A 59,475-nucleotide genomic window follows, 5' to 3' on the forward strand; every position below is an offset into this window, starting at 1 on the left:
GTCATTTAAAATGCGAAGACAGTCTTTTTCGTCTCGGAGTTGACACTACTTATTTTAACGCGCATCGAATGCTAGGACTGTGTTCGTATTACGATAGTTGTTAGCGGATGAACGTATCTCGGTCGCTGGAAACAGAAGTAAAAAAAGAGAAAAAGAAAGAATAATCACAGAGGAACGAATTTTTGCGCGAGGAGAGAAAAGAGTACACGATCGTACACGCTTACTGGGAAACATGTATATGTATTTCAAGACGTCTTTATGCAAAATTGATGAATGTTTTACGTGTACTAAAATGTTCCCGTTTAATCCTATTAAGACTTACAAAATATAAGTATTATACTTTACTTGTATATATACATATGTGATAAAAAATATATATATATATACACCTGGTTTTTCATGTCATATTTATATTGTATCCTTGCTATTTCTTAATGTGAACGTAGTCGAATCAATGAGTATGTATATTGTTTATTAAAAAAAGACACACATCAAACGTATTCACTTTTATTTCACGAATTTATCAATTCAATTCATTCACATACTCTCGCATAAATTCTTAATTTATGCCAACACAACGATGCACCGATATTATAATATATGTTACAAAACAATCCCGTGTATGTACTTTGGTATTAACGTGTGTTGCATTAAGCCCACGTTAATACACGTTTTAACAAATTCTTTTCGTTCTCAACAATTACATCGTTACATTTATAAACCATATTTTTTTAAATTATATATTCTTGTGTACAAACTTCACTCACATTTACAAAAATCAAACGGCAGATATATTAAATAGGAAAATACATTTTAAGCCAAACAAAAAAAAATTGATACAATTTATACTGTGTACATATATATGTCTTCTGTATATTATTACCTTGAAATTATATTGTTAAATTATTGAGATCAAAAAATATAATTCAATTTTTACGTTTCCCGAAAAATGTATTTCTATGGATAAATAAGAATTAATTGAACGATCGCATCATAACATTGCCCTGCAATAAAAAATTGGAATGCATGTTTACGTGTCATTCGACGGTATCACATTCAGTTCGGAAGCTGTACTGATACTTGGCAGAGTGCTATCACTCCAATCAGGATGAGGATAACTCCTTGGAGGACTTGGGACGTTCACCGGCATTCTACTTTGCACTCTGATGTCATGAAAGATGTTATGAAACTGTTCTGATATACTTGAACCTATCGGATTATTGGCTAAATTACTTTTTAATATACTGGAGGCATCGATTAAACTGGATTTTTTCCCGAAACTCTGTTTCTTATGTAGTCCCAAAGTTCTTTGAATGCTTGGTTCATCTTCTACATCTCGTACTTTTGTCTCCGAAAGCTTTTCCGGAGGCGAGCTTAAAGTCTTGAAATTACGCAAGTTCTCACTCCTTTCTTGAATCAACGTGAACTCCTCTTTTCCCTTGTTTACTGAAAACATATTTACATTTTGTTTACATTAAGTAATCACTTTTAAAAAATTGAAACTGACAAATCATAAAACGGTGAAACCTTTTATCATACAGTAACTTAACTGGCTATTGTACCCGACTGATTATTTTCCGTACAACCAAGATCCTTGTAAGACGGCAACGTAAGAGAGGATTCGCAACAAGGTAAGCTAACAAATTCCAAGTTAGCAGAGTTTTTAGCTTGGTATTCCTTATTGGCCTTCGTCCGCTTCTTTTCCAAACTCCCGATGACACTCTCGGAGACAGTTGTGACCTTTCCTGGCTTTCGTATGAATCTTCGATTATCCATATTTTTGTATGATTCTTGGCCTACGATCGACAATGAGACATCAGAAATGTCGTCCCAAGAATTACGCCTATTTGATTCACGGGAAGACGAAGAAGTTGGCGAAGAACACGCGAGACCTCCATGAACCAATGAAATCTGAGGATTGGTAGTATCTTCGCGAACGTACATATTCAAGCTACTCAGCTGATCAGAGATTTGATTTTGCAACTCCCTAGAAATTTTAAAAAATTATTCTTCATTTGAAGTTATTAATATACGTTATAGCTTATGGTGTTTAACTAACTTAATAGAATTCCGAAGTTCGATTAAAAGTGAATCCTTGTACGAACATAATACTGACAGTTTGTCATTTTCGAGAGTCAAATATTGCACCTCTAAGTGCCTCTGCCTCGCGAGCTCTGTCTGCTCAGCAATGATCGTTCTTAAATCTGCTATCACTTTTTGAGAATATTCTTGACTCTTCATCACACCTTGTATCTCATTGATTGTCTTTTCCCTTGCCTGCACTATTTTTATCTTATCCTCCAAGTCATTCCCCAGTGCTTTTATAGTCGATTCTAAATCTACTTGTCTTTCCCGAGCTTCATTTATCACTACATTTTGTTTTTGAACTTGCCTGTTTAAAATAAGATACTTTTCAATTTTCTAAGTTCGATAACATTAAACTTTAGACATTTTTAGAATCTACCGTTGTAAAGAGTTACGCTCTTCTCTTAGTTTTTCACACATCTCATTCATTTTTTTAGTTGTTCCTTCCAATTGATATGTAGTTGTTTCTAATTTTGAACGAAGTGCTATTGATTCTGGTTCCTAGAAATTAGTATTTTTATAATGTATAGTAGATAAATATAGCTTTTTACAAATCTCTAATAAACAGACCATGACAATCGACTTTCCAAATCCTGCTGATATCCTAAGTAACAATTGCTCTATATCAGTGAAAATCTTACTGGCTTTCTCATCTTTGACCAAGTGTTCCAATTCTTTCATTAAGAACCCTAAGGTACGGATTGGATTTAATGCACTGTATCTATCATCAATAGAATCAAAAATTCCACTGCACTGTACACTTCTATCGAAAACTAAAATGGAGTTCACAGAGTTTGGTAATGATGTTGCAGATGGATGTGTAGTACGTGGGATATTTCTTATCTGCTCTTCCAATTTCTTTTGAGAAAGTGATTGCTTGATAGGAAGCTCATCCAAATGTTTCTGCTATATACAAGGAACAAAATATTTACCTCAAGGTATGTGAAATCTACAAGAAACAAAAAGTGTGTATACTAACGTCTTTAGACTTGTATCTATTCTTTGTAGGTCCTGGAGCAGGTGTTTTTTCCATAAAATGTTGCAAGGTTTGTTTCATGGTTGCTTGGTTCTGTTCCCTAAGAACTCTGGCCCAATTTTGGTGAGAATCACCGCTACTGCCAGGTTTTCTGTTTTCTTCCACACCCTTGTGACTAATAGGACTGCTGCTAACCATGGTGGATGTACGTTTACGCTCCTTTTTTTTTACAGTGACTTCAATTATGGTATTACAATTATCATACACTATCAGACCATCTGCAGGTACTTTAGATGTGGCCTACAAACAAGCAAACACAGATCATCTTTACACAATATTAATTTTGCATACCATCATACTTTTAAAATATGCATTACCGAAAGTTGCTTATTCTCAACAGTATTTTTGTCGAACTTAGTAGCGACAGTTTTACATGCAGCATTTGTTTTGTTGTTCATTATGCTGAAACATTTTTAAAACATATTTTTATCTATTTGTGATCAATCCAAAAATTGACTGATTTTTGACCGTTAGGATCCATCTAACCTGACACTCGGTTCAACTCACGTCCACCGTGCACCAGAAAACTCACCGTAGTGTGCTATGGTGTTCGTCCGTATATTTCCTCTAACGCTTACGATATATATGTGGTCTTGCATATTAAGTAATTTAGCATAATCATTTTGTTCTAATTCTGCGTGATAAATTGTTAATTCATGTGACGGGAATAAACAAACACGTACACATATAGTGTGTAGTGTTTAACATTAAACATTAATTAAGACATTTATTTAGTAAATAATATAAATTCACTGTTAAGTTCGAGGTATTAATTTTCACCTTATCAATTTATCACATGTGGAATTAGTTGAATTCAATAAACGTGTGCATAAAAACTTCTCGCTCCTTTACGTTATGACTCAAATAATCGGACGCTGTCTTTATAAATAAATTATTGTTTATATTTATTACAAGTGCAGCATATTTTTATTTTATGTTACAATTTTATTAGTTCTGAACGTTATATTTTCATTCGCTTTTACAATATAAAATGTATATATACAAAATCTTAAACCTAAATAAGCTATCATACAATTGTATATAACATTTTGCTATTTATTAAAATTGTACATTGTGTATATTGCAGTTCTGGTATATAATTTACATGTACTATGTTATTTATCAAGCTTTGACAATATGTTACAAATTCCACTTCTATGTTCTCCCAAAATACTATAAAATTTCTCGAAAAATAGTTTTGCAGATTCTTCAATATATAAACTCCTTCTACGTACTGCATCTAATTTATCAGTCGTTTCTTCCAGTTCTTGTACAATCTTTTTTCTGGACGGCATGGAATCTTGAATCTCCTTAATATCGATATGTAACGCTTTTATTTGTTCCCTCAATTTTGCTTCTTCATTTTTGAAATCTGTTTTAATCTTACTGATAAGATTCTTCTTCTCCTTTATTTCATCGCTCCACTCCTCTTTCAATATCTCTAGTTTTTTTTGGAAATCTTCTAACTCGTTAGACTTTAATTCAATCAAAATTTCTTTCTCAACGATTTGTTTCTCCATTAATTCTTTGAAATCATTCATTAAACCAACTTTAGCATGTAATACGTCCATAATTTGAGGATGTGACATACCTGTTTCCGGCATTTTTAAGTCTTGCAGATCGACACCTATATCTCTGCTAAGGTGTATAAATATTTCCTTATTATATACTAAGACCACCTTTGTTAAATTGTGATTAATTGATGCTAGTGTAATGTCCATCGTATATATCTCTTTCTTTATGTCCTGTAAATGCTCATCAAATTGTTGCAGATAATTCTCAATCTTTTTACACTCCTCTAATATTTTATTTTTGTCTGTGTTAGACATTGGCTGCTGCTGAATCTGTACAATTAAATTATCACGGCATATATTTTGCAAACGAATTTGTTCATTTAGAACATTACAGTCAGCATTTATTTTTTCTGTGTCAGAAATAATCGTTTTTATGTAATCCTCTTTTGCTCTGATGTCACTGAGCTGCTTCTCCTCATCACGTTGTAAACTTTTGAGAATTTCCTGTATGTGATTTACATCTTCATCTATTTTCTGATTCTTTTCTTCAAGAGTCTGTAATATGTTTTCTTTCTCCTCCAACTCACATTGTGCAATAGTCACATCTTTTTCAACAACACCATGCTGATCTGCAAGTTCTTGTAGAAATTTCTCAACCATTGCTGCTTCCTCATCAAGTTTTAAATCATTCCAAGCATTGTATAGCTCAATCATAGAGAAGAAGGTATTTTTGTACACATCAGCTTGTCTTTCATCTCCCATGAAAGGTAAATTATCTAAATTATAATTTTCCATAGCTGCTTCTCTGACTTCACAAATTTCTACCAACCAGCAGATCCAGCGCAAAACATTGGGCCAGGAATGCATGGCATTAGCAGTCTTCAACCAAGATTTAGTGATAACACCAGGATAATGAAGTTTTTTAGCAATTTTTGGCAATTCCTCTACATAATTAGTATTTGTCAGAAATGATTTAATGCCCAGCATTTTAACTAGATAAGCAGAAATTTCTACAAACATTTTTAGGGTAACAGGTTTTATACTACCATTGCTATTAAGCATGTGAATAAGCTGATTTGCATTAAAATATGTATCTATCTTGTTAAGCATATAAGCCTGATAAGTTTTATCTGTCAAAGGCCTTGTGTCTTTCTTAGGGCCTTTCGCTCCAAGACTGCTAATACGATCAGCAGATAGGGATCTGGGTCCAGTTGGTAAAGCTGAGTGAATTCTGCTGGAATTCCCAACAGTAAGCAGTGCACCGTGCTTTGCAGAATTTACGTGTGGTGTCTTTGGAGTTGTTGGTCCATGACGAAGTGGTGTTTTACCTAAACGAAAACTGTATTAGAATCTTTTCTCATATTGTATACAGAGTAACCAAAACGCCAATGTAAATAATTACCACATCTGGAATATTTAATAAAATTTAATGATATGAATAATAAATATTTACCTGTCGGTTTTATACTGGATGCCCTAATACTAGTTCTATCGCATGACTTTGTTCGAGGCCTAGGAATAAAAGAACTTTCAGCACCAGTAGAAGCCTTCGACTTCAATGTGTCAGATCTCTTTGATTCAAACGTAGATATCCTTACTGGATTCGTAGGTGACCTACGACCTACCGAACTGCTTCGCATTTTTGATGACATATTCACACTTCTGTTTGATAAATATACAAATATTTAATTAAATCTAGATGCGCGCGATAAACAGATTGAATGACCGTTACAACGAAAGAATTAGGCGAGAAAATCGTCAATTTTAAATTTTATGACGATTGTGACGCTCCTTGTGGAAAACAAGTAAAGCTTAGTTCGGTGTACGGATGGCGCTAATTGACGGTAGTGGCAAAACGCTCAAGCTGTTAACCAAATTACTGACAGTCGATTTTGGCTGATAGTTTAAGCGTTTCACCACTATAGCAATTAACAGTGTATGAACTCTGAACTAAGCTTTACGCTTTCTCTACAAAAAGACAACATTCGCTTATATATCCTGTTCATAAAATGACAATTTCGATAAGAAAAACTCTGTAGCCACCTGGTGATGAAAGTGTTGTACTAAATAATCAGAATAGATATGAATGTACCTTAAAGGTGCAAGCTTAGGTTAGTAGTATTTCAGCATGTATAGAATTGGTACATGTAAATGACGTTGAGTTTTTATGTATCAACTGGAAAAGAAATTGTTTAAAAGTTTAAAAAAGTCAAGAACTACATTATAGATATATATGTACAATTGAAAATATATAAGTGAAGTAATGAAAGTTTTGCAAATAATTATTAACAAAATATTTCAAAACGAAAATGTTGAAATCATTATATAGTTCGTTTTCCAGAGCAAAACTTCGAAAGGTAACATTAATTTTGTCATTTTACAATAATAATACAGAATAATTTAAAAAGAAAACATTTTCATTTGCAGTATTGTTGGATTCAACCATCCAATGCATACTCCGAATGTTTTCAAAATGACAAAGAAAATGTCTTTTACAAAGAGAAAAATAATAATTTGATACACAAAAATCAACATAATAAAATAGTGTTCATGAAGTGTGTATAATTATTAAACTATTTGTTTGCAAGACACATGTTTATCAAATATGACTTAGCACTATCTTGCATTAATTTGTTTATAAATATTTTTCACAGTAAAGATGGATCTGTTGGTTTTGTGGATATGTCCTTTCAAAATGAAGGAAATAGTTATACATCAAAAAAATTTAAGATAACACCTAGAATAACAAAAATGCAGGTACATAATATATTAACTATTGATAGTTAGTATCACTATCACCTATGAATACTCAAGTGCTCTAATTAAGGTTTTCCTTTTTCATTGTTCAAATATGAAACTTTTTTTTTATACATTATATTTTGTACACATGAAAGTAATTTCCAATAACTATAGATGCCAAAAACAGTACTAGCAATTCATGTTGGCCCTAGTATGTTAAGCTGGGCATGTATAGACAGCAGTTTTGAAGTGTTGAATTTCGACTGGCACTGTTGGAATGATCAGTTAATGAAAACAAATACCCATAATTTAATTAATTTAGTGAGTATTTTATCATTTACTGTGCGTACTTTAGTGAGTACTTTATCATGGTCACTTGTTTCCTTGTTTTATATCAGGTATCGACTGTAACTCCAGCTTTACCTATAGCTGCTGTGTATGTAATAGAAGATGTTTGTGTTCCACGTAAAGGACTTAAAATCATTGAAAAATTACTTACCCAGAAACAACTAGCTACTTCTATAATGTCTTCTATCATGTTGAGAGACAGTATGTTTATACTTTATTAGTAACAATTTTTGTTACGTCTGTTGTAGAACATTTATTATGCTGAATTTACTTTTTTAGTGCTACTATTGAATTCAGTAAAACCAGCAGACAATGTATACATATTGCAAAGTTACTTCTCAGCAAATTGGTTTGACCTGTTTATTGGAAACGAAGTAATATCAACCGACTGTATTATGAAGGAGCTACTGACGACTAATAGTGATACCAATAAATTAAATATATCAATAAGCCCAACGCTTAAAGTCAAGTATATGGAGTTAGCAAATGCCAAACGAGATCAAGTTATTTGGTCCTTGTTAAAAGCTATATCATTTTTATGTGTAGTCGAAGAAAAAATAGCTAAATTTTAGTGAAAAAAATATTAAAAATAAGAATAAAACAACTGTAATTATATTTAAAGAAACAACATCTTGTACAAAATAACACCTTCATTAAAGAACCATAACAACGAAATGATATACAAAACCACTTGCGATTCCGAAGTTGATTCGGTAAGGGGTTGGAAAGAAAGCTAGGATTTACATACGGAATAAGACGTAATGGGTGTACAGGTCCATTCATTTATTATATATTAATTTTCATTATACTATCTATTCATAGTACACTGTACGCCTAATGTTTTCGCTTCTCGAATACGAACTCGCCTCGGGCAAATAAATAGACAAGTAATACAATTTCGTCGCAATGTTAGACGGCGAATAATGCGGGTAGGTCAAATATACATATGTATACATACATATACATATGTATACATACATATATATATGTATATGTACATATACATATGTATACATACATATATATATGTATATGTACATATATATTTGCACGCACCATTGTATGGACACCATATTTGAGTAAGTATACGAGAGCAAGATGTCAGAGTAGTGACTGTTTCGTGAACATATAGTCAGCGGATTTATACGATAAACTAAAAAATACAGGTCTCGCACGATATCTCTGCGCCAAAATTGGTGAAGTCGTCAAATCAGGTGAGGCTCGCCGAAAAAGAAAATGATAGTAATCGCCACTACTTAATCCGGCAGTGATGCTATATAAGAAGCTTCGTTATGCATCATCATCTAATCGAGCACGGGTAAGCATACCGCGTTATTCTTCGCCAAAATTTCGTCTCTTTACATCATGGACCAACACTTGTACGTGGCAACATGTTTGAACGGAAACCAAGGAGATGTTCATCAACTCGCCACGGAAACGCGAATGAATCAGTATCATTTGGTACAATTTAATTTTTTTTTTAACCATTTGCTGAATCAATTAGTCTCTAATATGTGTAACTTAAGACTGCAAATTTGCAAAGATTGAAACGTCTACATGAAATTGATTTATAAAGTAAACGATACTCTGACGATCTGTACGCTTAGTTAGCCAGCCAGTAACATACTACTTTTTGTTATGATAAGGCTATATTCTTAAGTTCAAGCGAAAAAGTAATTTCACTGTGGATACTTATGTCAACTGGGCAACGATTGCAGCCAGCGTGTAATTAATAATGCATAAAATCAGCAGTTTGCAAGGTAAACGCATGAAAATCGGTAGCAACGGATCCGTGTACAAATTTTGTATTAACTGACAACAATTTAAACAGTCATATTTTTTGTCTTTAGCGTCTCTTCGCTACTGTCCGATTGAAAAAGGATTATTGAAAAGCGGAAAGCAGTACGGAAAAGACAACAATAAAATTCCGATTCTCGCATTCGTATCCAGAGAATGGTTCAATTAAAGATACCCTGATGCTCATTCATCGCGTCTACCGTTCTTGCGCGACCGTTTGCATAATCGTGCCAATGAATCTACTAACGAAAAGCATCATCAACCGCTCGTTCTTCATCTTGTTTTGTTGCCAAATGGACTACGAATTCACTAAACTGTCGTCGACATGATAGTACATGCTATATAATAATATATATATACGTGATTGCACACGCGCCACTCTCTCGCGTTAGAATTCTGTTTTATCTCACAGTCGCATCGCTGCCAGGTTAACGCAATTTTATAATTATGTAAAGTAATACCCGATCAGACAAGCTGGAAACGAGTTTCGACATATATATGTATATCAACATATCTAATATATAATTCTGTGTATATATAATATATCTATATGTATATATACGTATGTGCACGTTTTGTTTTTACGCTACAACACATCGTGAAACGGAAAAAACGTTTAAGTACGTTAGAATAATTACTATCTTCATTTTTTTCTCGTTTCTTCTTTTGTTTCGCGGTTTCTCTTTTGCTTCATTTTTTATAGTTTACAACATGTGTTTTTTTGTTTTTTCTTTTGTAATTCCAGAGAGAGGGAGAGAGAGAGAGAGAGAGAGTCAGTGAGTGTAAGAAAGAGAGAGAGAGAGAGATGAAGAGACATTCTTACAAGCGTATACGTGTATAAAATCTAACCAGCTTAAAACGTACATACATCTCTCGTGGACCGCGCACCGGGGAGCGATATTACCAGCTCCCTAATTACATGCGATATTGATGCAGCTTTTGAGTGTCGCGGATTAAAACGGGGGCGGGGGGGCAGAACCGCAACGATCTCGGTGAAGTTATTGTTTTGCGATCGCGAATGTACGGCCGTTTTTTGGCCGGTAGACACGCAGAAGTCATTACGATTATAACATTGAATGATCTGATATCGAAATCCGTAGCGTGGCCCGCCGTTACACGACCCACGTCGATCAGAAAAATTAATCACCTTCAAAACGATAATACAATTCCTTTGAATTAATCTAGAAGACGCAGAAAGTCACCAGCCAACGTGGGAAGACGAAACTGCTTCCCTTGTTCCCTAGCGTCTCGCTGCCCCTTAGGATACGCAATCTTACGGAAGAAATACGGAACATTCTTAGTGCCAATTCTTTCGGGAAAACAAGAGCTCGATTCTCGAGTCGATCGTGCAACGTGAAATAGCTGCGGTCACTGCTCTTCGCAATTCCTCTCGTAGAATACATAGAACACTTGAATGATCCACTATACGAGCGAAAGAATGGATCACACTCGCGTATAGAGGCTTTTCATAATGCTCAGGGTGTTTGCAGACACTCGTGCTCGGTTAAAATCCAGCTAGCCTCGCGAACGTAGCCCCTTTTCGCTAAACAGTTCTCGATACCCTGATAATATTACGACAACGTAATTGCTTTGTTTTATACGGCGATCGTCCTCAAATTAGCGCCTGAAAAGGGGGCCGGGCACAATGCCGCAAGCAAAGACGATCGTCGAAGTGATAGACAACAGTTTTCTTCGCAGGTTTACAAAGTAATGTGACATCTAAGACCCTGGACGAAGGACGAACAATTGTTTTTTTTAATGAAATCTACGTATTTAAGCCAGTCTTCCTCGTGTATCTCTTCTTCTCCTTGTTTTCTCCTGGATTACAAGGACGTCGAACTCGAATATCCCTTCCGCTTTATTCTCAGACTTACGGAAATTATTTAATCGAGTGAGAATGGAGCGTTCGTGGTTCATAGTATCTTGGTTCTACCGAGATAGTTGATTGGATGAAAATCACATGGGAATGCTGTCGATGGAAATGGATGGGACGGTCCACGGACGCTTCGTTCTCGCACGGTGTATTTTCTAAACATTCACTAGACGAGCAAGAAACGACTCTCCACTCGGTATATACTTCAGATCCGGATTGGTTCCACGGAACGAGGATATAAGAAAGATCTAGGAGCACCTGTATACGGACGAATCCCTGACGCGTTGCATCATCGCTGACAAATCGTACCATTGACTTTAAGTTGCAACGAAAAATTAACTTAAATATCTTTTAGACAGCACCAGAAAACAAAATAGGAAGTTAGCGAATTATTGAGTTGTGATCTTTCACCAATTTGCAGTCCGTAAACGGCGCCGTTGCGCTAGAACGCACCAGTATCTTGCGTCGATGGATGAGATCCAACCCCAACCTCGGTGCGTAATGAGCCTTGAGTTTTTATAGGCTTGTCCTTCAATTTCATTGCTCCCAACCATTCTCAACCACATATTTCGTAAATTAAATAAGTTACTGTTAGCTGCACGCGACACGAGACATTTCATTTAGGAATTTCGGAAGAATTTAAGAATACTTGTTTAAGTGAATAAAAACTCGACTTCCGTTTCCTACAACTGCACCGAAAATAATCTCGCAGGAAAGTTCGCAATCTGTAATGACTTCCAACAGTGTTCTTCGTTAAGGGTAATACGAACGAAAAACGTCAAGACGACGAACAGAATCGCGGAACGCGATCGAATGAGGCGACAATGCGCCGTTTGACGAGATTCATTGAATTTCCTGTTAAATAGCACCGCTCAAGCCACAATTAATCATTGGAACAATCTTGCCAGACAAAGTTGCACGATGAATCGTAACGCGCGTGGGTCGCGTCGGACGCACAACGGCTTCGTGGAAATGAACGTCGATATTGGTAATGCGAAAATCGGAAATGGCGTACAATAAACGAGACGACCGCGGCGTTGAATTATGTGCGCCACAGACATCTCGTCCTGGGGTGGCACAACTACATCACTACAATTCTCGATAATATCATGCGATTGCATCTTTCTCATGTTGCAGTTGCTACAAGAAGCGCGCGATGCTTCCTAAATGAACGAACACTGACGACCATAAATAGTGGCAGTCGGTAGTCAGACAGTTGGTGATCGAACAGATGTCGCCGAGGAACTGCGTTTTGCAATTTACATTATCGTTCCTTTATAGGTATTATCTCATCAGGATCTGTACTCTACGATCTCTACAATATGAGAACTTTGTGTTCAGAAATTTGCTTACGACTTGAATCAATCAGTCTTCCTCAGTAACATAATTTCACAACTTCTCTAATACGCATTCTTTCAGCTCATTTCTCGATGCAGTAGAGTGATTGAAAATTATAAATAGTTATTTGTTTCGTATCACGAACATTTACTTTCATTCCACATAAATTATTACATTTTTATAAATTCAAGCTACTCGCTATTCATTGGACACTTGCAAACCTGCGTACAGAACACTAATCAGTGATTAAACTACTTAAGAGTGTCCTATCATTGAATAACACTTGATCTAATCAGAAATCATGGCGAAGCCCGAAATCTCGATAAGTCGAGCAACCCCGGTGCAGATCCGAGAACAGCTCTAGAACAGTTCGATTGCCCCCCCCCCCCCCCCTCTCCCTCCCGCCACACCATCACAGTTCCCAGCCAAATGACCCTACCTCCGTCCGCGTTTGCCTCCGTAATTCGCCTAAACGGTGCCAAATCGGGTTGCGTGACGACGAAAGGAAGCCAACTCGTCATCTTTGCGGCGCGCTTATGGCTGACGATGTACTGTCTCGACGGATCCGAGGCCAACCATCGATCAACAATCGGTCGGTCGAGCCCTTTGGATTGGATACTGGCTCGAATGGTTTGCACGGAACAGCAGCGAAGCAGCGGTGGCCAATGTTCGAGGATCACGCGATCGCGACTCACGATTTGCAACCCGCCAGGAACGTTTCGTCGTATAACTTTGGTCTAGATCTCGAGTGAGAATTCAGATCGCCGCGGACACGAAACCGGAAGCTCCTCCTTCATGAATGCGAAAATGAAAGATCCAGGAACCAGCCTGTAACAAAAAACATCGCGGCGACACCTGGTTCATGTCCGTCCGCGTTCCGAGTTCCCTCCTCTCTCCGCGAGATTCATTACGCCGGTTGGGAACGGTTTGGGTCGGTTTCACCGCTGATTACTTTCAATGACGATGACGCGACTCGCACGAACCGCTCGGACGAAAATTCGCCGACGACCGCGCATGCAAATCAAGTAATAAATTACTGGCTCGGTCGTCACACTCATACACGTGTGCGCATACACACACATATACATAAACATGCGCAAATATCAGCTACACAGACGGTCGTGCGCACGCACACGGGATACGTACACGGCTCAAGTCTCACACGCAAACATCTACACGTACACATGTACACGCACGCGCGTACACGCACTCGCGTTGAAAATGTATACACGACGAATGGGCGAACACGCAACACATGTAGGAGTCCACACACTTGATTAGAGATACATACAGTACAACTTGAATTGGGTCAACTCTACTTAAGCGTTTACACTTAATTTATCGAATATTCTTGGCTCACAAATAAGTACTCCGTCTAAATATACTTTTCAATTCGGTGTGCGAGAATAAGTTTCTATTTTCTATACGATATGCATACATACGCATGCGGGCAAGCGGAAGAGTGGAAGTCGTTTTCGATAAACAGAATAAATTGCTGAATGGAACGCCATGTATATTTTCTAATTTTTATCGTTTGCGGTCCTGTATCAGGATCGACATGGATTTTTGTATTTAATGGACCTCGGTTATCCAAATTAATCAAGAGAACACGAACGTTCGGATAATAGAACAATTAATTAGGTATACTGGTGGAACAAGTATTTATCAATTTCACCGATCAATTATAAATATGGTGCGTAAAAACAATTGCAATAAATCAATTCTTGCGTTCAAAATAGATTGCAAAATAGCTTACATATGGTCGCATCAAATTCTGAAATTAAAGTGAGTAAACACCATAAACCGCAAAAGAATTAATAACATGCATCATGATCTTGTGGCATTTATACGAACAACTCGGACTTGTACTCTCTGGCTAGCCCGTTAAAGATATGTTCATGTAATGTATGTATACATAAATCGTGTAGATAAGTCACGTATCCATCTCTCTCTTGATAGCCCGATTTCTTTATTCCTTCGATCAGAGACGCTCACGACCGAGTCGGAGGCAGCCGATGCGATCGGCGATGGATCATAACCGGATCGATCTCGCGTCTCCTTCAATTCCGCTTTCTATCGTTCTAGGTACTTTGTTTCTTTACCAAGTTCTTCTCGTTTGGAAGCTGTCCGCGATGAAAGAGCATGCTTTTCTAAGCACGCGCGCGCACGCATGAGAGGAATGAAACGCTCTGCCGAAAATAATATCACAGCCTGGAGACACGGTGGAAGACTAAGAAACCGTGGCTATGGCTTCGCAAAATTCGGAAACGAAACAATGGACATCAGAGAGAGAGAGAGAGAGAGAGAGAGAGAAGTCAAATGAAACATGGCACGGTCGTTTGAATTCTGACTGAACAATTCCACGTTGCGTCACTGTGTCCGCGAGTTCGTTTCAAGAAGAAAATCAGCAAGAGTGAATATTCGTCGCATGGCAATGTTAGTGGCCTTGAAAAATGATCAGCATGACGCAACCTTCGCTGATAAATACAACGAATCATTAGCGACCCTTCGATCATGAGCAAGATGAACATTGTCGGCAATCCAGTGGAAAGCAGTGTCCACAGGACCAAAGAAAACAAACGTTTTAAAAGAATCTCGTTAAATCGCGATCTTTTTAATCATGTAATATTCCTTGGCCTTTCAAAAAAGATCTTTGATAACTGTCTTGCAATTCTCCTAACCCTTTGTCTTACAACATCGTAACACTTTCGTTATAAAGATGTGGAACGTATATGAATAATAAATAATTTCCATTGGTTAAGTAATCTGAGACTTATTCTGAAAATCCTGCTTCCCCCGTGATTGTGATATTATTTAGAAAGCTTACCGTTGTACATAATTGAGAGTTTCAGTCGCACAGTAAATATGAAGTGTTTGTAATAATAAAACTTACGTCGGGACCGTTGAGGAAACGCAGTTTCCGACGTGGCCTCAAAAGAGCTGACTAGCATTGCGCACTCGTTTCGCGCGACCGTACTCCGGATTGATTCAGTGTTTCGGCATCCTCATTTCCGCCTCTTTTCATCGTCGCTTTATCACGATACTAGATGAGTAATCGCGCGTGTATAACGTGTATAATACACGTGTAACAAAAATAGGTTCGATAGGTTCTTTTTTGGTCGAGTCTGTTACCAGGAGTCGTCGATAAGACACACATGAACGTGGAGACCCGATCGTTCAGCCTTTTCCCGGAACACGTCGATTTCGATCGACCCTTTCGCAACCCTTTCCAAAGTTGGCGATAGTGGATCCACGGGATCCTGATTTTCTCTGTCCCGAAGCTGATTACAATCGCTTAAGAAGGTACACACATGAACAATCAATGTAAAATGCTTCCGTTCTGAAGATGATTCTTCGTTCCTAGCACTAGTACGGTTCACAGCATCCTGATGGTGGTTATAGTCGACTAACGTAGAAGGTGCATTCTGACAATCAATATAGAATGCTCGAGAATGACTCCCAGACTGTGAATATCTAAAAATTGTCCGCACCGACGAGAATCATCGTGTTTCATCTACTAATTTTAGTCGTAGCATTTACAATCATATAGTCATCCAAAGTAAACGTCTCACTGCACTTTAGTGTGGTTATCGTTACCGAACGTCCAGCGTTCGTTCCACCCTAAAGGAGATCGTACTTACTAAACTTGACGATAGTTAGTCCCAAATGTCCATTAACAAAATAGAATTTTTAGAAATACACTAACGATATTAAGACTATTCTCTTCAAATTCCATCGCATGAAAAACCTTCTTATAGTGCAATAAAAATCTAGTTCCATTTCGAGCATGGTGAAGAGTGCAACTGCAATTTTATCGAACAACTCTAGCGAATGTAAAATGTAATAAATAATTGCTGCGTGATCACAGGATGCTTAATGAACCGATTTTTAATACGTTAACGGGGGGAGGGGGGCGAAAGGGTTAGCTTAGCGACGAGTATAAAGAGATTCACGGATATAGGCGAATTTGTGGAGATTCCATCTTCTTGCGAGAGAGCATGGCTGCGCGATCGAGTCTGCGCCGAAAAGAGGAGCTGCTTATTAGTTGCTTTATATCTTTTTTCTTTTTTTCCGTTTTGCGTTTTCACGATGATATCGTAATTCAGCGAGTAGCTATGAAAATGGTACGATCAACGTACAGGTATATAATAAACCGTGATTACAGAGCACTGATTCCGTCAATCGAAAATATACAATATACACATATATATATATACACACACACACGCGCGCGCAAACACACACACACACATGTACTATACTTGCATCGTATGTATGTCTCTTATATATAATAAGTGTAGCGATGCCCGCACATCAAGAGTTTTCTCCTCTATGCCATTTTGTAACAAACGATCCCAGGCGATAACAGATCACGTGGAAACAATTAAAACGAACAAAACTGTTCGAACAGCTCGGCGCAGCCAAGTTTTGTGCGCGTCTATTCATAAACAATTCAATGGAACAAAAACGATTTTCGTAATTGTGCGCTACTGAGATGCGCACGCACGCACGCACACGCACACACACACACACACGCACACATGCACACAATTCTTTTTCTTCATTCGATATACGTACGATATATTTCTCGTTAATACTTTCGCGTTAACTTAGCAAAGAGCGATTCGTTAACTTAGGAACATATCGGAGTAGTTTTATAGGAGAACTGTCCTGTGTTAATTATAAATTACAGAGATTGGTGGTTTCTATTCAGGCATCGTTAGACGGAGATTACATACACACAGACGAAACGCATGACACATTGAAACTAATATTCCCTTCCACACCCCTACCGCACCCACGATTCTTTATTTGTTTTGTTATCGGTTAATCGCTATTATCTGTTATCTGTTCTTAATATGTTTTTTTTTGTTTTCCTCCGAAATCTAACTTAAATGCACCACGTTCATCGTAGAAAATAGTTACTAATTTCTTCTCTGTTTTAAAAATTAGTAACATAGATATACTAGTAATTGCTCTAACTTGCCTGTCATGCTCTTTGTCCCTAATGCACTCAGAAGATTCGCCTAATTGTCGTCGTTTATGATATAGGGAATATGTATATCATTGTAGAAATACACCACGATCGATGTATCGGGATATCTTCGCAACCTGCGCATCTCTCCCATATAATTAAGCTAAACATCTCCACGACGAACTATAATATATATGTAGATATATTATATATCAATAAAAACTCTTCTAGAATTATGAAGAAACAACATAACTTAACGATACCGACACAACAGTATCAAACCCACCACCCCATCGTCCTCCTTCGCGTGCCAAAAGGAGTCACGTGTGCACGTGTCAAGGGGTGGTTTTCGAAATAATTTAATTAAATCGAACAGTTGCACGACAATCATCGCCTTGTCGGGAAAAATAGTCTCAGCACAAAGAACGAATAGAAAGGCAATGAAATGTATAAAGTCGTCTTCAATTACGCCCCCGCCCTCCCCGAAACCCGATAGAACAAACGAATAGACAACAATCTTGTTCTCGAAAACTACAACTCGAATTTGCACGAGCATCTTGTGAACGATCGAGCACACGACAAGATAGGGTAATACTTGTTGATCCGATGCAGTCTTTAAAGATAGATAAAGGTATATATATAAAAGAAAGAGTAGATCTGAGAGAGAGGGAGAGAGGGAGAGAGAGAGAGAGAGAGAGAGAGAGAAAGTGTCGTGTTCTATCGGTACTGTGTGATGCGAATTGTGCCGGAATCTCTGTCCCTTTTGTATGTTTGTGCTTTGTATGCGTTTTTATCTTTAGGTTTACCCGCGTTTATGCGCGTATGAACGTGTGGGTTCGTTTGTTGCAATGTTTGCTAATGCAGTGTACCGTGTGCATACAATTGTTTGTATCACATGTATTTGTGTACGTTTGCCCGCGTTTGTGTATCTGTATGTGTTTCTACGTGTGTCTATGTGTGTCGTAGGTACAAACTTGGTAACTATTGAATGACAATCCTTACCGACACACGTCTTAGTAAACAGTCATTACGAAAGTCGACTCTTCGAGATGATTACTTGAATGAGATTCATTTTGTTTTTTAAAGTGGGTGGTATGAGTTTGTTTTATGGTTTTGTCGGCTGTTTTAAATTCTTTTTTCTGTTTTGTGCTCGTGTGACATTACTGTACCAAAGTTGTTTCCGGTGAGAGAGGCTCTGTTTGGTACAGCAGTGCAACGGTAAATCACTGCTTACGGACAGTTCATCGGATATCGGTCACGTTGGCTTTGCTGCCAAAGATTTTTACTAGCTGATCCTCATAATCGTCGATATTACGCTTCATAAGCTCCTTGCATGGCCCGAGCAAGCGTTCGAAAGCTTCCACGTCCAAGACTGCAAAAATTATTGCACTTTTAATACCACGTGCCTCGAGGAGCCACAAGTATCACGTACACTCCCTCATGCATTCTCGGTCACTCACTAAATAGGACAACGTTCACACTTTTCTGTTAACCGAGCTGAATTGTCCGACTCCATCGATTGTCTTTCTGAATGTATTTGATAACATTACTTAGGCTTGCATCAATTGTTTCATTATGGTCACGTGGGTGTCGGTTACCCGGTTAACAGGTTGACAAACATTAATTCTAACTGATCATCTTGGTGGCATCGGATTGCCTAGCATAGTTTCTCTTCATCGGATCGCAGTTCCTTTAAAAAATTCCTTTTAGTTCAACTCGATTATTAACGTATGTATAGGCGATCAAAATATATAAATGATTTTGAAACATTTTAACGTTTCAACACTCTAGAATTACTCAACAAAAGTCAAATGTTTTAACTAATCTTTCATATTCAAAAAACAATTATTTAAAATGAACGAATGACAGCATGCTGATATTCGCAATAAAATGTTTTAGTAATTCTTCTCATTTTCAGAAGGAGCTAAGTGTAACCGTTTATTTATTATATCCAGAGAATAATTTAGACTGACTTTCTAATATTTCTAATACAGTGCCCGCACAAGGGTTACGTTCTACATGTGTAGCTATTTTCGAATCATAAATAGCAAAGCTAGAATAAATAGAAATTGACATTTTAACGCCCCCAAATCCTGAGCGTGCGCATCAGTAATTTGTGTTATAGAGGTAAAATTCAGGCGACTATTTTAGCATTAATCGCCACCCCCGCTGCAAGATTACGTTCGCTCCATTGCCCACGATATCGCAACGAACAGCAATCCGACGCTACCGTTCTAAACGTATTAAAAGTGAACTTACAGGCCAGCTTTACGTCGCCTACAGCATAGGCCGAAGCAGCGCGTGGTTTATGTGTCACGAGAGCCAGCTCGCCTAAGTACCCACCAGCGGGAACTCTATTAATCTGTGCCGGCAAATAGAATACCAAATGACATCTATACAATTGACAGTGTAATTAGCGTGGTGGTTTTGCTAGCCAACCACGATACCGGCACACCACAGGCCTCGCCGTTTTGAGGTATCTGGGTCACCGATCGTGTCCCGGCTGCGTCTTACACACGATTGGAAAAAAAGGATCGACATGCCGATTATTATCATCGCCAGTAACGTACCTCGATCTCTCGGCCGTCGTCGCCTTGTATGGTGATCTTCACGACACCATCTTCGACGAAGTACATCCCGTCAGCGGTGTCGCCTTGCTTGATTATGTTTTCGCCGTTCGCATACTGTTTCGGTACTAGAGCGTCCGCCAGGTTCATACGCTCGTATTTCTGATAAAACACAACAGCTCTGTTAGTACTTCAAACATCGGCTTAGCTTCGATAAATAGTTTGATAATCTGCTAAGCTCTACGACAATTGTGACTCTTAATCCAGAAGTTCAACAACCCTTGATACGCTACTCATTCTTTCTACACAATCAAAGTCCCCATTGTGCTACGCAAACTTTCTGACACTTACTCATGCGCTTATGGTTCATGATTCCAAACTCTTTTTTGCAAATTTTAATCATCGAGCTCAAGGATTTTCAGCACGTTAATCGTATCGTGTGATTCAAAATATAAATTAAACGTTAAATTGCGTTCCCAACACATGGTTTTGTTCTAACACGGTTAAAAAACTGGAGATCCTAGGTTTAAGAAGTTCATTTTAATAACGGCATGATAACTCTACAAATATAACTGAACTGAGGATTTTTACTGGAAATAATTATTTTTCACATTAGTTGCAATGAGTGGAAAATAGTAGAGATCTTTAAAATATTTCAGTATTTTGCATTTGACCTGTTCAGTTTTATCGCGAATGCATCAAATCCTCGGCCCAGTTTTAACATTCTATTGACTGTAACAATTTTTTCGAAGTTCATTTAGATTTCACAAATATTAGTACTGATAGGTAGATCGTTCAGTACCTACCAAGCTACAAGAGTCGTCTATTGGATGAGTTTGTTAGAATGATAGTTGAGTAAGTCACATTTTCTGCATTGTGCGAAACAAGGAGTGTTATCATTTACTAACATACGTATTGTTTATTAACCAAATTTATTATTATTATTAAGACAATTTAGAGCTAAGTTAAACGGTACCTTTATAATTTCCTTCACTCGCCTTTGTAATATTTTGACGCGTATATTTTACAACATAAGTTAAAATTTTCGAGAATATGACTCACGCCACTGTGATTTTAACCGACTCGAATGTTACACAGTGTCAATGCTAATAGAATTCCGTGGTTTCACTGATTCCTTGAATTTAATTTCATTTCTCCATCAAACTGCTCCAGATGGAAGCTATTGAACAACCGGTTCAACTTTCTTACTACCACAGTTCCCCAATTGAAATAACGAAGTCATCGCAAACATCGAGCAGCACAAAGTGAACAAAGGAAAGGGCGAAATCCTATTATGTAACTGACAGGGTGGAGTCGTAGCAGCAATCGAGCAAAGAGGAAGAAGTCGTCACGCTCCTCCAACATTGCCGATCCGAGCATTAAATTTGTCTTAACGATTACCAATTCCCGTGGCCCATTCGGCTAACAGCGAGAAGCGAAAGGGCGTCGGTTACGCAAAGTATCGAAGGTGGTTTTCGAAGCGGCCACGATACACGCGACGTTTTCCAAGCATAGATCACATCATCACCGACCCCACCTTTGCCAATTGTCTCTAACTCCCTCGGATCTGTTGAAGTTACCGGTATGATGTTCCCGGCCGAACGATTAGCTTCCCATTGAGTGTTCTAGTGTTTCCCCCAATCATTCTCTCACGAAGAATAGAATACCTTTCTGTGCTCTAATAATGCCGCGACAGACACTTGCCTCGAGTGACTTCAGCATTGGGACCTTATTGATCAGGTCCTCGTACAACTTGCGCTTCTTGTACGCGGACTTGAGCAGAATACGCCGGAAAACCTGCCTGTCCATGGCCCATAGTGTTCCGTTCGTGATGGCCTTGATGCTGGCCGCTCTCGGCATCTTGTAGAGCAACGCCAGCTCGCCGAAGGCGCCGCTGTTATCGTACACGTGAATCATGGATTCGATGCCCGTGTCCTGATCCTTAACATACACCTCGTACTGTCCCCTGGAAAAGGTCGTTCTAGGGTCAGTAATCGGCCGCACGGGTCACTGGGCCTCTATGGAAAAGGGGACGCCGCAGAAAAGAGATGTACGTTGAGGTAAAAGAGGTGGGCGATGCCGGATAGGGGGAAATAGGACCTGATCGAGGGGGAAAGGACCTTGAAAGAAAAGAAAGCCCGATAGACGGAAAGAGATTCTGATGAAGGAAAAGAGGATCCTGAAAGGAAAGAGATTCAAGCAAAAATAAACGTTGAAGTGAAAGAGGTCGACCAAGAAAAGGAAGACAACGAAAGAAGAGAGGCTCAGCGAAATAAGGGAGAAGGATAAAAAAAAAAAAGAAACGATACAGGACAGGAGGACGTCGAAAAACTGGAGAACAATGTGGTGGAACATACTTCTCGATAACGTAGAAATTGTCACCGTCGTCACCTTGCCGGATGATATACTGTCCCGGCTTGACGAGCCTCTCGAACATCGCGTCCAGCACGTCGGCCATTTGTTCCTGCGAAAAGAATTCATGGGATGCGTGTGCGAGCGTGCCAGGAATACCATGGCTCCGCTGCTCTGTCTGCTCTTTTCTAATCCAGACCAAGGACACTTGACCTTCGCGATCGTTTTAGCGAAATTCAAAGCCTGCCAGGCTCGGCAGAGAAGCAACACGGGAGTCTGAGCCGTAGGAAATATCCTTAACACACTTTTGCCGTTCAAGAGAATTATGTATTCCAAGGAGCGGTGTCCATGCGCCTAGACGCGGTCAGTCTTCACACCTAACAGCTTCCGTCATTCGTCAAATTCTTCCTTGTGGTACAATAATTGGAAAAAGTTTTACAATTAGCCTTGTAGCTGCTCGAATGAATGATGTTTTGGAATGATCATTTTTCTTGGAATAGACTTTACGTTTAGCCGTGAGAATCGTGATCTTGTTCATTAGATTACTTGGGTTAGATACTATATAGTTTGATAATTTTATTCATTTTCATCACAAAAATTCATAGGTCAGAAACAAAATTTTAAAAACATGAGAAGAATATGAGAGTATTTTGATATCATGTACTACTTATTAGAATTATTAAAAGAGGAAAAACCTTTTCGTCTGACTTACGTTTCTTATAATCAAGTTCGATGATTTTCATTTTGCATAAACATCCGGAATCTAATGATAAATTGAATCGTTTAATGGGTGCACTTGTTATAAATAATTAAATTTAAGGATACTCGATTATCGAAGAAAACGCTTTCATGTTCTCTTGGTGCGCATACTGTTCATGAATCACCTGGTTCAGGTAATAATTCGATAAACTACAATATCAGGTTGTTGTGCAGAAGAGCTATTCTAAAGAAATTATAGTATAGCCAGAAGTTCAACAAAGTAGCCATACTGGGTCGTTTTATTTTTACGGAAGGTGAAGGTTCTACATATATTGGGCTATAAACCTTGCGTTGTTTTTCTTTACGCCCTTTGCTCAGATAAATTACGACCCTTGCCTCGGTTGAACGTTATTAAAATATAGCAAGATTGATCAATTAAGAAAATTGCACATCTTTCTAACACGAAAGATGTCTTATTCGTCGGTTAGAAATTTTATGAATCCATTATAGTTCCGGGCTCTCAAAATCAATAATCAATACTAAAACGATGCTTGAAACTAATGAACAAGGTTCACGGTCTCTCCGAGACTTTCCTTTAAGTGGCCCCATCGAACACTTCCGAATCGATTCTGTAAACGTCCGAGTGGTTCGAAAAGTATTTCGGATCTCCAAACATTGTCCACATATTCACCAAGGAATAGCGTTGTTAAAAAAGTCAATACCATAATGAACGCCAGCTTATTTTAAAGCACGTTGTTTCCCCTTTACAACGATTCCTCAAAACTTGATCTACGACTTTTTGAAACTGTTTCGTGGAACATGAACGATGAACAAGTTAGGACTCTAAATCCTTACGGTCTATCTTCTCATACGCTAATTGGCGAACGTTTTCGAGTCTCGAAAAAAGGTTAAAAAGTTTTCAGGATCATCAAGATTTCTGAAGTCATCGTAAAGAGGAAGGTTTAATCTTCAAACCCATGCAGGATTCAGCTACAAATAAAATTTTGTACTGTTTCGAAATTATCAAGCAAATCATCTCAGAATAATGATCGAACTGTTCAAATTATTTCAAAATCCTCCACACTAATTATATTACTTTCTTGATTAAAATGATTTATTTCATAAAATTTGGTATCAACGCAATGTATTATCTTTTTATACTTCAACCGATGTTTCTCTATTTCGCGAACAAATACGTTCAAGTTGGCGTTGAGAGTAAAGACGCGTCTATCACGGCAAAAGGGTTAAATTGCACTTCTAATTGCGATCACGCGGATTCTGGAACAGAGGGGCGCAGAATTTCGTACGAAAACTTTATAAATAGCACGCGAAACCCGCGAATCCCCGTTCTTAAACGGTTTATTCTTAAACCGTTGCCATGACGCGGTGGCTCGTCTCCTGTCCTAGGCCAGGCAGCGAATTTCGCCGGTAAATTGATCAGCTAATCGAATAATATCTCCATGTGCACGGGAAAATTGAAGCTTTCAGGGACGTCGGCGTGTAACTACGCTTTTGAAAGTAAAACGTCGAGAGACGAGAGGCAGCAGCAGCCGCCGATGGCCGATCATTAGAGGTTTCTATTTGTATCTAGTCGGTTCCCTCGGATCAAGCTCCCTCCGATTCCGAATCCCAGTCGAGCAGATTACACGTACTCATTGGCATTTCCACGAGTTGGCGCGAACTCTCGCCGTATTCCCGTTTCAATTACCGAGCAGCAGAGCAGGCGGGCCGAGAATACTATGTTTAAACTTACGCCGTCTAGCACCCGAAACAGAAAAATGTTCCTCACGCTGTCGCTGAGCCTCTGCCGTTGTTCGTCGCTTTTCGGGTAGACTATCTGCAACCCAGACCACAGGCAACATTGTTAACGATCGATCGCCGATCGGTTATCCGGTCAACACGCTCGCTACATTAGTTTCTGTTACCAATAGCCTTTTTGTACCGAACGCTTATGAAATACAGACAAAAATATTGTCGCTGAAATGTTGGAAGTACTTCATGCAGAATTACAGCATTTAATCTAATTTGATTTATTTATACATGCAGGCAAAACCCCATTTTTGCAATGCAGAACGAAAAGCTAATATTAATATAATATAGAATCTGCGAATCAGCAGTTTATGTGAACAGTGTACGTGAACAGTTTATGTAAGCACGTTTTGAATTATATGGTATTGGTTGCAAGTATATCTAATTTGTCGCTGTTATCGTTATCACGAGTGTGCAACAATGGCTGTCCTTTTTGCTGTTTATCTTCATTGCTTGAATGTTTCATTGAAAGTACCTCATTTGTGAAATATTCAAGCAGCTTAACAAAAATATTTGAACACGATAAATAAGCGAAAGCAAATGTAATATCAGATGTCAAGTGTCCCTTAAAGTTAAAAACTCGTAAAATTTTGATATAAATGTATTGGTCAAAATAGAAACGACTTACATTTACACTGTACTATATTTTCCCGAGTTATTTTTGGCTAGTGTTGATTTTTCATCTAGGCAAAATCTAAAAAACTATTGCTAATAATAGACGATAATAGTTGAAGATAATAAAAGGTTAACATGGCGATAACGACGAATGTCCTAGAACTACAAAGAAATTGGGCTTATGCTAATCGGAAACACGAAATGTGAAATGACTATTGCTGACGTATAACTCGATCCAAGAAGCATCTTGGACGACAGATCCGAAGATCGTTTTATTTCTGGCCAGGAACGTGAAAGCAATTGCCGGTCTAATTGCGATCGATCCTCGGCCGCGTCCGCAGCTATTTAATATGCACCGTGTAATTCGCAATTTGCGGATCAACCGGCTACCCGAAACGACGCGAGTCGCTGCGGTCGTCGGATACATAGCAGTGTCTAAATAGGGAAATAGTCGGTCCTGAATTCGACTATGTTGTCACGAGTCTCGTTTCATTCGGGTAAAGCGCCAAAACACTTCCTGTACCAGAAACTTGCGAATATTTAGCGATACTTGCGCTTTGTGTTCGTCGCATAAGAAACATTCGTTTTGGCGACGGAATAACGGATAGCATTTAGTGCAGATTTTCCGTGTTTATGGCAAAAATTACAGCATTGAGGATATAGAAGACAAAGCTTTTCCAAGTACGATCACTTTTTCTAAACTGACTTTTCAATTTTTCCCATAATGATTGGCAAATTGTTTTATAAAGAACACGTAGGCGTACACGAAAAATTAATAGTCATTTCTTGCGTAGCAATGGAACAGAGTTAAAAGTGCGGCAACCATTTCAGCTAGAAACAATTTTGGGCTAAAGAATAATATTCGACTCGTACGTTACTCGAGAGAGTAACCTGTTGCTTTACGAGTGAAACTACTCGCCCGCCTGCGCGAGTTCGACAAGAGATTTTTAATGATTTATCTTGGATTCTGAATTGTCTTGGATTTGTAGTTCATGTTAGAATAGAAATTGCATGCCGATCCAGAGTCCAGCTGTTACTATTATTATTCTATCTTACCATTTCCTGTCACGAGAACGAGTGGTCGGAGGGACACGGTAATACACGCTTACGTAGCCGATGATAATTACAGTGTACAAAGGTAATCAAGAAAGGGGAAAGACAGGAGAACGAGAGCTTAATAAAACAAATTCGTTGGACGACAGGATTGAGTAAATAGTAGCCCTACTTTCGATGAATTTCGTTTGACTTCCATCAAGGTGGTTATCATGAACGTATTAATGTAAATACATTTGCATTGCAGTAGGGAATACTACAATGTGGCTGCTCGCGTATGCAGCATTATTCTCTGAATTCTAATTCGGCGCATAACGTGGGCAGACTGAATATAAATGCATATTAATCGAACATCTTGCGATCCCTGCTCGATTTCCTAAGCCCCCAATATTTCGATCCTTCTAGTGCGACAACGAACCAATTTGAACATTAATTTCTGCCAGTAGATACATATATAATTGATTTATGTTACGACTCTCGCCAGACTGCTGAATTTTATGCATTTACGATGCATATGCATGACAAGGGTATTGAAAGAATTTTTAGTCAACAAAACCAAAACTTAAAATTTGTCATAACAGATGGTACGTCGACTCTTTCGCGTTTTAACAATTCTAGTAAAATTCAGATCGTTCGAATCTATTATAGACAAAATGAATTTCAAATGTTGGTGTCACCAATACATGACCGACGCTGCACTCGACGTCTAATTTATTCTTCAGCGTTTAATCCAGACGATCATAAATAGTCTACTTAACGAATTTTTAACAGAAACGAGGCGATCGAGTCGAGAACCCTAAAAACATATGCGAGAATATGCTATTTATCCGAGTGATTTGCAATTAACGCTACAGCTAACGAGCACTAAAAACGGCTGACGTACGTTGCTTTGTAAGAAAAAGACTGAATTTATTCAAACATTTCCCCATTTTTATTACAATTTATGCTTGAATTTAATCAATCATTTCCTGCTGAAAAAGTCTTTATAATGTGCAAAAACGTGAGAACGGATGTTCTATATTGTTTTGCAAATATAGTAAATGTGTATTTATACAGATTTTTAAAGATTTTCATACAATATACAGCGAAGAGCAAAACTGAGCCAATACCTTTTATAACGATATAACTCTTTTAAAAATAGAGTTAGCAACTTGAATTTTTATTACATGACAGAAGGACAAATTTATTAGAGAATGACAAAATTACTTTCCTTTAATTTTGCAACTACTTGGAATAACAAAAAGAACTCTCGATTTTTCAACTATTTTATTTGAACCTACATTGAAAATTGAAAAAATGCGTTTTACTCGTTGTACAGTAAAGTCGTCTTTCTATCAATTAAAAAAATTCAAGTCGTTCAATTCAGTTTAAAAAACATTATACCGTTTTAAAAGATGTTGACTCAGTTTCGCTCCCCACCGTATGTCTAACAAAACAAGTATATTGAATAAATTCTCAATGAATGTGTCTTTGTAATTACAATAGTCTTAAATTAAAAGCTTGATGCACATCTGTTGGACAGATCCGGTGAATCTAATATTAGGGGAAAAAAGAGCGTATAATAAAATTGTTGTGTCGCGTAAAAATCCGCAGTCCAGCAATGACAATAGCGCGGCTCGATTAGCACGAGCAGAAGAGCCACCGATAGGAACCCAACAGACAACGTACGGCGTCGAAAGGGCGCAATAAAATGTGCAAGCATCGGGATAACGCGAATAATATGAATAACGCGCGAGACGTCGATGACTGTTGACACGAACGGCAAGAGCAATGGGTCCTACAACACAAAGCAGAGCCGCGAGAAATATATTGCATGGCAAATGTAGAGGCGAGACGAGTAATTAACGAAACGAAGGCTGGCCGCCGCGTCGCATCGCGTTGCATTATACCGAAGGAATTACGATCATCGCACGGCACGCGTCGATATTATAAATTAATTGCGGCCGGATCGATTGAGGGAACGTTAAGCGTGAACGCGTATAAAACGTCTCTCCGTTATATAAAAAGAAAGGGTTCCCGATTAGTCACGCGTGAGTAGGCCTGCAACAGCAGGGTAAGTTTGAAAAAAATAACGGAGAAATAAAAGAACGAAATTGTAAAGAAACCTGAAGAAAATAATGTCGAGCTCTTCCGGCGACCTCGCTTCTCAAACTGTGCAGCCTGTGCCGCCGAAGAAAAAAAAAACAGAAACGGCAAATTGGTATAGTCGACAACCGCGTACCGAGCGTAATTCGAAATTAACCTTTCAAGGTCGCAATTTCTAGTTAACTGCATATTGAAGCGGAAAAGCGACACGGAAAATTGCGGAAAATTGCTTCTTGGAGCGCTGCGTGACGAATCGCCAGCAATTGGGATCCATGAGGATTGATCCGTTGCGAGGGGTGCCGTGGATTCGAGTGGTTTTCTTAAGTTTCGCAATTTTTCAACCCGGCGCTTCGAAAGAACGCGGGAATGAAAAAATAGTTTAATCTCCCGATTAAACGATCCTTCCGCGGAAATCACCGGGGTACCAAATGTAATTCTATCTGCAAACCTGCTTCGATATCGAGATCCGCTTTTTTACAGAGAACCTCAACAGGTGCATATATATCAAACAGATCCTTCGCCTCAACGTTCTCTGACCTTTCTGTTCAACTCCAACACCCAGCTTTGCCTGTTAATCGGATCATTTTTCGAGTATAAACTCGTACACCGTAAACAATGGTGGATCAAGTTGATAGAACAGAGATCTCGCTGCGATAAACAAAAATCCATCGGTGAACGTGGACCGTGACGTAACGTTAGTCAAGAAATATTGGCCCTCCGCAACCTCGGTTAATACCGACTATGATACAGTCGCCTTTGTTCTGACTACTGAAAAGTGATAAAGTTTGGTGGTTTCTCAGTCGATGATCGGTGAAATGAAAGATATCCTTATGGCAACTCACTCGGTAAATTCAGTTAGTCATACCTAGATCGCGGATATTACGCATTTGAGGTGAAAATCAGTAGTTATAGTTCAAAATATAACAAACATTGAATACGTTTTTAAAAGCCAAGCTATTATTTATAATCTGTTAAGATGGTTAAAAGAAAAATTATGTTGCTGTTTGGTTTCTATCCCATGCAATCGATGCAGATAATTTTTATTTTGCCTAGAGATTTAACCATAATAAAAAAGTCTAGCCATAGTAAAGTCGCACGAATGATTTTCTTGAACAATGATTTTTCCATTCTTAAACACAGCTTTAAAATGCAATTGAACAATATATAAATATATATCATTCGTGCGACGATATATATATGTATATATACGATATATATACATATATATTGTTCAATTATATATATATATGAAATTTTACTTCATTTAACACTGATTGTTTCTATTGGCAAAAATTTACAAGTAAAAATGATCACTTCTGTCAGCAAAGATATACAGGAAATTTTATTGAATTTTTACCAAAAGAGAATCTTCTGGTTAGTACAACGAATTTGTCGATCTTTTCAAACGAAACAATCCGGATATGTATAAGACGACCTAACACTTTCTTTTTGCCGCACGTTTTTTCCCTCTGCACTTAACAATTACCTAGAAGAAAATAAAAATGTCTATTTATCGTCGGTCCAAATTCACTCGAATGTAAATCTTAATTATTCTACTTCGATTAAAAAAACAATACATATATAATCGATTTTGCTTAAAATCCTCGTCACTTGGTGTCAGTTTTAATATTATATTGCGAAAAATAGCCAATTAATTTGTTGAAAACTAAACGTGACCCAAGTAAAGACGATCATAAGTAGATTACGGATCTTAATTTACCGATTTTTATTCATTTTACAGTAATCAGAGCATCGTCTTATTTCCTATGAGAAAAAGAATATTTGTATCTGCGTTTTTGTAACAGTTAAACATTTATAAGAAATTAACAGAATTAGCGTGAATCTGAATTATTGCAAAGTAAGTGGTTTCCAAAAGACAGAGTTCTCTGTTTTACATATTTGCTTCTATTCTAAACACTGAAAATCCGCAGTCTACGCGAAAATCGACATCCAATGGACAACTTATACTCTGCCGAACTGCAATGTGAACGATGTAATAGTAGTTCGAACAATTAGATTACCACTCTAATTTTTCGCGTTCTGTCAATTCGTTCGTCTCCCGCGAACACCTGCCCGCCGCGCCAGTTTGCGGGTGAAAACAGGTTCACGGTGACCTACAACGGGTTTCCGTTCACGGGAAGACCGTCTCAATTGATCCATCTGCATCCGAATCGCGCGATAACACCGAGCGCGGCTCGTAATTAACATTTTCAGCCCCACGGAAACAAGTTCGCGCGCGTCTCTCTGGCGAAAGCAACGTGTTTCCCCTGACTTTCAGGTAACTTCAACACGCGCGGCGGAAACTTCGAGCCGTAGGATAATTAATAACGCTGCCAGTTCTTACTTGATTGCTCCAATTAGTATCGGCGTAGCGGCTGCAAAAAAATCGGATGCACGACGTAGACCGTTTTTCTGGAGACTCCGCGAACACGATACCGATACCTCGATAAACAGCGGACGTGTTTGCGTCGCCAAGACAATCACTGTTCCAATAATAAACCGCCGATGAGCCAACCAACGATAGAATTTACTAAACACGATTGTTACTAGTTTCTTTTGAACTGAAATGGAATGCTATTTACTCGTTGTTACAGCATTGAAGCGAATGTAAGCAAGCATTATTAATTGTCTTCTTCCCCAGAATCGTAGGACAAGTGGTCGAAGGGAGATTTCTATGCTGCTTTTTCATGCAACATAGCCGTTCAGAAGCTCATTAACCAGATACCCATATTAAATGCTTCAAAAGTGGCGACATCGAAATGAACTAGATACTATACCAATGAAATATAATAATTAGGAAACGCAGCGAAGACATTTAGATTTGAAAAATCGACTGAAACTCACAATAACACAAACAATTGTGAAGCAAAATCTAAAAGATCGGACACGGTTCTAAAAAAAGTAACATCGAACAAAAGGAGAAGAAAAAAGTACAAGTAGAGACGACAATTAACAGAGTCGGTAAATTATGTGCGGACGCGGGAGACGCTGAAAGAGAAGGTCAAGCATAAATTCGCGTTTATGGTTTTTGTCCCTGTTGCTCGAAATAGCCAGAGAAGTAAGGTTCTACGTAATCCCATATCGTTTCCCAGTTTCACCGATGAGGTTATCGATTGCTATATTTGGTAGAATTTATTTGGTAGAATCAATCTTAGGGCGGCTCGCCTAAGTTCGTCGAGCAGAGCGTAAAAATGACCGTTGCAAGCTCAAATACGGTACGCGTTCGCATAAACTTCTCACGTCGGTTTTTACGACCTCGTCCGCGACTGCAATGGGTCCCACATGCTTCGAGAGATACCCTAACTGAAGCGTGTTTTACTTCTCGAGGGATTAGGTTTCCTATTTTACGCATCGACGTCTCGCATCTTTTACGCAGATGCTCGAACTCTTTGCTTTTTTTAGGGGCTACTGCAAAAAGTATGTGGATACTAAAATTGTGTGAAATAACCTCACCTGCCTTCTACAAGACCATCGCATTTGCAAATTTTTCTGATTGTAAGGAAAATTTTCTAACTAGTGTTTAAAAAAAAGGGACCTGGTCTATTTCATTTGATAATAATTCCTATAATTTAACTCTCATTACTTTAAGAATTTTACAAAAAACTGGCTTAAGTTTGACAACATTACTACTTGTTGGGTGATAAAGGTTAATAATAACAATAATAATATTTCATTGATATAAACAGAAAAATCCCTTTGTTACATAGTTTACACTAAAACAAGAAGATATCAAATGTTATATAAAAGAATAAGTGAAAGTAAAACAGAGAAAGTATTGTAATAGAAATGTTTAAATGAAAGAATTATATATATGAAAAACAATCGGTTTAGGCAATTAAATTATCTGTATAGAGTTATCTGTATAATTATCTAGGCACCACTAAGAGAAAATTTTGTTAACTTTCTGCGTCACTACTTGCTTCCAAAGCAAGATATCACACGATCGTGATGAAGAAAGATCAGCGAAGCGACAACGCGAATGAATCTGCAAAGTCTCGCAGTGGCGGCAGCAGAGTCGAAACGAATTGAGACTTCACAGCCACCCCGTATGATAAGCCTGAAATCAATAATGTTTTCCCTGTAACATTTCCTTCTAATTTCACCCATAACGTAGCTACACTTTGGAATACGTATACCATCCTACGGATTGAACCCTTTCGAGCTGTGCTACCGGTTCCAGAGTCCTCTGTAGATGTTCGATCAAACGTGCGACAGAACATTGCAGCCACAGAGCTAATCTTTAGGCTACGTGGGACGAACGAGAAGATCTAGGAGCTATTTTTTCTCCCCAGAGTGATCAAGGTCGCCGGTGTCCCCTCGAGTGGAACCAATACGTCTCCTTCGCATATGATTAGTAGTGCATGCATTCCGGAATATAATACAACTGGCTCGACCCAATGGATCCGTACCGGTGACCTTGGTCACGTACGTACGCGAAAACCATGATTACCCGACAAATCGTTGGTTGCTTCGCCATTTCACTTGTCATCGACGAGTTTCTGAACTTGAGTTCTTATTGTCAAAATCTAATAGAAAAAGATAATGAAATAGATGGCTAACAACGTCATCAGTAAAAAGAAACCAATATTCAATTTGTTATCGAACGATGTCGTCTGGAGGTAGAGTGTTTGTAAAGATTGAACTCGTGGATCTCATGTGTTTATAAAAATAAGGATATAGCACGTGAAATAAAATTTCGAAAAATCACTGTTTCATTCTCCATTGCAAGACTTACAATTCTTGGCAATTACCATACTCGTCTTTGCAAATTCGTTGCTGACCGTTTGCACTAAGTTATATCAATATTAACCGTTTGCACTCAAAGCCATTTTAATTCAAATTCCAAAATAGTTTTACATTTTATATGACTTATATGTACAATTTATGCATATGTTCTTCAAAAGTAAACAAATTTGATAATGTAACAATTTCTTTTAAACATCGTGTAACAATTTTGTGTTGCGCCTTACAGATACCACCCGAGTACAAATGGTTAATACTTGTAATGGCATCTTTATTTTATTTACACCGTAAAAAAAAACTCATTAGTCAACCAAATAAATTTCTTCCTAATCGGAGTTCCACATAAAGATCTGCGAAAATAAGAGTTTGCATGAAGATCTGCGATCCAACAATAAACATAAACCCTGTAGTTTCAACTTCATTAACTCACTATATTATCTTAATTTAGTAGATTATTTTGAAGTGGTTACCATATTGTGCAAAAAAGACATGATCTAACAAACGAATTGATAAAATCTGAACCTCAATAGCTACAATATTTATCGTTCGATCATTTTCAAGCCTAATTCGACGTTCGAAAGTATCATTATTCGATCTTCGATGAACACGTTCGTTAACTAAAATTGGCTGTCCCTATTTAAAAAGAAGACCGCTATATTGATGGCGTCGGGCCCACGCAGCCAATTAATAAGATTGCAATAAAATAATTGAACTTCCTAATTTTTGCATGGATGATGCATTTCTGCGACTAATAATTCTCCAAAAAGAATACTACCGCTACTAGAATTAGTACAATCGAGTACTGAATACGTTCAGTCTACAGTGCTCCCATAAAATATGCCTGAATGATTAGATGTCTCCAATGTCTACGTATAGAGGGTCAATGAAGTATTCAAACACCTTTTAAAACGTAATAACTCCTGTTTTTTTACTTTCTTATTTGCTATAGAAGCAAATACTTAAAAAATGCCTTTCCTAGGTCTCGATATTTTACATTTGTAACAAAATCAAGATAAAACATTTCAGTCATTCTCTAGTGGATTAATTCCCCTATCACCTAAAAAAAATTCATGTCATTTAGTCCTGCTTGAAAAAGATTATTGAATCTTAAAAGGTGTTCGAACACTTTCTTGAACTTATACAGATATACGTATGTATATCAGCTTATTTCGATATATTTTCCTTTTTTCTTTTTGATTGTACTTAGGCGAAAGTTATATCAATTTGTTATTACTTCTGGAACAAAGGGATTTTTTACCTATATACTCAAATAAGTTATTATTACTAATATCTACTCACATATGCGTCTTTGCAATTTCGATAATTGGAAAAGAATGAATCTGATATCCATCATTTCACAGATCGGTATTTCCATAAAATAAAAAAATACGTTGTTCGAAGATCTAACTGTCGTTTCTAATGGGCCACCTTATAGGAAATCCGTAGTTGTCCCGATCGGTTTTAACGGTTCAAGTTCCCGATAATCGTGATCGTCGCTGTCTTTTGAAATGCTTTCGAGCAGTTACGATCCCAATCCGAACACCGATGTCTGCGTCTTTCCCTCCTATTCCTCTCTCTCTCTCTCTCTCTCTCTCTCTCTCTCTCTCTCTCTTGTTTTCTATCAATCTCTCTCGCTCACTCTTCCTCACCCTCTTCTCTATCTCTGTCTTGCTCATTCACGAACAGACCTCACGTGCGCGTGTGTATACGACCTATACATATGTAAGTCACGTCGGTACCAGGTTATCGAACACGCGCTCTGACGTCACAAAGGTACATCGCTCGCATCGCCGAGCAAAGTAAATCATCCCGTTTCGTCACCCGCGCAGCCTGAATACGCCGGTGTCTCGATAGGGAAGGATATAAAAAAAAATAAAAAACAAAATACAAAGAAGGGAGGAAAAAGATGGCCGGCTCCTAGCCACTTTCTCCCTCCTCTTCTCTCGCTCTCTTTCTCTCTCCTTCTCGCGTCCTCTCTCTGTTTGGAGTTTAGCGAACGCGGCACGCTGCCATTCGACGAACGGTTCGTTTTTCGGAGGTTACGTTCGCGAACCGCGTGTACGTTCTCGAACAGAACCGATCGGCCGTGTTATTATTCCAACGAGTCATAAAGCATCCATATTTAGCCCTCGTACACACGTACACACGCGCCGTTGTATACGTATGCGATGTAATCGTGTGTGAAACACGTTAACCCTATCCTTGTCGTCTTCCAATGTACCGGAATAAAGGGTTTTCGTACCCTTCGGCATATTTACTGCGAAAGCATAAGGTTCTGTCCTTAACAGGTTCCCCAGGAACATATCAATTCGACGCTAGATACTCAGATTCATACCTTGTCCCTTCGCTCGACGACGGTTTGAATCTATGCGCGTAGTATAATCGTTGAAATTACTCCTTAAAAACATTGACTATTAATACTACGATTCGCTATGATTGTGAGATCAACGTTGATCCTCCCAATATAAATAGCTATATCCTGTTTTTCGAAAGATGCTTGAAATATCCTCGTGTCCGTAATAACTATCCCTTCCACTCCTATATTACCAATGTAAAGTAATAAAAGCGCAGTGAACAGCTGTTATAATTGTGAACGTGTTTCAGGTGTCTTTTTTCGAAACAGAGACCATGATAATTGAAATGAGCTGCTATAGAAATCTTACTTTCATCGAAACAAACCCAAAACCCTATATTGAAAGGTGAAAACTTGGTGAAACTATATTGCATCGAAAGGGTTAACCCTTTGAGAATCAATGTCGCCATATTGCCCGTAAACTCTCGCGTATCTATAGTCTTTCACCATAAACACTCCAACTATTGAAATAATAAAACATCAGTGCATACTCTTATCCTAATCAAGATTTCAATGGACAGTTTCGGAAGCAATGTTTACTGTTTTGGACGGCTGAAATTACACTCACATTCTTAAGATCGATAAATCGTCGTTATATTCGATGAATTCTCGTTTCCTTCATCATCCAATTGTTCGTTTCGGTAACAACGTCGAATTTGCACGTATAACGTAATCGGTGGTAACGTTTTCACGTGTGAACATATTAACCCTTTGCACTCGAATAGTGACACTGGCGCACCATCGAGGTTATTCTATTACGTTACAAAATAATTTATGCAACAATAAAGTTTAGATTTAAATAATTGTTGTGTAGCAAAACCGTTGCTACGAGTCGCAAGAATCAATTTAGCACGCGTAAAACTGCACTTTGTTGCGTAGAATGAAAATACTATAAGCCAGAAATTTTATATCAAATTTCCAGCTTAAATGGATTCGAGTACAAAGGGTTAAAAAACATTCGTATTCCCGAAAGTGATGAAGAATCGATTCTCGTTCTTCAGAGTCCAAGCGAATTGTACCGATCAATTTTCGATTCAATACACGCACCCTCCGCTCGAAGACGAGCCTAGACAGTATGGATCTTCGTGCAACGCAATCGAAAACGAAGATCGAAACACGGCCGATAGTAAAGGGTAGTCTTCGTTGAACGGAACCGATCGTTGTAAAATAGAATCAATAAAGAAAATCGATTAATCCACGAATCGACATACCTTGGTCCCGGCGTCTTCTTCATCTTCCTCGGGATTATAGGTTTCCGTGAAGATACTTTTCCTCCTCTTGGAGAACCTATCGACCAGTGGTACTGTAACGATAGAAATGACCTTGAGAACTAGATCCAAAACGATCTATTATCCCGCGAACAACGGTGATCCACCGGGCCGTGTTTAAAAAACAGTAACGGAATCGTAAATAAATCGGAGCAGGTCAGCAGTGTGGATCACAAGTTTCGAATTTACGGAACTCTGTTTTAAATCAGAGTAGAAGTGCCGTACCGATATCCATTGGTGGTCACGTACGCGATTTTTTCAGCAAAAACCGCGAGAAACGGACGACGCCGGTCCAGTTACACAAAGCGCACTATGAGAGGAGTCGAATTTCTAAATCGAAACGGTACCGCGAACGGCGCGCTTCGGACTAACAGGCTGGCGAGTGGCGGATTGTATATATATATATGTATATATGTATATGTGTGTGTGTGTGTATCACGGGACGTCTACTGGACGCGATGGGAAGTTGCATCCCGACCGACTAAAAATTCTTCGACTGCTCACCTTCCGGCGACTCATCCGGCGACTCGTCCGGCGTAGACTTGAACGTCTCAGTAGAATGAATTAACTGAGTTTGTCGAGATTCTTGTAGTTGCGTAAAATACTCGACGGCATAGTCGATAACATTCACTGGCCGTTCCAGTAGATAACTAATGGTGAATTCCAAAAGAACTTCGTGGAGCTCGTCTGGTACCGAGATATGGCCAGAGGCCCATGTACGACTCATTTTTCCGTTTTTGTTGCAGCCGTAACAAACCGCACGTTAACGATGTACACGCTACAATGGCATACGCCGGTAACGAACTGGCCGACGATGAGTCCCAGGCTGATCCGTTATCACTGCACCAGAGTAGTTAACACGACAGTTCTCTTACGGTCTCTCTCTCTCTTTCTTTTTTTGTTTCTTTCTCTCTCTCTCTCTCTCTCTCCCTCTCTGTGTTTCTCTTTCTGTATATGTCACTCTTGTCAGAAGAACGAGCAAGATTATTCCTACTATCACACGTACTACTGCTCTAGCGAGGCCAGGAGAACGTAAGCCCTACGCGTTCTGCCCACTTTCGCGTTGGCCCACACTCTCGTCGCAGCTTTCCAAAGCTATCCGGTCCTGATGAATCGCCTTTGCTCCTTTCGTCACCAACTTTCAACGATTTTTTTTCTATTCGACACTACATAAAGCTGCGCGCAACATACGTCTGTCCAAACCGAGGGATGCGACCTGGTCGCAAAGATGGCGACTATTTTACGGAGCGGGTCTTGACATTAGGCAGAGGGATTCCGCCGGACATTTAAGTGGCAAACTGCAGGCAAATTGAACATCATCGACGGCCCCGAACACATAGATCGTAGAGCAATAGTGTACACTACGAATATAGACGCAGTACTTTACATTGCTCTTTGATATCGCACTCATACATGACTTTGGTCGGCCAATGGTACTCTTGTATTTTCGTCGGATCTTCGCAATGCCGTTTTCCTTATTGATTCGATAACGTTTTTATTGTAATGCAGTTCGTGTATCTTATTTTATGAGTGTATCGAGTTCTACTGTTTATAATATAAATTGAAAAGTACACATCATTAGAAATTAGCATAACAAGGATTTCAAATAATATTTTAAAAATTCTGATTCTTAAGGCTGTCTTAATGACGCAACTCGTAGCACCTATCGGTGCATACAGAAACTAACTTCGAACAATCTACATCCTAGAAGTACTTCTATGTGATATCGTTTCATTCATGCCTTTAGTAAATCACAACACGTGCGCCGTACGAGTCAATAGTTTCAGTGTTAACACTATAACATGAAATGATTTCAGATTTACATCCTTAAAAATTATTTGATTAGTTGTTGCAAGTATCTATATTATTAAAATTTCAATATTACTATATTTGGTAATGATCGCGCACGAAAAATAACAATAGCAGGATTTTCAGGTTATCTTGGTGTAAACAAGAATTAGAAATTATTAGATATTAATTATCGAAAATGGCGGGAAAAGAACAGTTCGATGAATATTTAGGTGGGTCTCAAAAATTACCGAATGACGTCCACGTTTTAAAGCTAGTTTCTGCGAGAGCTAGCGAAATCGCTGCAATGACATATTCTATAGGTAGGTCACGTGATGTCATGTTTTTAATGTTATTCGAGGGAAATATCCTTCGTTTCGATGTTTCAACGTATTTAAACACTTACAGAAAATAATCAACAAACGAAACTTTTGTTTCAAAAGCTACCCGTGTACATGCGCAGGCGTGTAATGTCGCACAATGCGAAGCGATTGCCGCGTCGACTACGAGAAGCACATTTGAATCAAATGAAAAAATCTGGTTTGCCGCCAAAAGTCAAGAGGCCGTGCCGCAAATATCGCAGGCGACCGCGAAATTTGCTCTTAGAGTATAACCGAAGACAGCAAAACAAAATTTGGTTGGAGACTCACATTTGGCATGCAAAACGATTTCATATGGTGGAAAAATGGGGCTACAGGCTCGCAAGTCACGCAAACGACAGATGTTTTAAGGCGAATTATCGCGCCGTGGCGAAACATTGTCTCATGCAGGATATTTCATACTACACGTGCGTTGAAATGCATGGACCTGAAGAAAATCTGAAAGAAACATTAAAAAGCCATTGTAATCCGCTCGAATTAACTTTTGCCGCAAATGTTTTCATTTCCGGTACCCGAGAAGGCACTTTAATGTTCTTTAAAAAGAATGGTTATCCCCGATTTCCAATTGGTCATGTGCACTTCCTATGGAGGCCAAGTACGAATTCTATATTAAAAACAATTTGGATTTGGGTACACCCATCGTTCCTCAATGAATTTTTGAATGAAATCATATCCAGTTTCGACCTTAAAGTAAATGATGCAAAGCCTAGCACAGAAAATAGTCAAATGATTAAATCTAATTCATATATAAATGATAATAATTGTAAAATGACTGTCCACAAAAATACGATCAATAGATTTCGGCTTTTTGGACCGTTAGCGTTAAGCACATTGACGGAAACATTACGATTACCGAGCATTGATGAAAACTTTTATTCTCCAATTACAACCGAAGTTGAAGAAAATCGAATGGAGTATGAAGATGGTACTCAAGACAATAATAAATTGTGGCATAAAGAATACTACAGCAATGAAGAAAATTTAAAATCTTTAAAATTTCAAAAACAAATGTGGGAACTGCTACAGACACTACAATCATCTAGTCAATTGCCACCAAATATTGTTCTCGGATTCACAGTTCTAGATCCGAGATTTCACTTGCCTAAAAAAAGAACAAAGCCACAGGGTAATGTATCAAAAATTATGGAATTAATGACAGTCCCACCAACAAGTGCTAATTTCAGTCCAATTTGGGATAAGGAAATTCGGCAAAAAATTACTGAGACATGTGTAACAACTAGTTCCATTAATAAGTTAAGGAGTAAATGTTTAGTTCCTGGCATAAGTAATGACAAACATTTCAATGAAGAGATTATGACCAAAATACCCATACTTTTAGTTCAGAAGCCAGGAGTTGGTAATCAGGGTTTAAGTTCTGCTATAGACATTATTTTACCAGCGGGTTGGGCGATGCCATTTTGGCTCGCTTGCATACTCCGTTGCGTAAGAGTAGGTGCACTCCAAGAATCAAGGTCTATTGCATTCGAGTATGGAAATGCAAAGTCGCCGGACATCAATGATCCAGATACACTTGCTTATACGAAGGAAGCATTAAGTACTAAAAAAGAATTGATAGAAAAATATTTGCGCTATCCACCTAACAGACGTGTAAATTTTGTAAAGATGGGAATTGCTACTCCATTCTACTGCGAATGGAGAACTCTAATGAATGAATGGACGAATGTTGAAGACTTTTTTGTTTTAAGAAATCGTAAGTTATTGCAACTGTTACAAGATAATTTGGTAACTGAAGAAAAAACAATTAGGCAGAATAAATTGCAGAGATCCAAATCAAATCCCCATTTGGAAAATTCTTTGGAAAATAGGAATTGTTTAATTCACATCAAGGTATCCATTCTGAAAAGAGGATGTCCTAAAAGATTTGCACTTATATGTATGCCAACATCTGAAGATGTAGAAATGTATAGAAATAATAGGAACTGGCCGGGGCCTACAGAAAAGCTGTATCCTGATCCAAATGAAACCATTAGAAAAAGATTAAGAAAAGAACACTTAGCACTTTTAAAACGTTTAAAAAAACAAAGGTTACGACATAAAAAAGCATTAGATGATGAACTGAGACAGCTGTTAAACAATGATTTACAAATTTTAGATAATGAGTGCAAGAGAAAAAATTTATTAAAAGCAAGTCATGATGCTGTCTCTAAGCAGGCCAAGAAGATGACACAGATGTACTTTCCAGACTGTGTTGATGTAAGATATTCTTGCAGTAGAGAAGTCATGGGATATGTAACAAAAGGTGATTTTTCTTTTGTACAGGCAAAAGGCACAGGTCTGGGATATATAACGTTGAATTCGCTACTCGAATTTCTTAATAAAAAATATTCATTTGTCCTTATTAGAAATATACAAACGAGGCAGTATAGAATTGCTAAATTGGAGGTTATATATTAGCAAATAAGAATAACATTCTCGCTTTCTATTTTTCATATTGTAATAAATAGCAATTTATACAGTTCTTTTATAAATAAACTATAATTTTTAAATATGTTAAAAAATGTCTTTTTTTTAGTTTCTGTACCAACGGAAAAAATTGCTCAATTTAGACAAAGTTTCTAGTCTACTTATTTACTAGTTCCTACTTTCTTATATATGTATTTATTACAAATTCATTGTTCATTGATAAAATTGTCGTCCGTGAAAGATTAAGAAATTGGTTTAATGAAAAGAGCATTATTTCAGAAATTTCGTATTGTTGCTTGGGTGGGATTTAGGGAAGTTTGGCTGGTTCGGATGCCCGTGGAACACAAAAGTGTTCTGCTTGTGTAGGACTTGTAAAAATTAATTAGTTGCACCGAAATCGTCTTTAAAACTTTATTTCCTGGATAAAGATGTTATCTCCAAGCCTCCCAAAAATAAAGTCGCGTATTTTCCCAAGGAATCGAGTTTTGTTCCTGCGTTCCTTCTTCCCTTTCCTTCCTTGTCCAATAGGAAAATTGGGGTCCTCTAGCTGGATGCTGATTCGTCGGATGACCCGTCTTCCGGTTGCAGATTGCAGAAGGAATTGGTGGTTCGACGGTGCGCGTGCGGATGGGGATGCGCGAGAGTCGAGCGCGCAGGGGTAAAAAGCCCGCCGAAACGAACGGTGTGGGGGTGTGCCGCGCGCGAAGATTTCGGCTCGAGGACTGAGTAAGAGAGAGAGAGGTCAGAGAGGGTTCCGAGAAGTCCTTGTCTAAAGATTTACGACGTCCTGTACTTGAGAGATCCGGGTTTGCTATTGTGACTCGTCTAGTTCATGTGAAATTGGAGAGGGACTTACGAGAGGCTACGTGACTTTCTCTACATTCCTCGATTAGTCTTGCTAAATAAAAAAAAGGTTTAACGAAAAATTTCGTGGGAACTCTCTCTCTCATTATCTCCTTACATATTCTCAGTTATTCCTCTCGGCCGATGCTGTATCCCTACATAACTATACGATATAAATCTGTATTGTAGGGATCACGTGGTATAACTGCGTGTACCGGTTATACCTCCCAGTATAACGTTGGGAAGACCGCTTCGAGGATTGTGATCGAAGGCTAGCAGTTCCCTACACGGACTGCTGGACAGTGATCTTCCCGGACGGAAGGACTATTTAATGGATAAATACACCATCTCTCGATCACTGAATTTATTGTATTACAATCACTGTAGACTATACTCGGCACGTGCAGTAGATAACGGTGAGACGATCCCAGTATCTATTCTGTTCTGGTGTTCGAAAACGAATGAATCTCGCTCAAGAAAACACGAGCGGCAACGGTTGGTGACCGGTGCTGCCAACCGCGTTACCAACTGATTGTTGGGGAGCTGCCTAGGGAATCCGAGGTAAAACCCCAGGTTCCCCACAGAATTTCCTTCCTGTCGGCATCCACTAAGTTTATAATTTGCATAACCAGAGGCGCTTATTTATAACTGTGTTCGCGTGATCACGCAACAGTATTATCAAAAATTTTCAACCTGTCATAAAAATCCCTAGACGTCACAAAAAAAGCTGTTTTGTTATTACTCGAAAAAAATAAGTGAGCAATTAAAACTATGTATTGAATGAACAATTACATATGGTAAATTTTTTAAACTATGTTTCATTAATTTGGTTATATGGTGAGTCAGTTTCACTAATACAAACATTGAATGTTCCGATTGGACCTTTTTTTGCTCTTTTAGTATTCTATGTACGAATAAGTAGTATTTCTACAGTTGTGTATAGTTTCAGGATATTTACCATTGACTTTTCTAACGTGGCGCATGAATAATTGTCAAAATACGATGGAATGTCCGAAAGTTTACACAATGAAGACGTTATCGGATGGATAAAGAATTTAAAGATTAGAAATGTTCCATAAATATTTATAACGAAGCCTGTATGTAAAAGACCCCTATCAAATCTTTGATGAATATCAATCTTATGTGGAACATACTATAATAGTTATACGAAAAATATACGCTTGTACGTTAAATAAATTGTCTGCTTATGGTCTAATTACTATTAAAATATGAGTGTTGATAGCGAAAATAAATCAAGCGAAGCTATTACTTCGTTCACACCGTCAGTAGATCAAGAAAATTCTGACAACGGAAATATTGAAAAAACCCCTATAACCCCAGAAATGGTGTTACGCTTGCCTACAATTACCGATAGTAAGGCAGTATATTTTTAGTATAAGAATTTATATATTTTCCTTTATAAAATAATAATTGACCAATTCTATTTCAGAGTATTTGTGTTCTCCAGAGGCTAATATTTATGACATTGATTTTACAAGATTTCAAATTAGAGACCTAGAAACAGGAACAATATTGTTTGAAATAACAAAACCACCAGCTACTGGTACGTAGTGATTAAATAAATTTATTTATTTATTTATATTGTACATATATATATGTATTGCATGCTATCAAGTATAAATGTTTATATATTTTAGAATGCGATCTTCTACAAGATGTAGAACCAGAATGTGAAGAATCTGGTTGTGAAGACACTGGTCGCTTTGTACGTTACCAATTTACACCTCAATTTCTTAAACTGAAGACTGTTGGGGCAACAGTAGAATTTCTTGTGGGATCCAAACCAGTGACTAATTTTCGAATGATTGAACGCCACTTTTTTCGAGACAGATTATTAAAAACTTTTGATTTTCAATTTGGATTTTGTATACCAAACAGTAAAAATACCTGCGAACATATTTATGAATTTCCAACTTTGCCTGCTGATTTGGGTAAGTTGTAAGTTTTATTGTATAATGACTGGAAATATTCATTGCATAATATAATTTCATTAAGAATGACCTTTCAGTCTCTGAAATGATTGCAAATCCATTTGAAACACGCTCAGATTCATTTTATTTTGTGGACAATCAATTGGTAATGCACAATAAAGCAGACTATGCATACAATGGTGGACATCCTCATGATGTACTTTAGTATGCAATTTGTTGAATGGGACAAAATATGAGGAAAAGTTAGTAAGGAATTTGCACTTTGCAAAAATCATTGTGATATTGTAACACATATTTAACTAATTTAAAATTATAACTTTATTTCTTTATACACGAAGTTGCAATCGCAAATTTTTACATTATCGCTTAAATATAGTATTTATACACAATTCTTTAAACTTTTTAAATTCAATTTATCTATTTTCTTGAATATTTTTGTCTTAAAATCACAATAATTAATTAAGCACACTATATTTTAATAATGTCTAAAAGTTCATCAAAATGTTACATTTTGAATAGTTGTTCTTTAATAAAACATGGCCTTGTGTGAAACTACTTTTCAGTTCTGATAAAATTATTTCCAAACTGTAAAACACTGAATATGCAATATATGGAAATGTAACAAACAAGAAATTAATAAAGTGTTAAACTTCGTAAGTTCTTACCTGATGCAGAATTCATAATTTGTTTACACTGTGTACAATTGTATTTTATCGATCTATTTTTCACTTATGTATCTGTAATGTTATAAATTTCACATAAATACATATATATGTTTCCAAATGCATTACGTATTTTTCTTATCTCAATACGATAATTACAATTACGATTGATTAATGAAATCAATTGTTGTCTTCATAAAATCGGTTGGTTTGTCTGCATGAACCCAATGATTGGCACCACTTATATATGAGAATTGAGCAGAAGGAAATAAGTTTTTAATTTTATTATGATCTTCTACTTTTATGTAATCACTCAAACCACCCCCTATAAATAATGTTGGTCCCTTAAAAGCTTGTGATTCCTTCATTGAAGGAAAAGTTGCTATCTGTGTTACAAAATTTTGTTGCAGCACAGGTAAATTAATCCGCCATTTATACTTTCCAATATCAGCTTCCACTATATTCATTATTAAAAACTGCAATGAAAATTTAATTTTCAATTACTACAAACTATTTATAATTAAAGTACTATAAATATAAAAAGTAGTTTTATGTACCTGACGTAAACTCAGATGTTTAATAGTATCTGCAAGTTGTTCATCTGCTACTCTACGTGCCTTTGTTAATGTTGGGCTATTGCTTAGGTCTACTGAACTCATAGCATTGAATATCTTTTCCATCTCCAAAAGTTGAGGACTGGTCCTCACTGGAGACATATCTACTACTACTAATTTTTCTACTACTTCTGGATAATTTAAAGCTACATACATCATTGTAGATCCTCCCATACTGTGTCCTACCAAAATAGATTTTTGAAGTCCTAAATCATGCATGAGTTGAATGACATCCTTTGCCATGTGTTTATATGTCATATCTGAAGAATGTGGAGAATCTCCATGGTTCCTTGCATCTATAGCTATTACCTATAAATGCATTTCAAGTATTTCTTATATTCTATAAATTCTATATATCTACCTTACGATCTGTTTGCTGATGTATTGATTTTGATAACATGTTCCAGTTATTCTTTGACCCAAAAAGGCCATGCATTATAATAATAGGGTTCTTTGAATCATTTATGTTTCCTCTCATTGACTCGTATGATGCATATGCAAGTTTTACTGGTTTAATGCTTGAATAAAAATAAGTAAATATTAAAATAAATAATGGATGATAAAGAAGTATATACTTACATGAAATTAAACTTACTCCTTTGAATTAATATGCATATGTTTAGAAGATAGAGACAGATTAATCAAATCTTGTCTCCAATGTTGTACAAAAGTACTTCTCCTTATGAAATAACAAAAGCTCACAGTCTTCATCTTTATTTCCTTTTAGTTATCAATGGCAGTATATTTAATTCTCATTCATATGTATGTCAAAAATTTCCGTAACATCATCACTATTAAGAAAGATAAATATACACTTAATATTATCTGTTGATAATATTTAATCGCGACCACAGATTAAATTGTGAATGATAATGGAAATTCCGAAATATTGTTATAAATCTTAATAGATTTATTTAATATTTCTCTTATTGTACAATAAAGTGACTTCGACCCAATTCAAATATACAATGACCTAATAACATTGGATCAACAGATCAACATATGAATAGTGATAATATTAGACATTGACTGACATTTGTTCAAAATAGTTCCTTTTTACTCTTCACTTTCAGCACCTGAAAATCACTCGCCAAAGTCACAGAACTTTCTTTTATCGTAAAAGTCGATGATCGACTTGCATTTTAACAATTATGCAGTCTCAGTTTTTAATAAATATTTATTTATTTAACTTAATATTTCTATTGAAAAGTTCTTATCAAGTTTACGCATTTTAAATATTGGCCAAAATCAGACGAAGTGGTGCATAGGAAATTGGGTCACGTTACCACAAATCACCAGTAGAGAATATCAGTGATGGTACACATGTATTACTATTTAAATTTTTATTGTTCATGTTTCTAAATTGGATGACCTTGACACACAAAAGTGGAAATATTGTGTACGCATGCGTATTGGATGACTAAATTTTTGGGCTAATATTCATGAGTTTAGTTCCGGATGCGTGTACATGAAAATGAAAATTAGTTACCAAAGAATATTGGACTTTTGTTTTAGAACAGGGCTCGGAATTAATTGAATATGGCAGAGACAGAGTATTTACGGAGAATGTTTTGAAATGTCGTGCAGAGTGCCATCATTCAGTCTCATTTATGAGATCTCTCCTGCAACAAATTTCTGATGCTGTCTCCGAAATTGCTCTATCTCTGTCATGTGCAGTTAATTCTGAATCCTGGCTTAGACATATGTACATTGCCTGGAAGTAACATCTATTATTGCTGTGTGTGAAACCACTTCGTAGAAAAATTGTTTCTCCCCTGTAATTTTCTATAATACATCTTAAAGTACGGGCCTAAAACGGGACTCACTGCGGATTGGATACGCAGTAAAACTTGAGGTACAATATTTCTCAAATGAATGTACATCTATGTCTACCATTAATTTCTTGGTAGTTTGCATACGTGGCGCTGTGGTAGCAACATGTCGCTGTGAAGTGGCGGAGTTAAGAATCGGCATATGTCATTTTTAATAAGTTCACAGCGTAATTTGATAAAATGAGGTGGCTTATTTCTTGTTTATCCCTAATTGTTTTAAGCAAAAGTGCAACCTGTTATTTCATAACTGTAGATGCACATGCTGAAGAATGTTTTTTCGACAGAGTTGAAGCGGGAACGAAAATGGGTTAGTTTTTAGGAAACTTTTTTAGGAAACTTAGGAAACTTTCCTTAAACAAATTTGCAATGATTATAATAACATGTTTTGCAAGTTCATTACATAATTATTTATTTTAATATAAATTGAGATTTGATATCTCTCTTTTATTGTTATTGCTAATTATTGTTTGTACTATGTAAAATTTACAAAATGTTAATTTTTCAAGTAGATATATTTTGGAAGTATATTCAACGAATATTTGTATTATTAACATACAAAGTTTACGTTTATTTAAATTGTGTTACATGGGTCATTTCAAAGTAATATGTTTTATATATAGAGTTTCTATTAATTGAATAATTTGTACGCACTATAATTTGATACATTAGAGATAATAGAAACTTAAATAAAGATTATTATTGTACATCGTCTGTTTTCTCTTAAATGTATTTAAAGAAAGAATAAATTAATACTTATTTTTGTAACAGTGAATAAAGACACTAAAGAATCAAAAGAGACATATTTTTGTCATTTATTTATGTCTTGTCATTATTAGTTGCACGTCATTAGCATAATATAATAAAATATATTTTTTAATATTACTTGCAATATCTTTTAGGTCTTACATTTGAGATAGCAGAAGGAGGATTTTTAGATATAGATGTAAAAATAATTGGTCCTGATCAGAAGGAAATATATAGAGGTGAACAAGAAAGCAGTGGAAAATATACATTTGCTGCGGGTTTGTCTGGTGATTATACATATTGCTTTAGTAATCAAAAAAGCAGTATGACACCAAAAGTTGTAATGTTTAATATGAATATTGGCGAGACTCTAAAACCTATAGAACATACTTCAAATGGAAAGAATGCTGAGGACACAAATCACAGTAAAATAGATGATATGATTAAAGAATTAAGTACAAGTTTATGGGGAGTGAAGAATGAGCAAGAATATATGCAGGTAACTAAAATTTTTTAGTTTTATGGTTTTAAAATCCAGGACCTTGAAACATCAAGAATTCTAACTTTTTTTACAGGTACGGGATCAAAACCATAGAGCTATCAACGAAAGTACCAATTTCCTTGTAGGCATGTGGGCCTTCTTTGAAGCTATGGTTTTGGTTTGTATGACAATAGGACAAGTTCTCTACTTAAAACGATTTTTTGAAGTCAGAAGAATTATCTAATTTAAGGCACATAATAAGAAATTCATAAACTCATTGTACATTTTTTATGTGACTAAGTTATAATAAAATTACGAAGTTCCAATATTTTGAATTCCTTTTTTTTGTAATTTGTAACATCAATAACCTCGAATACAATGTTCGATAACAGAAATTTTAACAGCATTGTTAATAAGAGCTCAATTCCTACAATCACAGTATCAAAATAAAAATTGAGTGTATCACTTAGTTGGCCTTAAATCTTTTTCGAAAAAAGCAATGTTTAATTTAATCTTGCTGTGATTTGTTTATTATTTGAGTGAATCAAAATGATTTAACGAAATGATAATATATATAATGCTTGTAATATTATTTATATGTTTATATAGGATAATATAATGTAATAAAAGCTAAAATATATTAGTTATTTTATAATGATATGAATAATATCGGAAAGGCAATAATATTTATAAAAACGTATACTAGTAATACAAATAACTGAGTTTAATTTTATCTTCAAAGTAAGTGAAAAGATTGTAGTTTTAATTGTATAAATGTTAAAATGTTTAATTTAAAAATGATGTGTTTTGGTAGTTATCTCTTTCAATGTAGACAAAATCATTAATATCTTTAAAAAGTTTGAAAAACTGACCTTTTTCACGAAGAAACAAAATCGTTTAAATCATATCTCTAGTTCTTAATGAAGGGAACAGTTTTAAATGTATACAAAAACCTATATTCTTACTATACGAACAATGTAATATAATACGGGTAATATGCGGACCGCTGTTTTAGGTTTTTTTCACACCCGTGATTTTTAATGACAATGTTTTCTATTATAAAAACATTCGATCAGTTTCATAAGGTTTAATGAATAATTTAGATACATACAAAAGAAACTTAAAATATTATTTATACACATAAATATACATATTTGCTATAATATTATATGAAAGAGTATATACTAAAAGTTTTTTTATAATGCATTACAAATAAATCATAAAATAAATAAAAAAATTCAAGGATTAAAAAATGATTTGTATATTATAATGATAAATTATGAATGATTGTTTCGGTTTTCTATTATACTCTAATTCGTTTTTTGTTTTAACAATTTTGACGTTAATTCCATTAATATTTTCGTGTTTTTTTATTTAATTATAATTATAATATAATTTGAATTGCAATTTAATAATTCTCACTGTGCTATTTAATTTTGTAATAAAAATTCTTCTTTTCAAAAAATACATTATAAAGTTCTGAATTTTAATATTTTTCATTTGGTCGGACGTAATTGTGTGATATGTAGTAATTGTGTTTTCAATTTTTCGTTTAAATAATTTTTGCAATAAATATTTTACAATGTTTTAAGTATATCGAAAGTATTTCAAATGACAAAGACGTATGGAATATCTTGTGTAAACGTATAGTAACACGTGATAAAATATTGTCTAGCAATATTACGTACTTATGTTATTACTGGTTCATGGAACAGTAACCGATTGGTCTTTTTTTCGGTTCCATTTTGTCCGTAATTAAATCAATTTATTACGTACTCGATGATTCTATTCAGTTTTTTAAACTGCATTTTTTCGCACTCTGCCACGTTCAAATTTCGCGTATATCTCGAAGCCATTCACCACAGAACTCTTCTCGCCAGGTAACTCGTCTGATTCGTGAAGCAGGCGTGAGAATAAATGAATAACATAAGAAGGGTTGTAGGAGTACTCTTCCGGCATTCACCCTAGGGCTCTTAAGTCAGAAAGGCTCATTGTCCGCTCCTTCTCATTAGATGCCACCTAGCAGTTCCATCGACCCCACCAAGTAACAATACTGTGGATGCTTTTTTCTTCCTCCTTGATCTGTAGCTGCAGGAAACACGAGCGGATTTCATGTCTCGGTGTCTGCTCTAATCCCGGCCATGACTATACCGAAAGACAATACTTTCAGTGCTATGGTTGTCCGTGTAGAACATTCGAAAGGGATGCTATTACTGCCTAACGCGAGTCCGAAGACTAAGAAGTTCTTCGTAGCCTGCTATTTAACGCCAGTGCAACCAAGCTTGTCAAAATGACGGATTTCAAATTCTTCTCATTTTAGAGTTTCTTAAAAGCTTCTATGGATAATTACTCAGTATATTTATTCATTATGAATTCATTTTTAATAATTTTATAAGATCTTGTTCTTTTCCTTTGATATCATTTAATATGATTTATTTGTACTGCGATTTCTTTAACAGACATATTGATCAAGACTTCCATGTCTTTAATAATTTTCTTAATAGAACGTGGCAATTTTTGTTTTCTGTATATTTTAATTTACGATCATTCCTGAAGTTTGATGATAGAAGTATTAAATATTATTTCGATTTAAAGGAAATGAAAAACATTTATATTTAATAGATTATGTACAAGGTCTTGAAACTTCACTTCATCGTTAAGATGAAGAGATTGTCCAGTGTCGGAATTGCATAATAAAACGGTCATTAACTATGAACGTATCATTTATGTATCGATCATGTTATTGAGTTGCTATGTCAGAGATATCGTCTGACACACAGAACACTCATCATCATTTAATCGTTTGTATATGAAATCACTTCAAACATACGAGACATGGCGAGCTATTTAACGAAGAGTGGCCTATTTCAAGTAAGAAATATATTGACGAGTGAATAGTTCTTGCAAGTCCTGTACTAAACAATTAAAAAACTTATTAAAATACAATACCATCCATCCAGTCTCACACTTCTAGTTTATAGATTTCATAGTGATAAATATACTGTGGATCTCTGTGCAAAATAAAAATTGTCTACTTCAATTTCAACAAGTTAGTAGCTTGTTTTTAAAGAGAAAAATATTTTCCAATTTTTCGAACGTTTTTCCAATTTTGCGTTTCTTCTCTTCATTGTTTTTTAAGTGCATAAACATCTGCAATCTAGTGATAGAACCAAAATATAAGTAATCAATCTAGGAATATCTAAAATTTTACAACAGTAATATAGTTATATATATTTTTACTATTTGTAATCATGATTTGGATAAAGAGTTTTTATTTCATGAGTTACATTATTAAGAAATTAAACTATCGGGGTTATGCAGCTTATTAATCAGTAGACTATAGATTTTATACGGTTGTGATAAAATTTAATAGTTGCAAATTAAAATACAAGAAGATTAAAACAATTTAAAAATGTTACTATCTTATTTTTATTTTATTAAAATGGTTAATGAAGTAAAGAACTTACTATTTATTTTCTATTTCATGCAAATAATGTTTACAATTTTTATTTTGTATAAAAATCCGCAGTTTATTTATTATTAATCATTTCATTTTCCATTTATGTTTAGGGTAATCCGAATAGCAAATTCCAATGCCAGGGTGTTTTCAAGCAGGCACAATCCTCCACGTATTCCCATTTTTGTCACATCGTTCTCTTTTCCTAGAAATTCGTCCATAGAAAGTGTTCTCTCCTTAATTGCCCGTCTCTCGTCACAACTCCAATATCTACAAGCCATCCACGAGTCTTGGCGATGTCGACGAAGGACACTATGCCTGGAGAGTGTCAGTCTCTATCACTCATTGTTCGACCATCCCTGGTTTCACTAGCTTAAAGATGTTGTTGATGCAAGTTTAACAGTCAGTTACAGAATTGTTATTCTTAATTCAGTATCAAATAAACTATCATTCAAGACATCTCTTCTTTAATTGTTACATTTAGTGCCTTAATCACAGGGAGGTTGAGGTATGTGAACAGCTAAAGAAATAAGATTAAAAATAAATGGAACGTGTGAAGAAGAGCAGGCGTTAGTGGCACTACTTAATATAGTACTACTTATGATTACTACTAATTAATATTACTAATATGTCTCAGTAAAGTACTAAAGAATATAATAGATTAGATTAATTATTTAGGTAAAGTATTAAAATTACTTAAAGACTTTTAAAATACTATAAATAATTTTAATACTTTTCCTAAATCATTAATTTAATATATTATATCTTTTAGTACTTCACCGGAGCATATTAGTAGAACTGTATTAGTAGTATTATATTAGTAAGACCTTCAAAATACTATTGTAACTCTCGTGTTTCTCAATTGACACAGGCAATGTTTATTTTGTATAAAAATCCACAATCTAGTAGACTGCAAAAATTAGACTACGCGTATTTTGCATAATACAAGACTTGATGAAAGACGACGCAACTTTATGTTGTTTACAAATCCCAATTATTTGGAATTCCAATGTAAATGAAACGCAGAACATTAAGTCAGCGAAGAAGGAAGAAGGTTTGAAATGCTGAATTTAACATAGGGACACAATAGTTTAAACTTTCTACCGTTTTATACGTTCGACCGTTTCATCGTGGGTCAATGATTTTATTCGAATTTGGGAGTCGTAGTAAGTATAATCAAGTTGGCGCGAATGTCGTTAATGATTTTTCCCGACAGCTGTTTACTGACGTGTAATACGAAGCACAATGGTGCTGGTAATTACCGAGTTTACAAACTATTCGATCCAATCGTAGTTTCGTATAATAGACCATTGTGGAGGCTGCTGAAAAATGAAACACACGGTAGTAAATTCTCCGTCTTCAACATACTACATGATACATTATGGTTGTAGCGGACCGTAAATTAAACGTTGCGAACTTCGTTTTCCAACAGATATCGATAAAATTAAATCGAGTATATATATTATTATATCTTATATATATTATAGTATATTATATTGTTTTGCAATAAATTAAGTTAAATATAATAACTGTTTTCTAATGGCTTCTCTAAATGTTTTAAGGCTTTTCTAATAAAAATTGAATTGTCGGAAAAACAATTTATTGTATATTATTGTAGATTTGGTTACCATTTCTTTTATTCGAAGTAGAAATATAATTTATTTGACAATAAACCAAATGTTTATCCGAACGATTAGTATTACAATACGATACGTATTGTATTTTAGTAATAGAGTTAATTGTTATTATACACAAGCATCTTTTTAAATAGTTATTAAACACATGAATTTATCTAACCTTTTATTTAGACAAGTTTGTCGGGATCTTCAAAGCACGATGCATATTCTCATTCGCCGTAAAAAAACGTCTCAGTAATTTTAGTAGTATCCAATTTAGGTAGAGCAGTGAAACTGCTCTATAATTTAATGCTCTGTTTAACACGTGTGTTCTTGACAAGAAATATGCAAATATATGGCGGCAATTGGACGTTTCTGTCGAAGGGTCCGAGGGTATAATTGTCGCTGTCCTATCAATGTCTGGACGAGTTCAGCCGACTGGAAGGATTTTAAATATCACTCTGTTCACGTTACTCGCTCTGAGACTCGCCTACCCCATCTGGACCCTTTTGTGCAATATTTTCGTTTTGGCTAATATAGATATGTTCATGGTTGAAGCATACCGTCGTGTAAAACGTTAAATCGTTCAAGAATTAAATTAAAGTGTAAGGTAATGTTGAAGGTACATTGAAGGTGATGATGCGAAAAATTGTTATCTATTTTAAACAATAGCAAAATTTAATATCTTAAAAGAGTTAATATTTAATTACTGTTTATTCAATTCATCATCAAGAAATAAAGAAATACTGATGAATAATACTGAAAACTGTGCGTATGGTAATGTGTTTTATCATTGGAAATGCGTATTATTTTATTATTCTGTTATCTATTCATATGCATACAGTTCACATTGCGGCATAATTTATTTCCAATAAATTGGATTCTACTTATTATGTCATTATTTTATTTGTCAAAGTAATTAATTTAATCCACCTAATTATGAATTGATTGGTAGAGCAGTGATGAAATGGGTATTAACAAAGTACGTTTATTTCAAAGTTACATAGCGTATGATAATCAAATAGTAAACTATGACAAAAAGGTATCAGTCCTAAGCACGAAATCCCAATGCCTGTAGCATTCCACCATGAATCTTATTGCTACGGCTTATAGCCGTCATTAATCCTTTAACTAATCGACGGTAATGTTTAGTCCCGATAGTAGAAGGAAGAAGATCTACGGGATAAGTTGCGAGATTTATCGGGGATTCGAAAATCCCGATCCGAAACGAAAAGAAAAAGCAGTGTTAATTAAGGAGAGCGATCACACGTAACGGTATAATTAAGGGGCAGAAAGAAGGATTGCAGTCAGTATTCCAGCAAATAAATGCCTCCTCTTGCAAAGTATTAATCGAACGTGCGGAGAGCACGGCTCGTTTAACAAGATATAATGTGTTTCCTTCGCGATGTTGGGCTCACGAACCGAGCGTTATAGAGTCATTTCAGCCACATCGAAATTCCAATTAATACCGAAACTCAAGCCTTCCAAAAAGACAGAATTTTATGAAGTGAATAATATAAGCGCGCAAAATTGTAGTCATTGTATGGAACTTCGCTAAATCGTTACAAACAAGTCTCTTTTTAAAAAGATATTCGATTTTCTTGAATTATACCAGATGTTACACAAATATTAACAGTATTGGCAACTGGTAATTCGATTGGGCGATTGTATTTAACCGATGTAAGCGTAAAAGCACGCTATACGTGATGCGCAGTAAACGTAATGTGAAATTAACATTTATAAATGATAAACTTGATAATGGAGAATGAAAGAAACTTTTAATAGTCAAGTAAAAAATTTGAAGAGAATTGGTATTAATGAATGAACGAAATGGACGATAATTATTCTGCATTGACTGTGTATATTATAATTACGATAGAATACGAAGCAGTGAATGTATAGGAAGAATTTCATAATACTGTTAAATTATTTTCAGTTTACTGAAACGGTTAAGGATGGAAGTCAATTTTTATTTGTGTTATATTGTGTTTGCTTGCCATTACCGCAAATACAAATAAAGTAGATGGTTCGTTCGATTCAAATCGTTAACAGTAGGCAGAGCAACTTCTCAATGACCTGGTGTAATTATCCGAACAGAGCGTGTTTACACGCAAAAAAGTGGTTTATCGTGTTCACCGATGTGAGCAGTTCTGCTTTTCTTACTAATGACCCAGCTTCTTCCTAAAGGGTGGCAACTTTTAAAGCCGATGGTTTTGTGTACATCCTTATCCAGAAAAAAACTAAGGCTGGATGGCTTCGAAAGTAGAAAGTATAGTTGTTATTAGCGAATAAGAAGTTTTATTAGCAACAATCATGGACAGACGTACAGAGTATACCAAAATTATAAAATCAGATCAAATTGAGCAGAATTAATTCGAAATGATTGTTAAGGCCTTAAAAGTGTCAGTTTATTTATTTGACTACTATTCTTGCCAAACTGCTAACAGAAAATCGATTTGATTTCGGAAATAGAAACTTTCACGAGACAATGCAGGATTATCTAACTCTCAAACTCTTCTCCACCAAATAGCTAATACTGTATAAAAGCATCCTTTTATCTAATTAGAAAAATGTTTTGTATCGAATTTTAGTGTTTATATATTAGTCCATATGAGTTTGCACAGTATATATATACATTTCTAATTTATTCATTAATGTGTTGGTTTATTTTTACAAATCAACTATATTTATCAAACTACTCCCTTTTTTTTAATAAATTGGATCATACAAACTGTGCAAACTCATATATATTATATATGTATATATACAAATGTGCGAAATGTTATGGATATTAAATTGACGAGGATAATGGTAATCAGAGGATTTATGCATTTGTAACGGAACAGTAAAAACATTTAAAGAGTTATATTTATACTTATTTACTGTAAAGCTTGTTATTTTGCCAAACCCATGGAGGAGGTATGCATATCTTTTGAAAAAATAATATTCCAACCTTGTTTTAAAAAAAGGGCTCTATTTAATTTCTCCGTTTAAAGTAATATTTCTTATATTCTTATTTGTAAGAAAAATGAGTAAGTGAAACACAAAACAGGAGAATTTTAGAGAACTGAAATATTAGTAATTATTGAAAAAAGAAATGTTGTTTATCTTTTTTTTTGTAATAGACGTAGGCATTCATTATTTTGCAGGAAGATCCTGTTTAACGACTTTCCCTTAATTCTAGTATTGTGCATATTACATTATCGCCCATATTATCGGATCGTTTATCAATTTCGAAGGAAAAAGAAATCGTAAAAAACCACCCCTACGTTTTTCCTGATCCGTTGGACGGAAGGGCGGGGGGAAGGAGGGGGGGGGGGCGGAGTCAAATCAAGATCCTCCGGGGTCCTCCGCGAAAGAAGGGGTTGCATTCGGGCAGGAAGAAAGGAGCTGCTAATTGACACGAGCGATTGCACGTAACGGTATAATTAGAGAGAAGAATACGGAGCCCGGACCGGTGCACCGATGAACCAATGAACCAGCCATAGAGTGGCGAGAGGGGAAGGAAAGAAACAGAAAGGCAGAGAGAAGCAGGGGAGAGAAGCAGCCGGCGGGTTTCGACGAGGGTAGTGATGGGCATTTAGTTTTCGCCACCTCGCGAGTTTTCAAACAATTTCGAGGACGCCACGTCCCGGCCAATTAACGAAAACATCCGTCGGTTCATGTTCTCTGGAACTCCAACAAACCACACCTGCTCAATTTCTTTGTTTGAATGATTCGTAACTAAAGAAGAAATGATTCCGTTCTTTACAAGGAGGATTTGAAACAAATATCGGTTTTGCTTCAAATGTGGACCATGGACGTTTTCGGAACTCATTTTCACATTATATGTTTCAATATAAGAATAGATAAAGGGAAGTTTCGAATGGAAGAGAACTTGTAAAATATAAATGTATTTGTTCATAACAAAAGTAGGTATTTCGTTTGTCGACATATTGAAAAAGATCTTCGTTATTGTAAGAAATGTTAAATGTTAGACAATAAATATTAAATAATTATTATACTCAAATTGATATTCTGGATATAGTTATTTACTCACAATATTCGTGTAAACAATTTAAGCAAGTAAACATTCACACGAATTAAGGGGTATTTGAGTCTCTTTGCCAAGATTGTCTGCAGTGAATTTAAACAATTAAAATAAAATATTATGAAATAGAAATTTTCAAATAATTATTTAATAGGATTATATTAAATGCAGAATTAGATAATTGAACTTGATTTTGCAGTCGATTTTTCGTAATTTAAAATAATGATAAATTTTTTCGTAATTTTTTTTTTTTTATTAGTTATTTATTGTCGCATCAACCACTAAACTTCTATACAATAAAAGTAGTCGGTTGCATTATAAATATACTTTGCTGTAAATATAACAAAATTATAAAATTGGATGTAACAATTTTCAATAATCAAATATAAATCGAATAAATGAAATATTACATAAATCATTTTTAACAAAGATTTCAAACTTCATTTATTGACACAAATAATCATGAACTAAAGCAAGTACATAAAACTATGAATGGTAATGAGAAATAACTACGTAAACACATATTTTTCAATTCATTAACAGACGTCCCGTAATTTTATCTCATCATCATAATTTAATATTCATTAAAAGATTTACAATCATATATGTAGATTAAAATGTAACATTTGTGCATGTAAGATAAAACGAAATGTCAAATGAAATTGAATAAACTGGATATTTTTTTTTTTAGGGGTGAATTATACAGGGTGTTTAGTGGTAGAAATTGGATCAGGTAAATTTTATGCCTGAGAATAAGATGAAAATCAAGAATAATGAAAATTGCGTGGGAGGCATCTTTTCGAGGACATCAAATTTAAATATCAGTGGAATACATAAATTTTTAACAATATCTTGAGTGAAAATAATAAACTAAATTCAACGCAAAATACGCAGATTATTATAGTATACTCTGTTTAATTTATTCTGCAATAGTAGTTTGATAGTAAACAAGCTCTGACATTCTATTAGCGCTTTATTATGATCAGTTATTAATTAAATATACGTATATTCGACTGATATATAGTAATTAAATTTTCTTGAAAGCAAAGTCTTATACGGAATTTTGTTATTCTTGATTTTGGTCTTAATTCCAGTCATGGAATCTACCAATTTGTACTATGAATTATGAAACATCCTGCATATCAATATACATGTGTGTACAAAATTTAAGAATTATTTTATAAGTATTTGAATTTGCGTAAATATCTGTAACTTAATAATGGTAATATTAATTATACGGTTTACTTTTTTCATGATGAATGAAACAACATCATGAGGATCCATAATCAAAGAGTAAAAAGAGAATATATAAAGAAGTTGAGAAAAAGTATATAAAGAGGATTAATAAAATAAATTTTTATCAAATTGACCTATTTACGATTTTATATCCAAAGATCCTTGAA

At 36.1% G+C, this 59,475-nt stretch overlaps 8 protein-coding genes across 18 annotated transcripts; 4 read left to right on the plus strand and 4 right to left on the minus strand.

Annotated features, from left to right (window-relative positions):
* Nucleotides 1–491: 491 nt before the first annotated feature.
* Nucleotides 492–3,794, minus strand: LOC144471637 (uncharacterized). 7 transcript variants are annotated; one of them, XM_078183888.1, is made up of 9 exons: nt 3,608–3,720; nt 3,439–3,523; nt 3,065–3,361; nt 2,656–2,991; nt 2,465–2,586; nt 2,060–2,392; nt 1,551–1,987; nt 1,234–1,446; nt 492–1,163 (listed from the first exon to the last, which is right to left on the minus strand). In XM_078183888.1, exons 2-9 carry the CDS (start codon nt 3,517–3,519, stop codon nt 1,141–1,143), a joined length of 1,842 nt encoding a protein of 613 aa, XP_078040014.1. In that variant the 5' UTR covers nt 3,520–3,523; nt 3,608–3,720; the 3' UTR covers nt 492–1,140. The 7 variants fall into 7 exon arrangements, with proteins under 7 accessions (XP_078040014.1, XP_078040011.1, XP_078040012.1 ...); XM_078183885.1 differs by having other exon boundaries at nt 492–1,446; nt 3,654–3,794; XM_078183886.1 differs by having other exon boundaries at nt 492–1,446; nt 2,656–2,988.
* A 264-nt stretch (nt 3,795–4,058) lies between these two features.
* Nucleotides 4,059–6,433, minus strand: Ndc80 (kinetochore protein Ndc80). Its single transcript, XM_078183890.1, has 2 exons — nt 6,089–6,433; nt 4,059–5,963 (listed from the first exon to the last, which is right to left on the minus strand). The coding sequence occupies exons 1-2, from the start codon at nt 6,285–6,287 to the stop codon at nt 4,237–4,239; spliced, it is 1,926 nt and encodes a 641-aa protein (XP_078040016.1). The 5' UTR covers nt 6,288–6,433; the 3' UTR covers nt 4,059–4,236.
* A 130-nt stretch (nt 6,434–6,563) lies between these two features.
* On the plus strand, nt 6,564–9,585 carry LOC144471642 (uncharacterized). Its single transcript, XM_078183896.1, has 6 exons — nt 6,564–6,992; nt 7,063–7,190; nt 7,290–7,392; nt 7,549–7,695; nt 7,773–7,923; nt 8,002–9,585. The coding sequence occupies exons 1-6, from the start codon at nt 6,945–6,947 to the stop codon at nt 8,292–8,294; spliced, it is 870 nt and encodes a 289-aa protein (XP_078040022.1). The 5' UTR covers nt 6,564–6,944; the 3' UTR covers nt 8,295–9,585.
* Nucleotides 8,319–38,666, minus strand: Pka-r2 (cAMP-dependent protein kinase type II regulatory subunit). 2 transcript variants are annotated; one of them, XM_078183891.1, is made up of 8 exons: nt 37,754–38,666; nt 37,193–37,284; nt 25,077–25,160; nt 22,630–22,736; nt 21,977–22,238; nt 20,276–20,434; nt 19,965–20,067; nt 8,319–19,077 (listed from the first exon to the last, which is right to left on the minus strand). In XM_078183891.1, the coding sequence occupies exons 1-8, from the start codon at nt 37,974–37,976 to the stop codon at nt 18,947–18,949; spliced, it is 1,161 nt and encodes a 386-aa protein (XP_078040017.1). In that variant the 5' UTR covers nt 37,977–38,666; the 3' UTR covers nt 8,319–18,946. The 2 variants fall into 2 exon arrangements, with proteins under 2 accessions (XP_078040017.1, XP_078040018.1); XM_078183892.1 differs by lacking the exon at nt 37,754–38,666 and adding an exon at nt 37,475–37,614.
* Nucleotides 38,667–38,982: 316 nt separating this feature from the next.
* Pop1 (POP1 ribonuclease P/MRP subunit) lies at nt 38,983–41,884 on the plus strand. Of its 2 annotated transcripts, XM_078182361.1 has the most exons (3): nt 38,983–39,100; nt 39,185–39,360; nt 39,446–41,884. In XM_078182361.1, exons 2-3 carry the CDS (start codon nt 39,237–39,239, stop codon nt 41,830–41,832), a joined length of 2,511 nt encoding a protein of 836 aa, XP_078038487.1. In that variant the 5' UTR covers nt 38,983–39,100; nt 39,185–39,236; the 3' UTR covers nt 41,833–41,884. The 2 variants fall into 2 exon arrangements, with proteins under 2 accessions (XP_078038487.1, XP_078038488.1); XM_078182362.1 differs by lacking the exon at nt 38,983–39,100 and having other exon boundaries at nt 39,241–39,360; nt 39,481–41,884.
* Nucleotides 41,885–43,613: 1,729 nt separating this feature from the next.
* On the plus strand, nt 43,614–45,423 carry Unc-119 (unc-119 lipid binding chaperone). The gene is made up of 4 exons (XM_078183897.1): nt 43,614–44,058; nt 44,135–44,248; nt 44,343–44,636; nt 44,714–45,423. Exons 1-4 carry the CDS (start codon nt 43,914–43,916, stop codon nt 44,839–44,841), a joined length of 681 nt encoding a protein of 226 aa, XP_078040023.1. The 5' UTR covers nt 43,614–43,913; the 3' UTR covers nt 44,842–45,423.
* On the minus strand, nt 44,937–47,188 carry LOC144471641 (sn-1-specific diacylglycerol lipase ABHD11). 3 transcript variants are annotated; one of them, XR_013494321.1, is made up of 6 exons: nt 46,508–47,188; nt 46,274–46,430; nt 45,856–46,221; nt 45,458–45,774; nt 45,302–45,373; nt 44,937–45,221 (listed from the first exon to the last, which is right to left on the minus strand). XR_013494321.1 is itself a non-coding variant. In XM_078183894.1 (6 exons), the coding sequence occupies exons 2-5, from the start codon at nt 46,621–46,623 to the stop codon at nt 45,460–45,462; spliced, it is 954 nt and encodes a 317-aa protein (XP_078040020.1). In that variant the 5' UTR covers nt 46,624–46,703; nt 46,947–47,188; the 3' UTR covers nt 44,937–45,373; nt 45,458–45,459. The 3 variants fall into 3 exon arrangements, 2 of the variants coding, with proteins under 2 accessions (XP_078040020.1, XP_078040021.1); XM_078183894.1 differs by having other exon boundaries at nt 44,937–45,373; nt 46,508–46,703; nt 46,947–47,188; XM_078183895.1 differs by having other exon boundaries at nt 44,937–45,373; nt 46,492–46,620.
* Nucleotides 47,189–47,834: 646 nt separating this feature from the next.
* Nucleotides 47,835–49,297, plus strand: LOC144470798 (transmembrane emp24 domain-containing protein). The gene is made up of 3 exons (XM_078182334.1): nt 47,835–48,051; nt 48,644–48,987; nt 49,064–49,297. Exons 1-3 carry the CDS (start codon nt 47,925–47,927, stop codon nt 49,211–49,213), a joined length of 621 nt encoding a protein of 206 aa, XP_078038460.1. The 5' UTR covers nt 47,835–47,924; the 3' UTR covers nt 49,214–49,297.
* The last annotated feature ends 10,178 nt before the right edge of the window (nt 49,298–59,475 follow it).

The sequence above is a fragment of the Augochlora pura genome, chromosome 6, assembly GCF_028453695.1.
Source record: "Augochlora pura isolate Apur16 chromosome 6, APUR_v2.2.1, whole genome shotgun sequence".
Lineage (NCBI taxonomy): Eukaryota > Metazoa > Arthropoda > Insecta > Hymenoptera > Halictidae > Augochlora > Augochlora pura.

Excerpts from the sequence above, each read along its gene's own strand:
- Pop1 (XM_078182361.1), top strand. The coding sequence starts at position 39,237 with ATGGCGGGAAAAGAACAGTTCGATGAATATTTAGGTGGGTCTCAAAAA. Across the intron at positions 39,361-39,445 it reads TGCAATGACATATTCTATAG|AAAATAATCAACAAACGAAA; the intron begins GTAGGTCACGTG and ends AAACACTTACAG.
- LOC144470798 (XM_078182334.1), top strand. The coding sequence starts at position 47,925 with ATGAGGTGGCTTATTTCTTGTTTATCCCTAATTGTTTTAAGCAAAAGT. Across the intron at positions 48,052-48,643 it reads TGAAGCGGGAACGAAAATGG|GTCTTACATTTGAGATAGCA; the intron begins GTTAGTTTTTAG and ends AATATCTTTTAG. Across the intron at positions 48,988-49,063 it reads ATGAGCAAGAATATATGCAG|GTACGGGATCAAAACCATAG; the intron begins GTAACTAAAATT and ends CTTTTTTTACAG.
- LOC144471641 (XM_078183894.1), bottom strand. The coding sequence starts at position 46,623 with ATGAAGACTGTGAGCTTTTGTTATTTCATAAGGAGAAGTACTTTTGTA. Across the intron at positions 46,431-46,507 it reads ATGCATATTAATTCAAAGGA|CATTAAACCAGTAAAACTTG; the intron begins GTAAGTTTAATT and ends TTTTTATTCAAG. Across the intron at positions 45,775-45,855 it reads AACATCTGAGTTTACGTCAG|TTTTTAATAATGAATATAGT; the intron begins GTACATAAAACT and ends TTTTCATTGCAG.
- Unc-119 (XM_078183897.1), top strand. The coding sequence starts at position 43,914 with ATGAGTGTTGATAGCGAAAATAAATCAAGCGAAGCTATTACTTCGTTC. Across the intron at positions 44,249-44,342 it reads AACAAAACCACCAGCTACTG|AATGCGATCTTCTACAAGAT; the intron begins GTACGTAGTGAT and ends TATATATTTTAG. Across the intron at positions 44,637-44,713 it reads AACTTTGCCTGCTGATTTGG|TCTCTGAAATGATTGCAAAT; the intron begins GTAAGTTGTAAG and ends ATGACCTTTCAG.
- LOC144471637 (XM_078183885.1), bottom strand. The coding sequence starts at position 3,519 with ATGAACAACAAAACAAATGCTGCATGTAAAACTGTCGCTACTAAGTTC. Across the intron at positions 2,393-2,464 it reads GAGCGTAACTCTTTACAACG|GCAAGTTCAAAAACAAAATG; the intron begins GTAGATTCTAAA and ends TATTTTAAACAG. Across the intron at positions 1,447-1,550 it reads TCAGTCGGGTACAATAGCCA|TAAACAAGGGAAAAGAGGAG; the intron begins GTTAAGTTACTG and ends ATATGTTTTCAG.
- LOC144471642 (XM_078183896.1), top strand. The coding sequence starts at position 6,945 with ATGTTGAAATCATTATATAGTTCGTTTTCCAGAGCAAAACTTCGAAAG. Across the intron at positions 7,393-7,548 it reads CTAGAATAACAAAAATGCAG|ATGCCAAAAACAGTACTAGC; the intron begins GTACATAATATA and ends CAATAACTATAG. Across the intron at positions 7,924-8,001 it reads TTCTATCATGTTGAGAGACA|TGCTACTATTGAATTCAGTA; the intron begins GTATGTTTATAC and ends TTACTTTTTTAG.
- Pka-r2 (XM_078183891.1), bottom strand. The coding sequence starts at position 37,976 with ATGAGTCGTACATGGGCCTCTGGCCATATCTCGGTACCAGACGAGCTC. Across the intron at positions 22,737-25,076 it reads TGTTTCGGGTGCTAGACGGC|GAACAAATGGCCGACGTGCT; the intron begins GTAAGTTTAAAC and ends TTCTTTTCGCAG. Across the intron at positions 22,239-22,629 it reads AATTTCTACGTTATCGAGAA|GGGACAGTACGAGGTGTATG; the intron begins GTATGTTCCACC and ends GACCTTTTCCAG.
- Ndc80 (XM_078183890.1), bottom strand. The coding sequence starts at position 6,287 with ATGTCATCAAAAATGCGAAGCAGTTCGGTAGGTCGTAGGTCACCTACG. Across the intron at positions 5,964-6,088 it reads ATCCAGTATAAAACCGACAG|GTAAAACACCACTTCGTCAT; the intron begins GTAAATATTTAT and ends GTTTTCGTTTAG.